At 41.3% G+C, this 64,168-nt stretch overlaps 7 protein-coding genes across 16 annotated transcripts; 3 read left to right on the top strand and 4 right to left on the bottom strand.

Moving 5' to 3' along the window:
• Positions 1 to 3,803: 3,803 nt before the first annotated feature.
• Positions 3,804 to 10,014, top strand: si:ch211-150o23.3 (uncharacterized). 4 transcript variants are annotated; one of them, XM_053425124.1, is made up of 8 exons: positions 3,804 to 4,248; positions 5,149 to 5,187; positions 5,826 to 6,134; positions 6,861 to 7,169; positions 7,686 to 8,000; positions 8,188 to 8,337; positions 8,437 to 8,484; positions 9,149 to 10,014. In XM_053425124.1, the coding sequence occupies exons 1-7, from the start codon at positions 4,215 to 4,217 to the stop codon at positions 8,478 to 8,480; spliced, it is 1,200 nt and encodes a 399-aa protein (XP_053281099.1). In that variant the 5' UTR covers positions 3,804 to 4,214; the 3' UTR covers positions 8,481 to 8,484; positions 9,149 to 10,014. The 4 variants fall into 4 exon arrangements, with proteins under 4 accessions (XP_053281099.1, XP_053281100.1, XP_053281097.1 ...); XM_053425125.1 differs by having other exon boundaries at positions 9,146 to 10,014; XM_053425122.1 differs by having other exon boundaries at positions 3,805 to 4,248; positions 8,437 to 8,513.
• A 5,062-nt stretch (positions 10,015 to 15,076) lies between these two features.
• Positions 15,077 to 18,626, bottom strand: si:dkey-183p4.10 (uncharacterized). 3 transcript variants are annotated; one of them, XM_053425112.1, is made up of 7 exons: positions 18,488 to 18,626; positions 18,104 to 18,241; positions 16,338 to 18,014; positions 16,190 to 16,256; positions 16,026 to 16,095; positions 15,812 to 15,937; positions 15,077 to 15,733 (listed from the first exon to the last, which is right to left on the bottom strand). In XM_053425112.1, exons 2-7 carry the CDS (start codon positions 18,144 to 18,146, stop codon positions 15,623 to 15,625), a joined length of 2,094 nt encoding a protein of 697 aa, XP_053281087.1. In that variant the 5' UTR covers positions 18,147 to 18,241; positions 18,488 to 18,626; the 3' UTR covers positions 15,077 to 15,622. The 3 variants fall into 3 exon arrangements, with proteins under 3 accessions (XP_053281087.1, XP_053281089.1, XP_053281088.1); XM_053425114.1 differs by having other exon boundaries at positions 16,026 to 16,092; XM_053425113.1 differs by having other exon boundaries at positions 18,104 to 18,146; positions 18,488 to 18,579.
• On the bottom strand, positions 18,585 to 20,993 carry dnase1l1l (deoxyribonuclease I-like 1-like). The gene is made up of 9 exons (XM_053425127.1): positions 20,822 to 20,993; positions 20,580 to 20,739; positions 20,405 to 20,493; positions 20,247 to 20,333; positions 20,030 to 20,148; positions 19,365 to 19,477; positions 19,098 to 19,255; positions 18,907 to 19,003; positions 18,585 to 18,817 (listed from the first exon to the last, which is right to left on the bottom strand). The coding sequence occupies exons 2-9, from the start codon at positions 20,718 to 20,720 to the stop codon at positions 18,737 to 18,739; spliced, it is 885 nt and encodes a 294-aa protein (XP_053281102.1). The 5' UTR covers positions 20,721 to 20,739; positions 20,822 to 20,993; the 3' UTR covers positions 18,585 to 18,736.
• A 1,036-nt stretch (positions 20,994 to 22,029) lies between these two features.
• Positions 22,030 to 27,981, bottom strand: LOC128442588 (TRAF3-interacting JNK-activating modulator). Of its 2 annotated transcripts, none has more exons than XM_053425121.1 (14): positions 27,781 to 27,981; positions 26,686 to 27,099; positions 26,444 to 26,576; positions 26,241 to 26,361; positions 26,109 to 26,136; positions 25,973 to 26,002; positions 25,070 to 25,165; positions 24,355 to 24,426; positions 24,060 to 24,200; positions 23,782 to 23,919; positions 23,557 to 23,692; positions 23,265 to 23,410; positions 22,687 to 22,803; positions 22,030 to 22,456 (listed from the first exon to the last, which is right to left on the bottom strand). In XM_053425121.1, exons 2-14 carry the CDS (start codon positions 27,076 to 27,078, stop codon positions 22,256 to 22,258), a joined length of 1,752 nt encoding a protein of 583 aa, XP_053281096.1. In that variant the 5' UTR covers positions 27,079 to 27,099; positions 27,781 to 27,981; the 3' UTR covers positions 22,030 to 22,255. The 2 variants fall into 2 exon arrangements, with proteins under 2 accessions (XP_053281096.1, XP_053281095.1); XM_053425120.1 differs by having other exon boundaries at positions 27,777 to 27,979.
• eps8l3b (EPS8-like 3b) lies at positions 25,788 to 42,612 on the top strand. Of its 4 annotated transcripts, none has more exons than XM_053425116.1 (20): positions 25,788 to 27,139; positions 34,449 to 34,584; positions 35,483 to 35,601; positions 35,724 to 35,788; positions 35,877 to 36,035; positions 36,698 to 36,847; positions 37,031 to 37,116; positions 37,215 to 37,327; positions 38,084 to 38,202; positions 38,377 to 38,476; positions 38,598 to 38,674; positions 38,789 to 38,863; positions 38,962 to 39,107; positions 40,243 to 40,305; positions 40,452 to 40,508; positions 40,599 to 40,692; positions 41,403 to 41,513; positions 41,733 to 41,821; positions 41,933 to 42,065; positions 42,148 to 42,612. In XM_053425116.1, exons 2-20 carry the CDS (start codon positions 34,547 to 34,549, stop codon positions 42,187 to 42,189), a joined length of 1,836 nt encoding a protein of 611 aa, XP_053281091.1. In that variant the 5' UTR covers positions 25,788 to 27,139; positions 34,449 to 34,546; the 3' UTR covers positions 42,190 to 42,612. The 4 variants fall into 4 exon arrangements, with proteins under 4 accessions (XP_053281091.1, XP_053281094.1, XP_053281090.1 ...); XM_053425119.1 differs by lacking the exon at positions 25,788 to 27,139 and adding an exon at positions 33,357 to 33,673 and having other exon boundaries at positions 41,736 to 41,821; XM_053425115.1 differs by lacking the exon at positions 25,788 to 27,139 and adding an exon at positions 33,357 to 33,673.
• atp5pb (ATP synthase peripheral stalk-membrane subunit b) lies at positions 28,794 to 33,216 on the top strand. The gene is made up of 7 exons (XM_053425128.1): positions 28,794 to 28,945; positions 29,867 to 29,903; positions 30,007 to 30,152; positions 31,163 to 31,326; positions 31,561 to 31,686; positions 32,091 to 32,270; positions 32,963 to 33,216. Exons 1-7 carry the CDS (start codon positions 28,918 to 28,920, stop codon positions 33,038 to 33,040), a joined length of 759 nt encoding a protein of 252 aa, XP_053281103.1. The 5' UTR covers positions 28,794 to 28,917; the 3' UTR covers positions 33,041 to 33,216.
• Positions 42,613 to 42,827: 215 nt separating the features above from the next.
• On the bottom strand, positions 42,828 to 55,369 carry ampd2b (adenosine monophosphate deaminase 2b). The gene is made up of 19 exons (XM_053425036.1): positions 55,272 to 55,369; positions 54,949 to 55,064; positions 50,395 to 50,519; positions 50,178 to 50,308; positions 50,007 to 50,075; positions 49,786 to 49,888; positions 49,423 to 49,603; positions 48,309 to 48,450; positions 48,119 to 48,208; positions 47,891 to 48,020; positions 47,595 to 47,789; positions 47,337 to 47,468; positions 47,059 to 47,222; positions 46,414 to 46,540; positions 46,158 to 46,321; positions 45,466 to 45,586; positions 45,055 to 45,228; positions 44,173 to 44,283; positions 42,828 to 44,077 (listed from the first exon to the last, which is right to left on the bottom strand). The coding sequence occupies exons 3-19, from the start codon at positions 50,422 to 50,424 to the stop codon at positions 43,868 to 43,870; spliced, it is 2,274 nt and encodes a 757-aa protein (XP_053281011.1). The 5' UTR covers positions 50,425 to 50,519; positions 54,949 to 55,064; positions 55,272 to 55,369; the 3' UTR covers positions 42,828 to 43,867.
• Positions 55,370 to 64,168: the final 8,799 nt, after the last annotated feature.

Below are 64,168 nucleotides of genomic sequence, written 5' to 3'. Positions count from 1 at the left end.
TTTAATGTTTTGCAACATTTTATGCCCCAGATCAGCATGAAAGATTAATGCCAGCGTGACTTTACCCAAATCCATATAGTGCAAATATAAAGTGCATATCCCATCTTTAAAAGCCATGTTTTTATTAATAATATAGCATATAAGATTGGAATGGTTCGATTTATATTTGAAAGAGTCTTCAGGGAACATGGATGGACAAGTTTCAAGTGGTTACAACTCCGGGATTAAATTGAGGTCTAGGCCTATTTTCAGTAAAGTGACCGTGTTGTTCTTGGAGCCCTCCCTGTAGCTTTGGCTTTATATTCTATACGTCCCACATGGAAAATAAATCTTCCCAAGTTACAGCTCTTTTTCAGACAAAAGCAGGTTTTCAGGAATTCCTCTGTATTTTACCCACAGCCTTTACAAGACTTCCAGGAAATGAACACGACTGAGGTAATGAGTATTTTTACCTCATGACATATTTGGTCATAAAGGAAATGAAAGAAAATCCACCCTGGGCCAGAGAAGAGCCAAGTCATCTTATACCGGAAAACAATAGGAAAAAAACAACATGCCTCGAGACAGTAAGAACAAGTCTCTTCATGTGCCAAACCACTAGACCAGTCATACATTCATCAGCAAAAACCACTTCCTCCTCTTGTGGTTTCTGTTGATTCATCCACATTTTTGCACATCGCCAGGAAGAGCAAGCTCGTGACTGAATAGCTGTGAGAAGACTGCAGCAGGAGTTTTCCCAAGTGAAATTGAGACATACTTGCTGTTAGTGTTATATCTCTGAAAGGTCACATCTACAATCAATGGTTACCTGTTTGTCGTTCTTTCTGTGACCTGTATATACAGCGTATCACTTTCTTACACCTGCAGTGGCTGTAATCAGCCATTAATGACCATGATTCCAAGATGTTTAATGTCTTATCAGTTATACAAGTAGCATTGTTCGGAAAAAATATGAAATTGCAAACACAAACACAAACAAGATGGAGCAGAGGAAATGGGACCATGTAAATTGCGCCGCCTTTTAGAAACTTAACTGACAATATTTATCAAAGCTTCGAGAACCTTTTTTAAAAACACGCTGAGATTATCAGCCCTCTCATTAGGTGAGTAACAGGTCACTTAACGCAATAGACAAATCAGAGATGAAAACATAACCTTCTTAGCAGAGGTAATAAAACCTCCACCCATTTATCAAGGAAATGTCACCAACATTAATAATTATTAGAAACACAACAGGAAATTAAAAGTAGAATGAAATGTTTCGAGAATATCTAAATAGTTGACGGGTAATTTTCTGTTGGTCGACTTATCAATTCATTTATTAAAAGCTAATTTCCCCCTGCTACTTAGTCTATAGGGTTTTTATATTGTGTTTTATTTACATAGGATATATTGGTTTATTTTTGCCGTGCACTGATTGCTAGTTGTACATCAAATTGCCCTTGAAGGATGTTAAAGATTTTCTTTTATGGACAACTTTAGTTAATCACAAGCTGCACAAACCAAGCAGGAGCAGCAGAGGAACCCAGCAACCAGCCGGGGGCAGCCTCAGGACATCACAGCAGACTGATTCTTGTAGGTCGTCCGAAGACAAGGTTGTAAAGTACTGGGTTATTCTCTAACACAGTGGTTCTCAACCTTTTTCCTGTGATGTACCCCCTTTGGAAAAAAAAAATTCCCAGGTGAGGGTGCTCCTGCTTCACACACACCCAAAACTGTGTGAGTGTGGATGTGGTAAACTTCATCTGGAGGCCGCGGTCAGATGACACTTCCAGGAGTTCTTCCTGATAAGTGACTGGTAGCTTGTTTCCGTTTGCTTCGGGGAGGCTTTCCGCATCGTGTCTTGAGATGACCTGAATTCAGAAAGTTTCCTCTTCAAAAAACTCAGGTGGCTTACCAACATGACTGTCATGTTTTGTCTGGAGATACCGCTGAAGATGTGCTGGCTTCATGTCACTGTTGGCTTATCTCTCCCCACAGAAAAAACACAAAGAGTAAATAACCCAAACTATGTTATTGTTAATATTGTTGAAGTGTCTTACTGTTATTTTATTGTGAAATATTTGCTCGCTTTAAGGTCAGACAATTTCATTCTCGATTTTGTATTACATGCTTTTATTTTGAAAGTTTTCCGGTAGATAGGCGGACTTCCTGTTATGAATCTGTAACTTCACAACGGAACAGTTTGATGTTTTAGCGACCCGGCAAAAGTTCTCACGGTGTTGTTTAGGGAAGTTTCAAATAAACCTGAAAACATCAGTTAAAGTCTCGACCTTCTTGTGAATACTGACGGAATTTTGCCGGCTCTGGTTTCGCCTTCTTTGGCATTTGTCCCTCCGTGATGACAGGTTGGGTCAAACCATCGGTATGAGGGAGACTCTGGGTTTGTAGGATAATGCAATTGAATAGTCTACTGATTATGAATGTATATGAATGTTTATTAAATCACAATTTTTAAAGGATTTTTGAATGGAATTTTAAATATATTAAAAAAAAATCTCACGTACCTCCTGGAGTATCTTCAAGTACCCCCAGGGGTACGCGTACCCCCATTTGAGAACCACTGCTCTAACAATAGGTTTTTTAAGTATGTTAAATCATCCGGTATCTAAAAGCCAAAAATATAAAAGTAACTTTTAAGTAAGGCTGTCATATATATGTAGTAGAGTAGAAAATATTTTCTCTGAACCAGCATAAAATGATACGGACACACACGATAATTTGTACATCTTCTTAATGTGCTTAGTTCCACATTGCGATCATCAGGAGGTGTGGCCTAGGCGATAGAGCGGCCGTTCTTCAACAAGAGGGACCTGGGTTCGGATTCCAATCATTAAGTTGGCAATACACTAAACTCTTAAGATTGGCAGGATTTATCCTATTAATTGCTAAATATCTTACACTATGTTAATTTAAATTTATTAAATATAAAAAAAGGAAAATATTAAATTAAATTAAAGAAAAAAATAATTTGCGCAGGATGTGCGCGCGCAGTTTTTTTTTGTTTTTTCTTAACTTAATTTAATTTAATTTAATTTTATCTTGGCTCGCTGTCTGGCCGGTAACCAGCCGTCCGGACCGCTCCGTGAAGAAGGAGGAGGAGATGTCTCTTTACTTGGAATGCGGCCACTTTATTTCTCGGATATACAGCAGGAGCTACACTCCCATCAACTCCAGGTGGTCCGTCACTTCTCGTTATACACACACTTTCAGCTTATTTTCCCACAATACCCAGGTGCATTACGTCACACACTACAAACTTTCCTTAAAGGGGCAGGCCATACCTGCAACACAACAGCTCTCGGTCTCATATATAGATGCAAGAGAAAGCAGAGGGATTTTTACACACTGTCTGATAAAGAGGGGGTAGCGATGGATAAGGTTTTCTTTAACAAGTTAAGTCTTTCATTCTCACTTTCCACCTAAAAAACTATGAAATGAACTGAACTATGAACTAGTTCAGAATTTAAATGGTGAACTATGAACGTGAACTATTCATATTTACTTGTATGAACTGAACTTAGAACTAGTTCATGAGGTGTGAACTTGCACAACACTGCCTGTCCTATTTTCTAAAATGTCTGATTTCTGGCTGACAATTTGCTATAATCGATATCTGATAAACCTCCTCCACCCTTGTATAAATTGAAGGCAAAAGTGACTCTCTGGGGGGACAGCTGAGTGATCAGGCCCCGGAGCCCCGGATCTCCTCAGCAGAGTCGTGACCCCCGGAGGAGATTACCGGCGTCAGAGCTGCTCTGCGGCGGAGCAGTGACCTCTGTCTGCCGCAGGGAGAAGAGCTCAGCGGCGGCGTTGACTCCCGGACTGTTGACGTGATTGCGGGGACCTGACGGCAAGGTAGCTCACCCTGCGTCACCCCGTCACGCAGCCTCCCTCCCCGGACATGTCTCTGCTGCGAGAGCCGCCAACAGCCTCTCTCCATTCCCGGATCCATTGATATCATCCATGTCATCTCCTCCGCGCTGCTCTTTTGACAACGGTGTCTTCAACCAACTTCCGCTGCTGTTGGTGCTAGTTGGTCCAAACTTTAGCCGCTCGCTAGCTCGTAGTACAGTTAACCAATCCGAGTCTCTCCAGCACACCAGCTAGCTAATGTCTTGTGCGGTCCTTGTGTTTGAACGGCAGCCAGCACCATTGCCGGGACACCGGGCATTCTCCCCCCCCGGGCGGCTGATGCGAGGGTGAGGGGAACGATGCTGAGATTCCTTCACATCCTCCTCCTAGCAGGTGAGCTAAGCTAGCCAAAGGCGGTTAGCCTGCTAGCTAGGTCTGAGGCAGCAGCACCTCGGTAGCTTATGGGATTACGCAATAGGATAAAGTGTACCCGTTACTCTATTAACCTTAGAGACTTACAGTGGTTTCTCTTATTTGTGGCTTAAGACACATTATCTTCTAATTGTGAAGTTAATTCACACTTAGCTTCTCTTTAGCTTAATCTCGGGACCTGTTGGTTCCAAGTAGTAGCTAGCACTGAAGAAGAACTTGGTTTCTAGGGAAATAAGTTTAATTAAAGAAAGTATAGTATATGGATATATATCATCATCATTTGTAGGCTGTAGTATGTTAAACAGTTTCAACCTCACTGTGGCTAAATAACGGTCTGTCCACCTTTACCTGTTTTATCAATGGGTTTAAACTATTTTCTCTATAAAATAACAAGACCAATTGTGATGATATTTCCACTTTCCTATTGGTTTTTCTGTGCCACTTCTGTCCTTGCTCCTATTTTAAATCTATTTGTCTAAACCATGACAAATGTTGTACCTTGACTGTCAGTACACATGTAGATATTTCCATAATATCCCCTTTTGTATTTAAACATATATATATATATATATACTTTACTTGCACAGTGGATTAATGTTTGTTCTTAGCTATTTCTTGTATACATATATGTTTCAATAGAAAACAGATAGAATAACGGTATATCTAAATCAGGTTTAACCAAATCTGAACACTGAGATTGGGTACGTTCATTGCAGGACTTTTAATTTGATGAATTGTATTAACTAGGTTATAGTTAGGAGTAGTTAATAGACTGCTAGCCAAAGAAGCTTTTATTGTTTGCATATGATTGGAATTGAAACGTCAGATAATAATAACATGGCTGTAATGTCCTCCTCACAGGCCTCTTAGGTGTTCTATGGGATAAAGTCGATGCTTTTGGTAAGTGTGGGATCTCTCTGCCTCATCCTCACACTCTCCCCACACTGGCTGTCTCTAAGGCTGCTTTCAGACATGCACTGAACTCCAAACGTTCTCCTGAGATTATCTTGAGGGCCTGTATGTGGCGACGCGAATGTCAGAGTCCATTGCTACATACATGTCGGGCAGAGCTCACGTGAGAACACAGCAGGAAAATGTCCGGGAAACTCAGAAAAAGCAAGTGGGCATGTGGATGATGGTTCTAACATGCGCTGGACACAAAACAGAAAAAGAAAACCTCCGAAATATCCAAATCAGGATGAAAAAGAGGAGCTTTCCACGTAATGTATGCGGACAGAGATGTCAACTGGAAAAGACAACTAGATACGAGAGTCCTAGGTGATAACCGGTGATGCCGGTTTATTGTGCTATAAACAAAATAATTTGATCTCCTCCCCGGAATGTATACTTCAAGTCCGGCATCCTGCATGCTCTACGCAGACGCCCCCCTTTCATGCTCCAGAGATTTTCCTGTTGTTGTGTACACGTCTAACTCCCACAATCCCTTGCTGCATTGAGAATATTCAGTTCTAATTGTCACACATTCTGCTGGAGTTCATCTGGGAAAATGACTTAACTAACTTTTCTCTGATCCACAGGTGGGGTCAGACTAGTGGATGGGGATGACGAGTGTTCTGGGAGGGTGGAGGTCCTCCGCCATGACCGGTGGGGGACAGTTTGCGACCACGGCTGGGACCATCGAGAGGCGAACGTCGTGTGCTTGGAGCTGGGCTGTGGTTTAGCTGAATTGGCACTTCATAATGCAAAATATGGTGAAGGTAGAGGAGCCATCTGGCTGCGCCACGTCCAGTGCACTGGACACGAGTCTAGTTTGACCCGCTGTGCTGTCGTCCTCCATAGTAACTCCTACTGCACCCATGAGAATGATGCGGGGGTGAAATGCTCAGGTGAGAATCTGATAAGGAATTTTATATACCAAGGAGTACTGCCAGATGGTTGACTGATTTCTGCCTATAGATTCATAGAGGATATACAAAGCTCACAGTATTAAAGTCATGACCGGTTTCTCCATTGAACCTAACTTAACATAATAATGCAGGCATACCTAGAAAACACAGAATTTGTCAGGGACACTAAAGCATGTAAATTTGTTACCCAGCAAGAGTATATTAGGGTTATGGATCTGATTTGACCAGCATCTATTTTCCACCAGTCCATTAAATTGTGCAATTATCCCAAATTTTCAGCATTAGCAGAAAACCAATGTCTGTTTGACAGCAAAAGTCTGGACACATGAGGTACTTTATTAGAGTCAGTCAGCAGAATCCCTTTCTGTCTGCAAAAATCACTTTTAGCCCCACCTCTTTGAAACCATGCGTACCTTCTCTCTGTTTGTACCTAACTTATGCATCACTTTCAACCGAAGTTTATGAATATATGTACACAGTGTTTAGTTTGATAAGAAATGTGCTTGGCAAAGAAACATTTATTTTATTGAGGGAACAAGGAAGGAATCGAACGTAAAAGTAGGATTGTACAATGAGATGTGTTGGGAAACTGAAACACTAGGATATTATTTGAAATAGTCTGTGGGCCAGCGGGGTCTTTGATAAGCTGGGTACAGTCCATTGGATCATCCTCACATTCTGAGGTTAACCTGTCTTTACTCACAGGTACCCTTTTAACGCCCACCCTCATCCTGCTGTCACCTCACACTGTGTTCTCACCCGGAGAGGCCGTTCGCTTTGGCTGCAGTGCGCTGCTGGCTGACCACCTCAGTGACCTCCACCTGTACAAGCAGGGAGTGTCCACGCCGCTGGTGACACAGAGGGCGGACCATGCCCAGGCCGATGTGGAGCTCACACTGTCCGACATAGAGACTTTCCACCAGGGCAGCTACAATTGTCGTTACAGGATAAGGGGGGGCTTCCCCTCTCAGCTGCTCAGCTCTCCACCCAGCAACTCCATCAACATCACCGTTGGTGAGTCATAACTGCATTGGCTAATCTTCATTCACTCTATTGCACAACCTTCCAGTCTCATAACTCATTGTTTTATTGCACAATCTTATAAGATATTTGATTTCCTGTCTGACTCAACCTAAAGGATTTGGAGAAATTCAGATTTTTATTTCCCTTAAATAACAAAACCGTTTTGTTTAAATGCTATTAGATGTGTTTATCCCCTAATACACCAACATTTTGGATTTGGAAAGGGAAGTTTCTGGATGATCCTCAGGAATAGTAAATGTAACCAAATTATCTGGACTAAAGCTGGTTAACTGAAACTTTTGAGTTTAGTTTATTTTGTGCCAGTGCATACAATTGCTAAAATGTGGTTTTTAATACCATATTTGTTACCAAATTTATTTAAAAAAAGCTTCAACCGTCTTAGGGCATTTCTCTAGTCATGGGTAGTTATATCGGAATCCATGCATTTTCAAGAGAGTCTCAGATGATGTCCTCTAATAGCCTGTTTATTTTTCATCTGATCCACAGTGGACCTCTTGACTCCCCAACACTGGTACAACACGTCCTCTGATGCCCCGGCTGGTTCCGTCATTAAAGGCCAAAATTTTAACATCACCTGCTCCACCATGCAGCAGTACCCAGGAGGTTCCTTCCAGCTGCGTCTGATCCGGTCTAATGGCACCGTGCGCCAGTCATTACCTGCCCTCACCCCGTCCGTCACTTTCACTTTTTCCAACGCCCAGAGCGCCAACGAGGGCTACTACTACTGCCTGTATCGGGTCCAGCTGGGTGGACGCACCTTTGTTTCCAGAGAAAGCCAGCCCCTGCCTATAGCCATAAGAGGTGAAATATGGTGTTACAGACTATAAAGATATGCTAAGATTAAGAAAGGTATTGTGTAATTGTTTTTGATTTTCCTGACAGTTTTTTATTGTATAGATTTGATGTTTCCCTCTAGTTTACAAGTGTAATTCTCAATATGAAGCTATGAAAACATACCCTGAATATAACTCACTTTTCTGACCCCCAGACCCAGATCCACTATTGAGTCCAATGGTGATCAGCTGGCTTGTCTCTGGCCTGACATTTGTGGTAGCTGTCATTGTTATAATTATTGTGGCCAAGGTACTATGTAACAAGGAGAAGAAACCCTCTGAACTAGAACGAGAGACCAGAACCTGTAAGTTCCTCCTTCTGAGTTCTTGATACTTCAGACAGTGACTTTTAGAAGCCGTCCTTGTATGTGTATTAATAGTAACAGATGTGCTTCTCTTTCCAGGTGTGGACAACACTTATGTTGCCTTATCAATTAACAAGCTATAATGAGGTACGCAAGCAACAGAACAACAACTAAAGGTATTTTACTGTACTTATAAAGTGTTAAGTATTTACCACCCTTTCTTATAAGGGTTTACAAAAATAGATCAAAGGGTGATTATTATGTTCTTTTATCCAATTCGGGACTGATCATCAATTATATTTTGTGAGTTGTTGGACCTTCTAGTTCCAGGGGTGTTGAAAGGTCCGGTATGAAGGATTTAACGGCATCTAGTGGTAAAGTTGCCTATTGCAGCCAATTTAATATCCTTAGCCTTACCTGCCCTTTCCAAGCATGGTGGCCTTCAGGGCGGTACTATTAAAAGTGCAAGGTTACAAAAACACAATTATTTGTTTCAGGTGATTCAAAACGGTATCTCTATTTTCTAATTCTGAAACCAGTTTGGATACACCAGTTATGATTTAGCCATTTCCTATAGAAAAGAAGAGGAAAACTCATGCAAAGATGTATTTAAATAGTTTTTACCACCAGCTGTCAATAAGCCACATTAAATCTTCTTAGATGTACTGTCACAAAAGAATAAAACAAAACCACTGAGTATGGGTGGATACTATTTATAGTTACTATTTTACTCTGATTGTATCGATATTCTTAACTGTTCGAGGTTAGTGAATTAATTTGGTGCGTTTTGTGTTTGTCCTTTTTGAAGCAGAATCACTAGTGAGTGAAGCGTCGGAAGGATCCCACTGTCCTACCTAGATTCAGACGGCACGTAACAAGAGAACCAAAAGGCTCGGCTGGTCGTCGCACACCTTTTGACTAAAGGCACCAGATGGACCCAGTTCAGAACAGTCTGGATGAGGTAGTTTCCACTGGACACTAACATAGACCCAAGACTGTACTAGTTTTCTAGCATACCAAACTTTAGACTAGTGTCACTGCAGGGAAACAATGGATGTAACTGGCTATTACAGATTGTATTAGAGTGAGATGCAAGCTAATGGCCACAGGAGAAAGTACTTCCAAGTCCAAGTTATGGTTCAGGTTGGTCTTCAGATTCACTCACTTGGTTACTGCCATGACCTCAGATGTATGGAGTGGGCCAATTACAACTAAATACTAAACTGGGGAAACTGTGACATGGGTTCTTCAGGTCTCTGTGTATATGCAGCTCAAAAACATTTTGTATTTATTACCAGGTAACACTAATGACAGGCTCAACTAGCTTTCTATGTATTTGCTTCAACAGATCAATGATCCTTAAAGGATAGAAAAATGTTTTTTGTATTTTAAGACTAACCCTACTCTATATGTCTTTAACATGTACATAACTGCACTTAGAAGTGTCCAAGTAGAAACTGAACTGATAAAAATGTTGCTGTTTTAGGAGCTTGTTTTCTATTAGTTTTTTTTATGGTATTACTGCATGTATTATGTAGTTTATAGCATCAGATCAAACTACATAAAAGGAGAAAGCTATTGTCATGAAATGCACAGTATAGTTTCTTTATTTTTATACCCTCCGTTATTTAAACATTAAAATATTGCTTTTCCCCTGAATAAAAGCCTTTAAACATGTTGACGTACACAAGCTCTTTTATATTTTGAAACTGAAGTACAAAACAATCCACATCAAACTGTATGCATTTATTTGGTACAAAAGTGCAATATCTCAGAATTAGTTTGTATCTAAACACTTCAGATACAACTTTTACCCGACTAATTTAACACTGAAAACACATCAACAATTATAACCCAATTATAACTGACCTGCTGAGGCACTTGAATTACAGCTGAAAAGTGTCCAAACTGTATTTTAATGTAATTATTTATTGAATCAAACGACGCTGCTTTGAGTATTTAACTACCAGGGTCTGATTAGTTTTTTTTAACAACAATGTACTGGCAGACACTCGCAATACCATCAATATAAATATTTAAAACCTTTTGGGATTCTAAAAAGATCGTACCTTTTACACGTTGTGACATCACTTTTTAAGATATTGAACATTGTAAAAGAAATATTTAAAATTTTGATGAAATTACAATTTCTTGATGGCATCTGATGGTCCCTTTAAAATAAATGTGTGTGTGTGGTTAAATAACTGGATATTAATCTTTTAATTACTTGAATTGCTGAGGCAAACCGGTATAATTTGCTGAAGATCAACACAATTCAATAGAGTGGTCGGGCAATTTTCTGCAGTTTGTGATGCTCAATGTGCCAAATATTCCCCATTAGTGTGACATCTTATTTGGAAAATCCACTTGCTCGCATCAAGATCAGTGGATAGTAGTAGAGTTTAAAATGTTGTTTCTTGGCACATTTTGCACCGAGTATCACTGAGTACATTGTGCTTCATCAGATGATACTGCAGCTACCTGGGAATCCTCATCTGTTTTTGTAGAGCTGCGATACTGACGCCTGGTGACAATAATTTATTTTACCTTATAAACAGAAGCGGGCTAATAAACTGCAATTATAACACACACAAATATTGCATAAACACCAATTTTAGCAATGTCTCAAATAAAAGCATTAACCAAAATACATTCCTTGAATTGAAACACACAAAGTGTAACAGCCCAATAAATGGAGCGAGAATAAAAACTATCATTCTAACCCTTTGAGGGATTCATTTGTCTCCATGCTGGAGAAAACCAAGTAGAGGAAAACTGCCACGGCCAAGAAGAACAGGAGCTGAAACCACAATGGGATGAGGCGGGACGACTTTGGGGGCTTCGGAGCATCTTGATCAGGTTTCATGGGCGGGGATTTCAAGGAGGAGCCTCTGTAAGTGGACGGCGTGTCATGCATGTAGTGCCTGTACAGGAGATCGGAAGAGTTATGCTACATCATATTATTAACATCTCGCTAATGAACTAGCCGCAACCCAATGCCAACCTGTCACCATCTTTGTATTAATTCACTTACTCATCAACAAAATTAATTCCTCTGGATTCAGGCCTTGCCCTCTGGTACGTTGAGTAAGACGTCCTGTAGAAAGCAACATAAAGTGTAACCGTTAAGGTTTTGTTCAACCATCGTCAACTAGAACAAAAAACAAAACAATTATTAGAACTGTGACTTACTCATGTTGAAGTTCCCTCTCAGCCCAATTCGGTCTGGAGCTCAGGTAAGACCCTCTGGACAGATGGAAAAGAAGTAAATCATCATTCTGACTATTAATAGCTTTTTGATTACATGAAATAGAAGTATTGATAAAAAAAAGACAAGAGTTTAAACCTAGGAGAGCACCATTAAAAACCAACCTGTCAGCATAGTCTCCACTTTCATTCTTAACCTGCAAATCCAGAATCAGAGAAAAAAATAAGTCTGCTTTCTACAACAAGTTGATATAAACAATGCATCTGTTTAACTACTGCTGCAATTAATTTGAACGTATTGTGCTGTCTGCATCTATGGCTCTTACATGGGATGCTCCACTCAATCCGATTTTTAAGGAAGAGTATAAAGTTCCATTTCATTTGGGACAAATATGTGGTTTGGGCCTATTTAAAAAAGATTGTATCCTTCTGGTGACAAAATATCAGAAACTGGTCACAAAAACTCCAAGGTGAAGTGCCTGGAGCACATTTTTACAAAAAAGGGTTAATGGAGAAGTCATTGAACAATTGACAGAATGAAGATGAATTCTAGTGATGATCACATGGTCGATACTTCTGTAAACTAATTGTAGCTGTAAACACAAAAAAAGGCCATTTTACTGATATTCATCATACAATAATTATTTTTATTTCCCAAGTGCCTTGATGAAAAAAAATTAATCAATATAAATGTAAGTGTCCTCATTGCATGATACAAGCTTTGCATACTGACATGCACAGATGCATCTATCCTCCTGTCTGCTTGTGTTCATCCACAGGTTCAGGTGCAGTTATCGTATTGTATTAAACTAAACTCACATTCAGATTCAGGAGGCAAGTAATGAAAAACAATAAAGCACCCGGAGGCAGATGGGACAGAGATACTTACTGGTGTCCTGTAAACGTAGGTGACTTCATCCTCTGTAACAAAAACAAGTATCACACTAAATGTCAGGAGAAGACTTCCCATTATTAATATCAGTGGTCTTCAACACTGGGGGGTCCGTGGGGGTACTGCAGGGGGGTCGCGAAATTTCTGGTTGATAAGACAATTTTTTTTTTTTTTTCCCCCAAAAAAGATGTTTCCACAAAATTCACCTCTTCAGAACCAGAATTGTATATATTGTCTTTAGATACACATTGACATGAATTCAACATATTGTAGCGAACGTATAAATTGAGGCAGAAGACGTTAACCTTCAGTTAGCAATGCACACATTCAGCTACACACAGTAGCTCTCTCAAGCTGGGCACCGGTTCACAGCCCCTTTAATGCAAATACGACAGCACAGGCACTAGCCAATCAGATCGCGTTTATGCTCACGTCTAAAGAATGCGAAGCTCAAAAATAAAAGATGGCGGACCAAACTCTGTAGATGGTCGTATTTGTAACTAAAAGTTGTTTGTTTGACTTTTTTTTGCTTAGATTTTTAACAGGTTGGAACCTGTATGGCCAGAGTAAGATTACCAGCTTTTAAAGAAGATACTTAGCTCCTAGACAAACAAGATGTAACAGAGAGCTGTATATACACTCACTGAGCACTTTATCAGGAACACCATGCAAATGCAGGGTATGGTCTGATTTCTTCATGGCATGGATAACTTAAAAGAATCTGTTTGAAATTCTGGTTCATGTTACGGGACCGCTTCATATTATTTCTGCAGACTTGTCAGATGCCCATTCATGCTGCTAATCTCCAGTTCGACCACACCCAAAAGGCGTCAACTGGAACTGAATTTCTGCTTTGTGACGTGAAGCATTATCGTGTTGGATGAAGCCACACGAACATTGTAACAGCAGCGATAACTAGGCGGAGGCAGACAAGACTGTTTGTATTAAAAGGAAAAATTCACTCATTATCTTCACACCACTATGCTGACGGAGAGGTGGGTGAAGTGTTTGAGTCCACAAAATACTTTTGGAGTTTCACAGGTAAAAAGTGTTAAAGCCAAATCCAATACAAATGAAGTAAATTGTCATCCATCAGTCCGTAAGCCCCGGCATTCAAATGTGACTCGAAACAAGGTCACTTACACCATGTTTTTATCCTCCTTCGGACATTTAGGGTAAAAACATGGTGTAAAAGACCTAGTTTCGTGGCTCATTCAAATGTCGGAGCTAACGTACACTTGGATGACACCACAGGAGCAGTATGGAGGCATTTTAGCTTGCTGATTACTTCAATTGTATTGGATTTGGCTGCTACGCTGTTTACCCCTGAAAAGTGTTATGTGGACTCAAACCGTTCAGCCACCTCTCCATCTGCATAGTGGTGAGTAGAAAATGAGGGTGAACTATCCCATTAACTGAAGCTCCTGACCTAAATCTGCATAACTGGAATCACTATGATGCTGCCAGACCAATTGGAACCTGCATGAATAAACAGCTGTACAGATGTTTCTTATAAAGTGCTCGAATATGATTGCTTTATATGCACAATTACAACACAAATCCTTCCTGTACACATGCAGCCTTTTCCTCAGAATGGGAGTATACATGTATGTGAATGGTGTATCAGGAGAACATGAAGTACAGATACCCTCTTCTCTGTAGTAGGTCTTGTCAGGTGAGGGTTTGCTGTACTTGGCTCCTTTCCCTTTGGCCATGGCCTCTCTCAGCTTCTTCTCATACAGACTTCTGGTGGAGTCTGAGAACAAAAAGCAGGATTTAAGGAACAGGACCGAGTGGACAGTCAGTAGCGGCAGGACTAGCAGGAGGCCTGTGAACGTAACAGGCATTAACGTGGATTCGAACTCGGAAACATAGTAAACAAAGTGAGCCTCTCACCGACCACAGGTCCGTGTCTGATCCCGAACTCATCGAGCAGCTCGCCGATCTCTTGCGCACTTTTACCGCTGAGAGAAGACATTTTCTTTTTCACGCGCTTTATTCGCTCGAACCGCGAAGTTGTGATTCAGTTTTAGTGTCGTTTCTGTTGAGCTGTACTTTCACTCTCTTAGTAAATACTGTGAACTCCGCCCGCCCAGAAAAGACCGCGAGTTCGTTTTGAACTCGCGCGCAGCACGTACAGGTCCACTGGTAGTTTGGGGGAACAAACAGAGGCTTAACCCCGCCCTTGTTTATTGAGTCAGGTGTAGAAAAACATTCGCACCTTCAGACTAACTCTACGTCATTTCTGGTTTGCAAATTCTTCTTTTATGGTTTCTATTTTTATTCTGGCAGCTTTTAAAAAACGAAGCAGCGCCACCAGCTGGCTGATAATAATGGTTACTAAAGCTAACATCAACATCAGAAGTAAACGTTCTCTCATCACTAATGTCTCAAACTTGGAGTTTATGTGACACAAAAAGCCTCCTTCCACATTAAATTTCTATTTTTTATTGTGATTATTATTATCTTTACATTTAATTCATATTAATTAAATCAAAATTTACCATTTTAACAACTTGAAGCGGTGTGTTGCTATTGTACCTTGTTAATAATGAGCCTCATTTCAAGCAATTTGCATAATGTTGATGTTAAGTTTGTTGGCTAATTCAAACTGTAAAATAAATAAATACAATCAAACGATTAAAGCAGTTTGAGTAAATCAAAAGTTTTGTATGTAAAAACTTTATTCGTATCAGTACTTGCAGTATAGAGTAAAAAGCAACCAATTTTTTTTAAGTGTTTAAAGTACATAGATATTCTTTGTTACTTTCTACCACAAATAATATTGAATTTCAATAATTGTCAAAACATACAAAAGAAGTAGAGGCCTTAGCTATAGGCCCATTTAGCCCTGATTAAAGGGAACATGTCCTATCTATGGTTTATGTTACAAATACAATGCATATTAAAGATAAGGGTTTCCAGTGATCAGTAATTAGCATTTTACACTGCATTTTTAGCATAAAATAGCACAGCATAACATAGCATAGCATAATGTAGCATAGAATGGCAATTGAGCATGTAATAACAATTTAGTTTAGCAAAACAAAGAATAGCACGACATAACATAAGATAAAACATCATAACACATCACATCCCAACTTAACACAACATAACATAACACAACATAACACAACATAACATAACGTAACGTAACGTAACATAACATAACACAACATAACATAACTAGCCCCAGAGGAAAAACAAGTCTGGTAGGTCTATGGCCAACCAGAACATCAGCAGCCCCATCACTATCACCAGACCCATCTTCAGTATCGACTTCAGAATGCGCAGACACTGCAGAAAAAACCCACAGAATCAATTCAGGCACAGACACACAAAGTAACTGTTCATTGATAACCAGTGAGTACGGACCTTGTGTCTCCTGCTACAGATTTGTGTCTGACTGACATCCTTCTCTGGCTCTCTCTCTGGCAGCTCAGTGTCTGGGGGATCACAGGCCGGTATCGTCCGCAGGATGTCGTCTGGCTCTTTCAGTTCCTGGTCACAGACAACGCAGTAAAACAGTGTGTATGTGGTTCTGTGTGTTCTCACTTGTGACCAAATGCAAATGATTGTTGGCTCTCACTTCAGATGTTTCTGCAGAGCTTGGGTCGTCCTCTCTGTCTGTGGAGCTGCTGAGTGAATCTCTGTCACTGCTTAGAAAAGAGGAGAGAGACACAGTTTTGGTTGCGTCCATCACACATCAGGTTGTGCTAACAATGTTTGATGCAGAAAAGAAACTCCGCTTACCTGTCAGTTTCATAGTGAATGACTTGGGACAGTGGATCCGCACAAAAATGAACTTTTGTCTGCCTCTCTAGAAATATGCACACATGTAAAATGGATAAATTGGGGATTACATGTGAGTATTAAAAGCTGTAAACTCATCTCCACTCACCTTCTCTTTCATCCTCCCCTTCACTGTCATTGTAAAACCTGAAGAAAGCCTTAATTCTCTCCTCCTCCCAGCTCTTATCCTCTTCATCTTCATCATCTCCCAGCTGCCCCAGCTCATTGATCCCCGAGGCCTGGTCCTCAGTGTTGAAGAAGAAGCTGTCATCCAGGGATCCCTGGTAAGATGGACTTGTGGATTTGCTCTCCTCTCTCTGTTCGACTGAGGAGGTGTTGATGTCTTCTGCAGGACGCTGACTCACATGAGAAAGAGCTGTTTCCGTTTCATCTGTGTCCTCTGCGGTTGACAGGTCCTCAGACAGGATGGAAGCAGTTTTTGACACGTCGAAATCCCAGCCCATGCTGAAATCTGCTGGTTCCGCTCTGTTGTTTGTGATGTGATGGTCATCAGAGGTGCTCCACCTGGAAAAGGCAGTACTGCTGGCTCTGTAAAGCGGAGTGTCCTCCAGTTTCTTGTCATTTTGAAGATCTCGCAGACACCTAATATCTAAGAGTTCCTCGTCTCTACTGTTCACCTGGACCTCCTCATCATCACTGGAACTGTAGGACTCACTCTCATCTGTCTCATCCGACACATTCCCAGCAGTCTCTGTTTCTCCTCTGTCTGCCACATCGTGACTCCCGAACACATCAGCATCCATCTCCAAATCTCTGCGGCACAGATACCTGGCGCCCTGCTCATCAGTGTCCTCCTCTGTTCCCATCCATGTTATATCCACCACAGCTCCTTCCACACAGACCTCCCGATTTGCGTTTGAACCTCTGTCGGATGTATGAGGCGAGGCGCTCTCCTGGGAATTACTTTCCACTTGTTTGACTGCATCTTCTACATATTCACATGAAGAAAAGTCTGAGGGATAATCTGCAAAGCCCTCACCGGCCTCTTCGTGCTCCTCCCCTGAGAAATCTTCCATTTTCTCCACATTTCCCCCCCCATCAACTTCAGCAATGAGATCCTGCAGATTTTGCCCTGATATATCTGGAAATTCCACAGCTGCGGTCGCAAGCTCGCCTCTGTAAGGACTTTCAACATTTTCTTCTTGTTTCACTCTCATGCTCCCACTCTCACAATCAGACCCTTGCTTGGCTCCTTCACTTTCTCGCTCATCGTGTTTGATCTCATCACCTTTTGTCATCATCTCATTGCCACGTTCAGGGACTCGCTCGAAATAGGACACCTCCTCATCGCTCTCGTTGTCACCTTGTTCCACTTTTCTAACTTGAGGGTTTTCAGCACCCAGCGGGGCCAGAGGGAGTCCCTCAGCAAAGATCCTGTCCTCTTCATGACCAAACTCCTCGCTGCAGCAAACTGACATCAATGAGTCTCCTGGGTTGTCTCCTGTACCCTCGTCCTCTTCCTCATCCTCTCCCGACACAGAGCCTTCAGGTTCACAGTCTCCATCCGAGCTTGTGTAATCTTCCTCTGGTGGACACCTGACACCCTGAAAATCCTCCTTATCTTCAAGTTGAACTTCATCAACACTTTGACTCGCATACATATCTTCCGGATCAGTGCTAAACAAAACTGCAGGTTCACCAGTTCCTTCCTGGTGCAGAGCTCTGTTTTCATCAGCGTCGCCTGTCTCGTCTTCCTCAAAGTTTCCGTTGAAGTTAAAACTCTCAAAGTCTAAATCTCCATCAGGGAACAATGGAACAGACGAATCTGCAACAACACCATCATTTGATCATTACTCATTTGTAAATAGGTAACATAAATAAAAACAAAACGACAAAACTAAAAGGTTTTCTTACCTGAGAATGCATCACTTAGTAGATTGGAAAGATCTTGCTCCATCTTCGCAAATAAACAAATAAGCACATTTGTTCATTAAAACCAGGAGTTATAACAACACAACTGTTAATGCACTGCCTCAGATCAGTCTCCTTTCTCTGAAAGGAAGAGAGCACCAAGTTACTTTCCTTTGTTGTTGCTGAAAGTGGCTTCCTGTCAGACAGACGCTGCATTGATAGATTACACATTCAAACTCCAATCTTTGTTTAAATATATGATGTCGAATGTCAACATTATTTGAGCCAGCCATTAAATATGTAGATATAAAAGTATGTTGCAAAAAAGTTTCTCGCTAAAAAGTGAAGTAACAGAAGCGGTTGGTTTGTGCTGCTGCAGGAACGTACCTTCAGGAGCTCGTGAAATGTCAGCTTTGATGCGGTTTTGGTTTCAGATGCACTATATGAACTCCTGCAGTCACACACAGGCAGTTCCTTCTCGATGAAAACAGCTCATGTTTATTGGTGTTTTTATCAGTCATTATAAAGGAATGGTACAGTAAATGTTCTGGTTGTGACTTCGATTTATTTATTTCCATCAGATAAAACTAGTCATACTGAAGATGTCCTGGTTTGTTAATGGTTGTCCGTACTGGTTTACAGCTCATGGCGAAGGAGGTAGCGGTGGTTGGGCTTCAGGTCAACTTCTACTGGAAAATGATCACTCACCTCAAGAGCCTAAAGCGCCGAGAGAAATCAGGATTGAAGTTTGTGTTAAATATGAAACTGAACTTATAACATACATGTTTACAGGGTCACACGTTTACCTCCTCCTCAGTGAGATGGAAATCCTCTTTAAAGTTGAACGGTTGAGCCGAACCTGGAACTACACTGGAAATAATTTCACGTCCGTGGACAACAATCCTGTTTGGTGAAAAGACGACGTGTAAGATAACATGATTTGTGTCTGCAGAATTTCTTCAAGTGTGTGATTCAGTTGTTTTCAGCAGCCTCTGACCTGTCGTAGGCGCAGTGCGTCTTCTTCCGGACAGTGGTGTCTTGTTCGTCTCCAATCAGCCAGAGGAACCTGGGGTCACTCCTCAAGCGGACGGCTCTCCAGCCCTTGATGGTGACGTAGCTGCAGCCGGCGTTCAGGTCCCCCAGGATCATCACATTCTGGTGTGCATAGGTAAAGCAAGGGTGGAAGTTTCAACACATCAAAACAACTCATACATGTCGAGCTAAGCCGAGGACATGATGATGATAATGATGTGGTTTCACTTACATCAGTCTTCCACTTCTTGTAAATTCCTGTGAAGACTGTGTAGAGTTTATCAATCTCCTTCATGGCAGTTTTTGGACATGTGTGTTGGCCAATCAGGACAAAATCCTTCACCACTGCAACAAAACAAAAACACAATACATTTACTGCTTTTGCAGTCTGGGGCTTATCAGAAAGCCTCTCCTGATTTTAATTCAGTTTTAATTCATATTTCTGTTTTGAAATACTGCTTGGCTTTTATGCATCAATTGTTTTATCTGTTCTATTTTAAAACTGATGTTATTCATATATGTTATTTTTTCGTATTTTGCTGTCATCTCTATATCCCCAAAATCTGTAACTTCTGGATTATTTGAAGATCATAATTCTTTGTCACTTTCTTATCTGGCCATCAGAAGTGAAAGAGAGAGAGGATGACAACTACATTGATGAGATCATTCTGCATTCCTGCAGCCTCTGGAACTGGAACTCTGTAGACTGATTGTGAACTCCTGAACTGACCCCAGAACCTTACAGGTTGAGAGTGATTAGAAACCTGGATAAATCCCTATTATCCCGTCAGCATGTCCAAAAGCAAGAGAAGAATCAACACAGGTTATCTGAAAACAAATGTTTACACATGAAGACTGACACTCCACTGTAATAGTGTGCAATTTCTGGATTCTTACACGTTGTGGGGGAGTGAAAGCGGACGATGAACGGCTCTCTGGAGAAAACATCGGTTTCATTGGTCCCTTCATCCAGTTTAGGATACTGGTAAACCTGTTTGACCGTCAACACATTGCTCCTAAGGGTAAAAATAGAGAAAGAGCAGGAGTGTGATGATGTCATGTTAAACTGAACATTTACAGTATTTTGTCCTGTTGGATAAACAGCCTGAGTTACCTGTAAAGGTAGACATACTGTTCCTTGTAGCTCTTCCTCCCCAGCCTTTCACTTTCCACATAGGAGTATGGGTTGGATTTGTCCAGTCTGCTGACAACAACATGAACCATATGAAGTAGAAGTCGCTGCACCAGGTTATCTAACTTCAACACTTGTACCTGTTAAGATCTTGAACCAAAGTTTGTATCGCTGCTCCTTTAGAGTCTCGGACCTCCTGAATAAGACACAAGTCGCATCGAGAAAGGATCTGAGGAGCAAAGAAAGACAATTAAAAAGAAATGGCAGGGGTTCGGTTTTGTTTGGTTGTAGCTGTAGACAAATACAGCGGAGTACCTTCATTAGAATCCCCATAACCTTCTGGTTGTTGGCCTTTGCTTCGCCATAGCTCTGAATATTAAAAGCGCAGATTTTCAGTGAAGCTGTGACATTCAACAGACACAACCCCGCGGCCAGCAGCGCAACTCCGGTCCTCATCCTGCAGAGGGTTGTCACTCTGTGAGAAGAAAAAAGAAATTAGCAAGAACTTTGTCGCATTACGAAATGTGTTACAGGAACTCTCAGCCACAGCCTCTGACCTTCAGTTTCAGTTTCAGCAGGAGAGTGAACTCAGTCCAGCAAGGATCCATCTCATCAATGAGCATTGTTGTTTTAGGGAACATGCAGGTAAACGTGTGTGAAAAGACGGGAGCTGCCGATCTGTGTGGCGGATTGTGCTGCGTCAGTGCTTGTGGAGAATAGCACTTCATCTGGAACAGTTAAAAACCTCTGAATACAAAGAACAATAGCTCCATCCCACTGAGCTTTGAGTGTGTTTTTGTCTCTGTTTGAGTGTTATCAGACAATAGATGGTGTCGTGTGTCATTTCTGTGGAATCATATCATTCAGTCGGTTTGGCAGAGACCTGAGCAGCTGGTAGTTACCACACAGAACCACCACAGACAGAACAGGTGCAGATTAGCTGATACAGGACAGTTCTCCCTCCCTTCCCCCTGATGTATCTGATATTAACTGTGAAAATCATTTTCATTTAGACCTCAGACTATTATTTGTTAATTTCTACTTCCACTTCAGTACAATTCAGAATAAAATACAATATAAAATTATATAATATTGCATTGAATTGACAACTTAAGTGACTTTATTTTAGCTACAAATGTGTATCTGTGTCTTTAAGTGTTTATGTGTTTTAATCATGGATTATTTGTTTGTTTTTATTGATTGTTGTGTTAATTCTTGTACAGTTACTTCGGATGGTATAATGCACCTGAATAGTCCATAGATATGTGTAATAATTTAGAATCAGTCACTTTATTTTATTACAGGTTGCCTTGTAAAAACTGTCTTTAGGCACAACAAATTAAAATGAGCTTTATGCTAAACTCTGGCTTATTTACAGAATGTTTTCTGTTGATTGAAAATCACTGATTATATCAAATAAATAAATAAACTTTGCAAAACCATATAACATATTCAACTAAATATTTTAGAAAAGGTCTTAAACTATGATGCATTGTTATAAACACCATGCAGCATTATACAACTCATTAGAGCGCTAGGTATACAACCAATAAAAAACAATATAGCTGTATGATATGCAGCATGAATAGCCTAAAGTTACTCTGATAGGGATAATTGTATTCTTTTATTTTTATTCTTTTAAGTATATTTTAGATTTTAAAGGTAGTTTTTACTCTGTGGAGTATTGTTACTTTTACTCACGTTATTGAGCCAAATACGTCTTCCAACACTATATAGGACATTATAATGAAATACAAACACTTGCTTTGTTCACACTTCATGTGTATTTGAATAGTCTGCACACACACACACACACACACACACACACACACACAGTACATCCTCTACATGTCAACAAAACATCATGTATCTTACACTTTAAGATTCAAGTTTAAAATAATATGAAATATATATCACACTACATCCAGTAAAAATCTAGTTCTAATACAACAGCTATAACAAAATAATGATATTCCTGAGCAGTGATGTCATCATATTGGTCTAAAACAGCTTGAATGTTGAGGAGAGGCCATTTCCAGGAGATAGTTCTCGATACGTGTCTCTATGTCTGAATACAGGTCTTCAACTTGCTCCCTGAAAGGAGGATGCCAGAGCCACAACATGGCAACCCCCGCCACAGCGAAGAGGAGGAGGAAGAACACACACACCTTCCACCAGCGGCCACACAGTGTCTGAACAGAGAGGGAGGGAAATATGTTATCATTTAGTTATTATTATGTTATTTTATGTCATCTACTCCAGTGGTAGCAAGGACATTAATATCCCCCTGAATGCAAACACACACACACACACACACACACACACACACACACACACACACACACACACACACACACACACACACACACACACACACACACACACACACACACACACACACACACACACACACACCGCTTACCAGTCTCCTGCGGCGGATTGTGAGTTGCCGGAGTTCTTCCCTGCACTGCGACAGTCGGGCCTGGCTGGACTGACACTCCTGCTCCATAGCCTGCAGCTCTGTCTGCAGCTCCTCACACTGCACACACGCACACACACACACACACACACACACACACACACAGACACACACACACACAAACACACACACACACACACACACACAAACACACACACACAAACACACACACACACACACCATATGGATGGGAGGAATATGTAGATTATATTTGGCTGCAATCCATTTACAAGAAATTCACAATGCAGGGGATATTAGGAAATATATTACATCCTATATGTCTGTAGGATGTGATGCATTTTAAATCGTCTGTTGAGATAATTATTTTATTATTATTTGTTGAAAAAAAATAAGTTAGACTTCCAAAATAAAAAAATGTTTACAAAGAAAACCTTGTTTTGTGTTATTGTTAATGTCGCTACACAACAAATTGTACTGAGGACATTATTCATTTGTTGATGCCTCCGGTACACAGTGTACAGTGATGTCACCAGTATGCACTATCCTGTGATGTCCTTTACCTCTGTCTCCTTGAGCCGAAGATTCTCCTGAGTGTGACGCAGCTGCTCTTCCATGTGAGTGTCTCTCCTCAGCGTCAGTTGTGGCTCTGCTTCCTCTGATGTCAGACAATCTTGCATCACAGGGTCCTGGCTCTCATTGCCACCATCTAGGAAGCAGAAATCAGTTCAAATAAAAAACATTTCCTCTTTGCAGCATTATAAATGCTTTAGTAGTTTGTCGAGAAAGGCTGAGGAGGTTTTTTGCAGATTCAGGACAAACAAACATCGTAGCTCTGAGGCCTGAGTGTCTCACCGCTGAGGTTCTTGATTTCCTCTCTTAAGATATGGTTGTCCTCCTCCAGCAGGCAGATGTTGTACTGAAGGTCCTTGTTCTCTCGTCTTAATGACCCCACCTCCTCCCTCAGTTCGGCCTCCCTGGCCCCGGACAGCTGCACAGGACACACACACACACATTTATATTTTCAACACCACTGACATTGAAAGTTCTTACCATGCACATTACTACAGTGAACAGTACCTCCACTTGGCTGTGTAGCTGCTGCAGCTGTTCATTACTGAGATGCTGGTTCTCCCTGAGTTGACCAGCGCTCAGCCTCAGCTCCTCATACAGGCTCTGACACTTCAGCGCCTCTGCCTTGGCTGTGATAAGTGATTCCTGGGGTGAAACAAAGAATCGTCAGGTTTCAGCTGCAAAACTGAAACTAAAATAAGACAATTGAGTCAGAGACGTTAATGTGAAGTCGTTCTCCTGCGCCAAATAGAGAGAATGTAGTTGTATTGAATAAGAGGTTTGACCTGCAGTGTCTCAGCCTTGGAGAGTGCATCACTTTTCTCCTCTGTGACGTTTTGAAGGGCAACCAAGGCCTTCTCCTCATATATCAGTTTCTGCTTCTCCATCTGCACCACCAGCTTCTTCACTCCATCTTTTGGAAACTTCTATAAAGACAAAACATGACTGAGTAACACTATTCATGACAGGGTGACAGTGTAGAAGACTGGCTGTTTTACAGAGAACAAACAACCCAAATGCTTGATAAAAAAAACACTCCGTGGTTTCTTCTTTGCAGCCGGCTGCTGCTGCTGCTCTTACCTGCAGGCAGACTTGCAGCTGCGCCTCCAGAGACTTGATCTTGTTTCTCAGTAGGTCTTCACTGCAGCGAGCCTGTGTGTGGGTTAGAGAGGAAATGACTGACTGTCACCTGCGGATGGGAAATGAATGGTTCATGTACCAAAAACTGAGATAGCGCGCTCTGTCGTAGTCTGCGCTCATCGGTGCGTAAAGGCAACTTGCGGCATCGGTGAACCTCAGAAAAGATCACAATGTCTGCATGTGCACAGGAGTAGAAAAATAGAATATGCTGCCTTATAAGAATAAACCCGAGTGAGAAACAATTTTACAGATGACAAACTAAATTCACCTCCAGTTCTTCAACAGAAATGGGAACAGTCACAGCCCTCTCTCATTCATTATAGCACCTATAGCAGCGTCTGGTTGTCACACCCTTCCTGTATTAAATTGACAGCTTGCACTACTCCTATGTAGTGAAGACTTGAGCGGAAGCAGGAAGCTTCAAAACCACAAGCTATATAGGGCTTCCTGAGGCAAACACAGGCTGTGTGCACGACTGTGAAAAGGAAATGTTCAGTATAATATCAGGCAGGCAACAAAAGAGAAATAAATAGCAACACTGTGGCCATCTAAAAATTATAATGATGCGTTTGGTATTTGGAAACAATAAATGCGAAACATCGGAGGGGGGGGGGGCCTTTTCAAATAAATGGCCTACATATACAGAGAGTCATACCATCCATATTTTCGTCGAGGAGTTTGTGAGGTTTGACGTGCTCTCCTGGAGCGCTGCCAGCTTCTTCTTCACGGCCTCCTCTCTCCACAGGGCCTCCTGACGGGAAACAGACGGCAGAGGACATCAACAGAGACAAACAAATACAGAGCGTAGCCTCAGGCGGTCGGTACCGTCTGCTCACGTCTAATCCTGGTGCTCAAAATCACATTAATTTAATGATGCTATGAAACAAGGTATCATCTCACATACACAGGGTAAGTAGTCAAGGTGATTACAGAAGCTTTAGGTCATGTGTTTTGCTGATTAGTAGCCACTATAGCAACAAGTGACTGGATAACAGTAAACGGTGAAATGTAGTTTACTTACTTAAATAATGTCAAGTATCTAAATCTACATAGCTGCTAACATCAGTTGACACAAGTCTCACTCAGCTACTGGTCAAACCAAATCAAGTAATACTGTACTGTTTGTACTGTTTGTTTGTTTGTTTGTTTGTTTGTTAGTAAGCAGGACAACACAAAGACTACTCAACCGATTTCCATGAAATGTTTTGAAGGGCTGGGGCATGAGCCATGGAAGAATTCATAAGATAATGGTGTGGATCTTTGTGAGATCGGGCATTTCTTCGATTTTTATTGAACAATTATTGGATCTTAATGGAAATATCAGGCATAATTAGGGGACTGATGTGTGCTTGCAATTGGGTGCAGATCCAAATAAAAATTCTGATCTAGGGAATTTAAATGTGGTTTCATAAAGCTGCTGTTGGGCCATTCTAGTTCCATATGAATTAATTATTTAAATATTGTAAGAGGAGTTTGTCATTTCATATGTCGAGTTACTCAGTCTCACTTTACAACTAAACAAAAGACAATGGACTAGGAAAAGATTTGTTTGGTTTACCTGCAAGTACTCTGCTAACCGCTGAATGTCCTATAATGTGAGAGATGAGAGACAAGAACAGTTACAGGTAATCAACACTGTGTTTTACAGTTTACACAAACACCACCAATGAATAGAGCAACAGTTAGGAACTCACTGATTCCTTGACAGTGACAAAGCCAGACCTGTGCAGGAGAAAGTATCACATTATAGGCGACAAAACACAGATCTCAACCGTTTTTCAGATGAAATGCAAGTTTCAGAGCGATTTCCACTAAGTCACACTCACGCTGTCTGCACACCCGCCTCTCGAAGGGATTTGTTTTGTAGAAGATTTGTGGTCTGATGGGAGAATTTCTGCTGAATGTTTTCTCTTTTGATTACTGTTTCGATGATGCTAGTCTTTTGAGCTGTGACAGAGAAAGAAGAAAAACAGCCTGATTAGTGTGAGAGCCACACAATTATGTGACGTGCAATTGACAAGAATTTCACCTTTTGTGCTGTTCTCTCTTCTCATCCTGTGCTGGTTGGATTCTTTTATCACAGGTGTTGAGGTAGATGCTTGTATCCTTGGATGGCCTTTATCGTGCCTCATCAGTGTTACCTGCTCAGACCATAAGGAGGCCTGAGGGAATGACAGGAGAGGGAAGAAGATGCAGGTGTATATGATCTTTGCAGCAACTTGCCTCTGATGATATAAAACTCCAAATGATGTCAGAGGATCTTATATTTACCCATGTGCTGGTGCTTGGACCATCAGTTAAGCTGCTGTTTGTTTCTAAAATCCCCCTTTGATGTCCGTTTGAAAGAGTTGGGATATTTGTATTCACTTGATATTTGCTGCTCGAGCTGTGAAGTTTCATCAGGAACGTCTTTGGTGAACTTCTCGTCCTCGTAGATTTCGGACCACACAGCTCCGGGCTCACTGATCTCCTCCTTAGAAACTCCAGCTGCCTTTTGTCTTTCAGTTCATTTTTGATCTGTTTTGTGTCCAACTCTCTCGTGGGGCTGCGACACGAAGTCACGTTGTTGCGCCCTCGCAGGTGTTCATGCCTCTGTGCTCTGACCTCCACTATTCGGTCGAAGTCTTTCACTGAGAAGAGCTGTGCAGCAGCCAGGGTGTCCATGGCAGCTCCTCTGCCTTGAGCCTACAATGACAGTATAAGGCAAAAATCATTATGACTAATTGTAAGTATACAGAAGGTTTACTATTTACTGACGTATGTTTATCGTTAAAGGTGTGTGAAAAATAGGATTTTCAAAGTCGAAGTCGCTGTATCTGAAGAAACCATAGAAGAATTGTTAAGAATTAGTTTTATCAGACTTTTAAATTCAAGTTCAAAGAAAACATTTGGTGTTATTTCTCAAACTCAGTCATGTCATTTTAATCTTCAAGACTGCATCAACAAAGGAAAATAAAATGTGTGATCTGCAGGAGCACCGGGTTGTGCTCCAAATTCATGAGGTGTCTGCATCAAATAACGTAAAAGATAAAGTAACTGATGTTTTGTGTAGCTCAGCAATTCTCTGTGACCCATGCTGATCCATGGTAGTTTAAGCAGCTGCAGTAGTAGGTCTAAAAATACTTTTTCCTCCTATTTTTTCGCAATAATAGCAGTAGTTGGATTTAGTGGAACATTTTTGTGTTAGTAGAAAATGCAGTAGTTGCATTGCTGTTTCAGTTTCTTTTAGAATGCTGCAGAATGTGATATCAAAGACAGACGAGGCCCCGGTAACTGCTAACTGAGGCTGTGGAGGGAAAAAATAGACGATAATGCAAAGACAACACGCTACTTAATATTCAGAAAATGAATCAAGAGCTTACCTACTATGCCATCTCAGTCAGTGGCCTTAAACTCTTCATGCGGTGGATGAGAAGTTATCCATTTCCTTAAACCTCTGAGATAGTGTCCGGAGGCTTTGTCTGCGTTTCACATGTAGCTGCTTCAGTTGAGCTTCATTTTACAGGAAGTGAAGAGAACCACAGCGTCATATGTTCCTCTATCTCAGCAGCCACTCGTACCAAACTGATGCCACACACGGGTGGGCCCCAAGATTACACACAGACCCGGTCTTTTCCCCCTCTAGGCAGTCTGGGATGAAACACACCCATTGGGAGATAGAGCTGTGCCGTGTGACTGCAGCATCTTGGATAACTGAATGTTTATTATCATGACAGCACTTCCATCCCTCATTGAAGGGGGTTTATGACTTAGATCTAATGAAGGCATACATGACGACTGTTATGCAAAGGCAGGAGACTGTAGAGAAATAGACAAAATGGGACATTATGACTACAGAAGTAGGTGAACAGAGAAGGGCCTAACGTTTGAAGGCTCTTAGCCAAACTGATGAGAAGACACACAAGCAGTAAAAATGTATTCCCTTGTGTTTACTCAGATTAATAATAACACAGACCAAACAGACAAACATAGTTTTATTTTTGTTTCCCCTTTAGATTTTCAATGCAAATATGCAAATACAGGATTTTATAATAATTCAAACATATTTTATTGTGGGAAATTCTTATCTGAGCCAAAGGCTACGCTGCTAAGCTAGCTTTGAGCAGATTAGCTCAGAACTACCTATCTATCTATTTATCTATCTATCTATCTATCTATCTATCCATCTATCTATCTATCTATCTATCTATCTATCTATCTATCTATCTATCTATCTATCTATCTATCTATCAATTAATCAATCAATCTATCTATCTATCTATCAATCTATCTTGATTACTCACGCCTTCATGACCATAGATCCAAACTCAGCTGTGCGAGCAGCGCCCCCTCCTGGTCGCGTTCCTTCACAGCTGTTACACAGGAAGCTCACCTCTACTCTCGCGACATTTCACGGGGACTTGTCTTGCTCCGCCATCACTGTGGCTCTTTGCAGAAGGGCACTGAGAGGCTGAAACGTCGCTGGTCGGTGGAGGAACAACTCTGCACTTTCGTCCTTCAATCATGCTGTCCCGACTCGTTCTCGTTTCAGGTACGTACTCATCGAACCTCTGCGATAAGAAGAGAAATAATTAATTGTTGCTGTCACCAAACAGTCGAGCAGGAGAAGTGAAGGTTTGAAGTGGACGTGAAGGGTAAAGTGAAGGCCGCACGTTGAATGAGAGACATGCTAATGCTAGCTGTAGGTAACAATTCAAACTGTAGCTGTTATTTTTTAACCCAAAACAACACTTGACACCTTATCTGTCTCTCCAGCACACAGCACGAGAGCTCAGGCAGAGTTAAATACGCTCACAGTGAATCAGACAGTAAGAAGAAGCTAAGTGAGCTAACGTTAGCTCTTCAAATGTCACCTCATTGACAGCCGGGGCTGCTCCTCGGGTCATCTGCACTTTATTCCTGTAATGACAGTAATCCACAATGGCTTCACAATGCAACTTCAACGTGTGTTTCTATTTCAGATGTATTAATTGTATTGCAATGGCCTCATCATTTAACTATTTCCAGCAGTAATATTGATCTACTCCCAGTTTGTTGGGTACACGTTTAAACGTATGCGATCTACCACATGGGTCCTTATAAGTATCCTGATGTTCAGCTTTGGTTGAAGCTGTTTTGAGGACACGTCGATTAATCGTGAAAATCTACGTGTTAATTTTCTGTTGACAATCAAGGGATTCACATAAAACAGTAAAAACATTACGACAAAGTTTTGAAATATGGTTTCAATAGAAGGAGAGATATTAAGATCTAAAAGCAGAGTAAACGTAATGTCCAGTGCAATATATGAATCTGACCTTGATTGTAGGTAGGAGTTTCTTACAGACATATTTAATAATGTGATTTCTGTTTGTCAATCATGAAAAGATTCTCAGCAGATTTAGTTTAAATGAAAACTGTTGTTGTCACAATATATATAATTTATTCTATTTTGTCATTCTGTTGTTTGCAGCCGGTTCCTTGAAGAGCAGTGGACCCCTTGGAGCTGGGTATGACTTGGTCATGATGATGCATTTGATCAGTAATGTGTATAATGTGTGCAAATGCAGTGAGGCGTGTTTGTGTGAAAGCTAACACTGTTGTCCACCACAGCCTGATCCAAGCGTCTCGCTCCTTGCACACATCGTCCCAGAGTCTGGCTCCACTGCCCCCTCTGCCAGAGAAGGGAGGCAAGGTCCGCCATGGCATCATCCCAGAGGAGCTCTTCCAGCTCCTGTACCCCAAAACTGGAGTCACAGGTTTGTAACTCATCATGCTACAGCATTAGGTTTACATAGCTGACTTTTAGGTCCAAAACAAAGGAAGAAGCAGTCGTATTGTTGGAAATGTAAATATATTTGCTGCTGAGAGAAAACAGACATCTTCTATAAGAAGAACGAAAAAAAGTCTGGTTCCACTTGGAACAGTGGATATATAAGTTGAGAATTATTCTTTAATATGTTGAATAATTATAAAAACGTGATCCAGGATCAGCACTGACGAACATTAAAGGTCCGGTCGTCCTGTATCAGAGTCTCTGTCGGAGTCTGCTTCCTCCATGCTCACACTTTAACAATAAATACCATCACTGATCACAAGTTAAGACACATGCAGGACTGACGTATACTTTGTGTTTGTTTGATCGGCTCAAGAGTTTGAGACACGTGTTTAAACCTGACATGAGACGTAACGTGAGGTGCACAGTCAGGACATCAGGGTTAAAGTGACTGGAACGATCCGGAGTCATGAGCTGACATCCTCGATAAATAACTAAATACATGTGATTAATAGTTCGTGTTTGAAGAGCTACAGAGACGAGCAGACACACACACACACACACACACACACACACACACACACACACACACACACACACACACTCCTGCAGACAGAAGTTCTTCCTGCAGTTTATGAGACTCAGTGTTTTAACTTCATTGTTGCAGAAGAAGCGACGCACATAACAGGTTTTGTTGAGTGCAATGCGTATGACACTACATCATGTACACAGTGTATATGCACTTGTCCTCTGTATAATTTAATGTTGAAGTTTAACATTTGACATAAATGTGATATCTCTCGTATAGCATGGCCATGTACTACATGTGGTTCACACTGTGTCTCTTCTTTTAACATTAGCAGACAGAGCTGTGTGTGTTTTCATACTGTTTATCTCTTGATGTGTTTAAATTAACATCAAAAAGAAGCTGAAGCAGTAACATCATCTCAGTGACCTTGGAAAGAAAATCTAAATTTGTACCTCTGCCACCAGGACCCTACATGCTGGGCACTGGCCTCCTCTTCTACATTCTTTCCAAGGAAATCTACGTCATCAACCATGAGACCTTCGCTGGCGCCTCCATAGGTGCTGTGATCATCTACGCTGTCAAGAAATTTGGGCCAAGTGTTGCAGCTTTTGCTGACAAACTTAATGAGGTAGGCCGGCAGCCATTTGTGGTTTTAGCTTTTTAATTTATTTATAGGATACCAGAACACAATATTTCACAAAGTGTGTGGATTCTTAGCCCTATTGCCTTTAAATTGTGAGATTATTGTTTCACAAATGTAGCTTTAATCAAGATACAGTTTTCCCAAAATCATCGATCCACTCTTTAATGCACAATCTTTGTGAGCACAACTGTAATCCTCATTGTTTTTTGTTTTTTTTAGGACAAAGTTGCGAAGGCTCAGGAGGTGAAGACTCTCGCTATGGCCAGCCTGACTCAGGCCATCGAGGATGAGAATAAGGAACAGTGGAGAGCAGAGGGAAGATCAATGCTCTTTGATGCTAAGAGGGTGAGCGGCAATGACGATTGCATTTTCAATTTCCAATTTTATCTGAACCATTCATTATACACTGTATTTACATGAGACATATCAACACCAGGTACTTGCCCTAAAACCGTCTACTCGTTGGATGGAGTTGTATGTGTTGAAGGGGCAACATTAGGTAATCTTTGATTTAGACCTCTGTCAGCAAGTAGAAGCTACAACACTGCCACCAAGTGGCCAAAGAAACATGTTAAAGGGATAGGTCACCCGAAAATGAATGACAGATTCGACAATAGATTTGGATCTGCATTTTATTTCACTTACATTACAACAAAATATTAACAGCATGAAAAGAGGGCATTGTAGCAACCTATGTTAGACTCTGGATATTTCTGCAAAGACTCAATCGACTCCTCTTTTCCATCTAGAACAACGTGGCCATGCTTCTAGAGACCAACTACAGAGAGAGGGTACACATGGTGACCCATGAGGTGAAGAGGCGGTTGGACTACCAGATCGCCCTGCAGGGCCTCCACCGCCGTATGGAGCAGGAACACTTGGTCAACTGGGTGGAGAAGAGCGTCATCGGCAGCATCACTCCCCAGCAGGTCAGTCTAGTAGGAAGCGATCATCTCAAAAACATGTTCTTTTTAATAATCACAGTTCCCTTTTTTTGAAAAGTTACGTCAAGCATTGAGAAACTCAAACCATTGATCTACTTATTTGCACCATTTAAAACGCAGTATTACTAAAGACACTGGCAGATCATACTGTTATAATCTAAATTGTACATCAGTGTCTCAAATCCCACATTGTGCCCAGCTTGGAGTGGCACCAGGTCCTTAGCCTGTGGTCAATAATACCAGATAATATCGCAGGACCTTGTGAGATACAGATGAGTGGTGCTGTACCAATGAGATTAAAACACTCTTGGAATAGTCGTTTCAATATTATATATTGAAGTGTTTGTAAGTGATTCTTGTAAGTGAAAACATAGAATATTAATTGATTGCTTTATGACATAGTTTCTTGTTTTTCTCACTAAATGGTTAGATTCACATACAAATTTGAAATGTCTCTGATGTTGCCAATAATTTTTTGGAATCAGAGAATACCTCAATCTATGTAATGATTTGAAACCATGTCTTTGAAGTATACACGTTTCACCCAGTTAGACAAACACATTTTTTTTCTCTTTAAATCAATTCAGATTTTAAACCCCTGTTATTCTTACTGTCTTGCACATATCTTTCCAGGTGACGATGCAGTGCCTCACTTCTGTGTTTTTGTTGTTTTTCAGGAGAAAGCGAGCATCGCTAAATGCATCACAGACCTGAATGCTCTGGCCAAGACCGTTCAGGCCAAAGCTACAGTCTAAACTATCCAGTCTTCAGAGAAGGCTTCTCGAATCCCCAACTCCTTGTCCCAAGACGAGACGTTCACTTTTCTTTACGGAATAAACTTATTTCTCATAAGATTGTCTCTGTCAATAGTGTGGGTGTGTACAGTATTTACACGTCGGCTGATGGTAAAATAAATGGTTCTCTTATTCAACTTCAACGGGTCAGTTTGTATTTTTCCACTTCAGTTTATATTAGATTATCTTTGAACAATTTGCTAAACTTAGCTTAAGTAATTTCCCAGTGACGTAAGGTGAGTTGAATAGGTAGCTTTAACACCCATGGTAGATTACACTCGAGGAAGGGTTCTGGACCTTTGATCACTGAAGAAGACATTATGAAGCTTTTCTAAACCTTTGGACTCATAATGAGTCACAGATCTGCTGCCTCCCTCCAATACCTCAACTACTTGCCCTCGAATGACAAATCAGACCAGCCCTCTGGATCCGTCACTCCTCAATGATTGTTGCACTTTGAACCTTGTGCCTTTAAGCAGGAAGTCGATGTTTTCTCAGTTAGATGTTTGAGGAATATCTGCTACGAAGCGTGTCGTCTAAAATCAGTTTGAAAAGTACGGAACAATGACAGTGGAGCAGAGCTGACACGGACAGGTAATTACTGGAGCATGAAATCATAGAAATACTAGAGGTAATAATTTAAAAGGTTATATTAATTGCAATGAGTGATGGATTCTATCTGTTGTTTAGAAGGGTGTTTTCCATCATGTGAAGTGAGTGAAATCTTTTTAATATTGAAGGTGTGGGGCAATTTTAAGCTACACCACTGAAGTAAAGTCAACACCAGGGTGTGGACTTTTCGTTGAATTGTTTCCTAACCTCATGAAGGATCACGTAATAACTAAACACTGTTTATGTGGATCTGATTCCAGCCAGGAGGAAAAGTTGAAACCTTGTATGCAGTTGTATGAAATTCACTGACATTTCACCTGTTGTGCTTTATTGTTGCTTATGTTTACAATAAATTGAGTTTGAAAGCAAACTTTACTTTAATGAACAACAGCCAGTGTTTTCACATGTAACACTCATAAGATAAGAAACATTAAACTGTAGAGTGACAGTTATACGAAAGAAAAAAACTTAACTGTCAGTCAGTTTAATATCATCTTGCTGAAGTTAGAACATTAGTCACCTTAAATACAGGCTATGCCAGACCGAGTAAGACTGTAGCAGTAAAATCCCAGTGTTAAAAAAAATAATACATTTTATTGCTTAAAATGTTTAAGTTTTAACTTGTAAAAAGAAAAATGTGTTTCATCTTTAATTCCTTTAATTGAGCTGTCAGAGTCTGAACTTCTAAACATGAACTGAGTGAATTTACCAACCATATGTTCTGGTTTAATATGAAACAGTTTTTCCACTTTATCAGGTTGAGAAACGCTCTGTGCAGATTGGTGTGGCTTCCACGAGATTCTGAGCAATCTGAAGATTAAAGTCCTCTCTAAAAGAGACAGAAGCTGCTTGAAAATGTATGGAAACAACGCCCCCTTCTCCTACTCCCCGAGGTCAGTACGACTTAATATAAACTCTCAATGTCACTGGTGTAATTAATCCTCCATGAACACAACGCTTAGATCTTTTCTTGTTACACCCTGTGGAGAGAAACACACCTGCTGTAGTAACTTTGCAGCTCATTTGAGACTGTGGATGATTGATTTCTTCAGATGGCTGATTGTTTCATTGATATGTAAGGTGAACATGCTGCTCTTTCTCTCTCTCTCTCTCTCTCTCTCTCTCTCTCTCTCTCGATAGATAGATTAAAAAGCCTCTTTTGCTTTCAAACAGACTGTTTACCTGCTCAAACAGAATTGGAAACGGATCTCAGAAGGGATCTACAGCATACTCTGTCAAGGCATAATCTGTGTGCAGATATTACCTGAACCGTCACAACTCAACTTCAGCCATTATGTTAAACCGAATTCGAGTACTGATCCTAAAACCAAATCTTAACCCCCAAAAAGTTCTGTGAAAAATGTGCTCAATAAGGTCTGATAGTGTCAGTGATCATCACTAGGATAGATGTACACACACACACACACATACACACACACACACACACACACACACACACACACACACACACACACCGTCAGACAATAACAGACTAACAACATACCTGTGCTTATATGTAGTATATCTCCAAGATGACTTGAAATGTCAATGTCAGATATAGATAAAACAAATTACCAGTTTTTTCCTACCATAACATTTTATCTACTCGATGATGCCATTTGAAATTAAGGACTGTTAAGTCTGTTATGAACCCGCTCATAAATACCAAAGTAAGGTTCAGTTGAACTAGATAACAAGAAGATATACTGCGTATGCTGAACTTGCTTCCTTGTACAAGATCCATCTGCCCCTTCTCTGAAGTTTGATAAGTTTCCTGTTATTGTTCTTCAGGGCAGTTTTACAGGAGGACCCCCCCCTACAGAGGAGTTTTTTCCAGCAAGACGACGACCTGAGGGGTTCTCCACTGCAGGGCAACAGCCTGACTAGACCCAGTGGGAAATCCATATATAGTATGTACAGACGAAAAATAAAACACCACACATCCATGTGTCGTTTGTTATTATAACCGATCTGATAACTGAATGAGGAAAAATGGCTATATTTTTTAACTTGAACCCGTTCTTTATACCAGTGCAGAGAAAAGAGTACTCTGAGACGCTGACCAAGCAAAGGGACAACTTTCATGTCAGAGTGGAGGTAAACGAGGAATCAACATGGTGACACACAAGTGACAACACAACCTGTAGCTCTCCCACATTCATGACCCTGAACCCTGACTCCACAGCATCTGTTGACCTGTGAGCTGGACGGCAAGGAGGTCAATAAAGTGGACGACTGTTTGGCCAAGCTGAAGTGGCTGGACACCAAAGGTCGTCTGTGGGGACAGGAGATGATCATGGACGTTCATGGAAGACATCTGACGCTCAGCGACATCGAGACCAAGGTTGGTGGTGGGGATTCTTAGACGTCTTTCAAGACTCGATCTCAAACGCCACCTTCTCAGAGGGAGAAGAGTCTTAACGGGTACCCTACGTGGCCAAAAGTATATGGACACAATATTTCTCTGTGAACATAAGTATGCTGCTATAAGGACCTCCTCTCTTCTGTGGAGCCGCACTTTGTTCCCTTCCAATTATGAAAGCATTTGTGAAGTTACACTCTTGTTGGGCTTCCTAGTTAATGCATCGTCTGTCGCCACATTTAAAAAGCTGCTCAAAACTTCGCTTGTCTTTCTGTAAATCAATTCAGCCACATCTTTTTTCTTATCATTAATCTTAACATTGCTGTTATCCCCTTTCTAAGATGAATGTGTTTAGATTTTGTTATTATTTAGATTTAACTATTTCCTGTTGTTATAACATCCTTTCTTGTTAAATTTTAACTATAGTTTTTGACCACCTTATACCTTCTACCTTTTGCATTTCAAGTGAATTGAGCATTTAATAGTGTGAAAAGTGCACATAAATAAAACTGACAAATCTTTTTTGATAATGTAACAAGTAGAAAGTACAGATATGTGTTAAAGTGTAGGGAGTAACAATTTCTTATATTCCATTCTGTTCAACATTTGGTGTCAATCTTCATATAATCAATCTGATTTTACAGACAGAGCTAGAGGTGCTGCCTCTGAGAAGCATCACACAAACCAGGGCTATACTGGACAGCTGTGCCTACAGCTCTCTGCTGACGATTACCGTGCAGGACCACAGCAAACGCATCCTGCAGGTCTTCATGTTCCAGTGTGACGAGATCACGGTGAGTCGACTATGGCCTCCTGACCCTCAAGAAAAGGGCGGGGGTGTTAATCCTGTTGCACAATCTCTAAAACCATAAACAGTCAGTCCATGGAACCATAATCAGTATTTCACTACGTGGATGCAGTTGTTTTTATGTTGACGTCATGTAGGTGGATGATCTAAATCAGGTCTGTTTGACTAGGCGGATCTACTCAAGGCAGATCTGGATAAAGCCCTTCAGAAGAGAGGCGATGACGTGGAACCACGCAGGGACCAATCAGACATCAGGTACCATGGTACACGTCACATGGATAAAGTCGAAACACAGACTACAAATGTAGAAATGAAAACAACTGCTTCATTCAATTTGCTGTCGATGTTTTCAGAAATAATCTCGAAAATATCATAAGGCAACAAAGTTTTCAGCAGCGACGAAGCCCAGACATGAACCTGCCACCTCCGGAACAACCGCTGACCCGGTGGCGCAACAGAGAACCAGGTACATGGTAGAAAATCACTGAAGAGAAACTACATCCTCCCATAATCTGCTCATCTTCAGTTTTGAGATAAGAGCTCCGAGGCTCTGGAACAGGAAATACAACAGGCTGTGTCAGTAGTTTCCCTTAAATGAAAACTTAATATCTACTTTCATCATGTTGGTTCATCCCCAGATTTGACCTAATTCTCGTTTTTATTATTGTGATTCGTGGTTTTGTTGTTAATTTTTTTTATTTGCTTGATTCTTTTATGACAGTGTTTTTATTTGTTCTAGTGTCATGTTTTTAATGTATTTTTTACTTGTGTGTGTGTGTCTTATATTTATGAAGCACTTTGAAACCTTGTATTAGGTTGTTATTGTTATAGTGTAAGGGGAGGTAGGGAGAGAAACAGATAACAGATCCTCGGCACAGCACACAGCAGCTTCAGTGACAGCACATGACACTGGTTTGGTCAGATTCAGGTTGAAAAGGAGGTGCTGGTGTGGAGGTGAGCTTTTGCCGATTCACTGCATGGAAGTGGATCAACCGAGGGATCAGCGGATGTTGGCTGGTATAGATATCTGCTGCTGTCAGCGGATGACCTGAATGAACTGACCATGTGCTCAATTCAATTCTAAAATTTGTGATTTCTTAATTTAAATTTCGATATCGATGGATGTTTTCTGTACATGATCGCATCAGTGAACAGCTAACACTGTCTCTCCTTAGGTGCGGCCATATCAATATTTACTCTTTTTTTCTTTATTTCCACTTAGAGAGTACGCCTCCCTCGTGGGACTACACTCAAGAAGAAATGCTGCCTCATCCTGATCTTTATGACTTACAGAGTAGCCCAGAGCTTCAATCTGAGCAAAGAGAAGCAGAGTGGAACACGGTCAGTGCTGCGAATAACTGCTCTTTAGGAAGTGGATTTAATCTGGAACAAAGTCATTTAATCTGACTGTTATTAAATAGTCATCTGAAGGAAAACATGCTCATATGTGGTTGTGTTTAAAAATCCTAAGTCTGCTGAACATGATATATTTATTGCATTCATTCCTTTCGACAGGAGATTTTTAACCATGTTCTTGATGATTTGGAGATTTTCATGGACAAACTGTCTGATGCACCAAATTCAATGCGAAAGGACAGAAAATCTAAGAGGGCTGGTAATATTCTTTTACAATCTCCCAGGAAGTCATTAGTGGAGAGAAACCTCCCACACAAACAACATACTGAATGTAAATACAGGGTTGTTTTATTTATCATGAATGTGTATATCTCCTGCAGAATCAGCTGTCAGTCTGCCGCCCAGGGAGGAGTATATCTCCTGTCTCCAGAAAATCAGATATGGATTCAATCTGCTGGTAAACTCTTCCTCAGATCTTCACGTCTCCACAGATAACACATTTCCCATAGTGCTTTGCCCTGCATCCATTCCCTGACGTGTTAAGTGAAACACTCTCTCTCTTATATGACAGGGTCAGCTGGATGGGGCACTGACCAACCCCAACGCTGCTGACTATGTCCACATCCTCTTCAACAGTTTGAGCATGGTGAGCTCTCTCATCCTGAAGTGTGTTGATACTTTTCTTCACCACAACAGGTCAACCTGTCAGTTGTGACAGTAAACACCTGCTCGGTCCCTCCACAGATCATTCCTCGGTACCCAGCAGACCTGGTGCCCGCTGTGGTCTGGCCCCAGTTGACGGAGGCGGCCCTGCAGCTGATGGGGGAAGAAGTCAACCCGAAGGAGGGACGCCTTTGGAATTCTCTGGGAGATTCCTGGAATGTCTCCAGGTAGGACGGCCTTCGCACTTGCATGAGTCTATAAATCATACACCTTGTTACTTTCCCATACACTGCCCTCAGGTGAAAGTACACATCAACCTGACCTGGCACGCCCTGACTCTGAGCTGTGTGTTTGCTGATATGTAAATGTGGGTCAGAGTTAATGCTGCATCCACGGCCTCAAAGTCGAGCGATTGGCAAAAATAAGACGATGAATATGTCAATTAAATTGTTCAATAATTATTCTGTAATACTTTGTCAATTAGTTATTAGCCATTCAAAACATCTGGCAGCTGTTAATGCTCCTGCAGCAGGACACATGCTTTATCTTTTAATATCTATGGGCTTTACCCGGGGACTGTTTTACCATAACTGGTGGAGACGAGCTGCTGATAATCTGTTAACATTTCTTACTGCAAACTTCATGACTTCATTATTTTATTGAGTAACCAAGTTACAACATTTAAAGCTTCACTATAGAAAGGAAAAATAACAACCGAAGGAATTTTTCACAACCTGACCACCCAAGAGTTATGTATAAATCATTAACTTAATATTGACTGAAAGTTAGACTGATACTTCTCTAATTTCACTCTGTCAAATAGGAAACCACTAGACCTGCCTGTGGTCATCAGACTTAACGATTCCTCCCTCCATGTGTCAGAAACTCTGAGTCAATAAACTGGTGACTTATTTCAGCATGTCAGCAAATTACACCTTCATTTATAGTAGAGACCGCCCTCAATGCAATGCTGATTGTGACTGAAATGTTTTTCTGCAGTTGTGGTGAACGTTTCCATGGTAGCAGAGAGCTCCACCAATCAAAAACATGTCTATCGCACCTGAGGATTGGAGGAAATAATCTGGCTATTAACTGACCTGTAAAACAGCAAAATTGTCACTTTCACTTTTTTGCGCACAATTAGGATAGAAACACTAGACCCAGAGTTTTACCCCAAATGTCTAACTACTCTTTTAATATTAGATTCTACGTTAGAAAGACTGACGTCCCACTCCTGAAACCCTAGTGTCAACACACAAATACAGCATGAAGTAATTTTGATTGTTGTATTAAATAAGATCATCTTATCATTGTCACTTTTGAATTTCGCTGAGAGTTTCCTGACCTCCTCTCTCCTCGCAGGTCCAGAGGGGTTCATGATAATACTCCACCTTACATCCCAGAGTTCTACGATGGCTGGCGACCGTATGGTTTCTATTCAAATTTCACCAATCTGTTATTTTATAAATCACTGTCACAATCATAGCCGCTGTCACGGTTGATGTTATTGTTCTTGTACCTCAAGTTTTTGTTTTTGTTTTTTTTGACCCCCCGTCCCATTACCGTGACAGTCAAGTGAGCAGGAGCAGCAGCCAGCGTATCCCGCCTGTCCGACCAATTTCTTCAAAGTAAATATGGCTGTATGATTGTTTGCGGACATATCTTCAATCTGTACTCAGTGAGGTTAATTGTGGTCGTCTGCCTCGCTGCTGTTTCAGCTTCAGCGAGTCTCCTCTGACCATGCAGGCCATTAACAACTTCACGGCCAGAAACAACCGAGAGCTGAGTATCATGAAGGGTGACATGGTTCAGGTGAGATGAAAATAATGGTAACGGTAACTATCTTTTATCATCGCGATCATTGGGAATAGAAACCAGTTTCATCAGGAAAATATAATCCAATTGTCCTGAATTCGATTTAGCATTACAATGGTTCAAACATGTTCAGTGTCAATAAATCCCAAAGTCAGCAGCACTGGAGCTGGATTTTGATATTCCCCTAACAAAGTCTGTCATAGGATGGTTCAAAACAAAGTACCGTAACTTGAATGACTGAAATGTCACGCACCTCTTCATTGGAATACAACAATAGAGACGGGAGAGGTGAAGCGGGCGACACACCCTTATAAGGAGGGGTCCCCCCTGAAGTGGATGTAGGGATACAGGACCTCACAGGACTGACATTCCACATTAACACTGAATGTCTAAAAGTAGGGGCGTGATAACAAAGAATTTGTTAAATTATAACAGTGAAATTAAATCCATTAAAAATGCACATTTCTGTGATACAATACTGCTTCATAATTGGCATTGTTACACGCATCAAGTCTTGATAGTATCGTAACATGTGCAAATCTTTGCACACTGTACTAATAATGTACACTATTCTAAATAGAGACTGGTTTCTATTCAAATTTCACCAATTTGTTATTTTATAAATCACTGTCACAATCATAGCCGCTGTCACGGTTGATGTTATTGTTCTTGTACCTCAAGTTTTTGTTTTTGTTTTTTTTAAACAGGTGATTCAGAAATCCAAGCAATGGTGGCTTGTTTGTAACGCCCGTAATGAGCAGGGAAACGTTCCTATGAATGTTTTGGAGCCAATAGGGGGCGCCAGGGAAGATGTTCTGGTGAGATAAGTTACAAGTGAAACTGTTTAGAAACCTACGAAACATATTTGAGAAATAAAATGTTTGTTACTTCTCCCACACTTACACACACACACTCACACACTCACACACACACACACACACACACACACACACACACACACACACACACACACACACACACACACACACACACACACACACACACACACACACACAAACACACACACACACACACAGCAGGAGACTCGTGGCCCAGTGATTATGGACATGAACTCGTCGCCTGCAGAGGTGAGAGCCTGGCTTCAATCCAGAGGCTTCTCCAAGATGTGAGTGACCTGATCTGATGTCAGTTTAAAGATGTCTGAACTGTAAATAAGGCTTATTGTATGGGATGATAATGAGAAATACTATGTGTTTTATCACCTTGACATGAACAGCACTGTGACCAGCCTCGGGGTGCTCACCGGTAGTCTGCTGCTGGGGATGACCAAGGACGACATAAGGACTGTTTGTCCAGAGGAGGGAGCCAGGGTCTTCTTCCAGCTTCAGGCCATTAAGTCGGCCATAGCGGTAGGTACTGGGTCATATGAGACGACCACTAGCACACGTCCGACCACGGCACATCAGTCATGTTCCTCTCTGTTCCCGACAGCTCGCCAGTGAACCGTCTGGACCATACAACGGCCGCTACTAACGTCACACCACACGGCTCCTTCATTATGTTTTTTCCAGATAAACGTCTGAAATCATCAACATTTGTAATTTGATGTAATAAATTATGTCTGGATGGCTATTTTCATTATGAATGACACCGCATCAAATCCTGATTTCTGTCATTCAAACAAAATAACTTTTAGTGAATTCAATTTTCATGTATGTGTTGTAACATGTATGACACGCTACAATTATTCGTTAATTATTTAGTTATTTCTTTTGCTCACTATGTACTTTTACTCATCGACAATTTTCCAGAGGATGAAATATACTGTAAATTCACATTATAGTTCCATCAAACACGATTCTTCTCTTCAGAAGCAAATGTTTTTAAGTTGCTGTTTCTTAAGCTGTAATTTATTTTTGACAGATCATGATGGATATTAAAAATCATGTGATTTAAGCCTAATTAAATTTTTCTCCTTACTTTCATTTTGGTACGAAATATATATTGTTTTTACAAAAAAATTATTTTCAAATTATCAACAAAACAGTCTTTCTAATTACGATCTCTCACTCATTCACAAACAGAAGGGAGGCCAACATTTCAGTGAGAACAACATTTATTCTTCAAGGACACATATGTTGACAAAAGATATTTCACAAAAAACACATATATAATTCTCTGGTGGGGACAACATGTAGTTTTCATGCAGGAATGTTGCACAAGCATAAAGGACAAGTATTCATAAGTGCATGAGGCTCAAGATGAAACCTTAAAGATGATAGCGATAGATGACAGATAAGTCTAGAATAGTTGACGGTATCTTTGCAGTATGGAAGCAAAAACATATCAACAACTGATGCTTCCCAGGCTGCATTTTCTCTGTAATGGTGACACAAAGAGAACTAATGAAGAACCTAAAAGAAATATGGCTCTGCTCTCCCACTCTATTTAAGGACGCTCCATCCTATTGCCATTTGTTATTCTCTGCTAAGGATTCTGTCTCTTCTGTTGATGAACTGAGCTCCTCATAAAACCTCTGTGGAGATTGTTTGTCTGCGTATCCACGTACCCTACACTGCTGGGCACAATGCACCCTACATGCACCTCTCTAGAAATGTAACATGTTGCAGGGATGCCGAACACAACAACTGATTGGAATGGTCCACTTGTTTTGTCCACATCTCTCAGTTTTTTATTTTAAATGTGTCAGGCACTAGTATGTAGATATAAGTGTCACTGTTTTATATCTCAAAACGGATTATTTTTAGTAAGCCACAGCCCTTTGCACAGGCTTTTACTTTGAAAAGATTTTCCCCGTCTAATTTTTCTGTCAGTGTTAAATCCAGTGTACGAATTGTTTTGATGGGCTGAATGATGTGAGGGCTTACTAATGGAAATGCAGCCTTTGTCCACAAACTCTGACGAATTGTGATCGTAAACCATGAAAATGGAATAATCTCAAAATGAACACTCCATGAGACATTGTAAACTAACCACAACAAATAAACAAAAGAGTGACCAAAGGAAGTGGACACCTTGGGAGCACAGATTGTAGGTCCTCTCTCTTATTGCTATGGTAGCAACTCTCACAGTCTTATTAGAAATCTTGTCACAGGTGTGATATGTTTTTTATGGAAATCTGTGCAAAGTCCCGATGTGGAAACAGGGAATGTAGCGAGAGATGTGTTTGTGTTGTGCCGCACGTTTGTTTCTATGCCTGCATGGCGCCCATGCACAGGCTGCCCTCCTCCTCGATGGTCTCCAGCTCGTCTGTGCGGATGGCCTGTGTGATTAAATTCAACTCCTCGCACATGGTCTCGTACCGGTACTGCACGCGGATGTCGGGGACGTTGGTGCGTCTGATGTCGTTACTCTCCTGTCCCTCCATGATGTAGTGGGGTCCAAGCCAGTAGCTTTTCACCTGATTCAGAGGAAGAGTCAGAGTTACATTAGACTTTCTGAGAAGGGGGGGGTGCATAGCTGTAGACAACGATGAGCTACCAGGACAGTTGATACCTTATGAGAGAATCCGCTCATCAGAACGCTGTTTCTGGCCAGTTCACACATGTCACAGGAGCTCAGCTTCCACACCTGAGTAGCAATACTGTACTCCTCCATCAAGGGCTCCTACACAGACACACACAAATCATAAATACCACTATCAGACTGGGTAGTAATATACCACTAATTTGCTGTTTTTAATACAACAATTTTAGTTTTACCTCAGGCAATGAGTTTTTTATATTATTGCAAAAAACCTGGAACAATTTAAAATATAGTAAGGAAAGGTGGAGGTTTAAAGATAATTGTATCTGTTGACATTTTCTCCTGTAAATTACTTAACTGAAGTAATAGGCAATGTTTTTATGAAAAAGATGTTATGAGGCATTTATGAGAAGAAAAAAAAACAGCTTCGAAGGTGAACCCTCATTCAGAAGGGACATTTTTAAAAGGAGCCTTGTTGCCACTGTTTATCAAGGAGATCTGTGCTGTGATGAAACAGCAGGTTTGGTAAATACAGCCAATCTTAACATATTGGAACTCTGCTTTGAATTTCACAATCAAGAAATCAAAAAAACTCAGAGAGATACTGAATTAAAGTCACAGGCATTATCATGATAGGTACGAATTTAGTTTTTTTGGACTTGCCTTTGTTTGTTTACTGACAGAAAGAGGAAACATAAGGGTGCTATGCCTTACATAAGGTAAGCCTTATGTAAGCAGCTTTTGTGTGGAAAAGATCTGTGTCAACAGCTATTACAGTGATATGCTGAACTGACAGGCTCAGCACAGAAAGAATCAGGAGACTTAACGCTTTGAAACTACTTATTTTCACATTTGAAAGGATTAACACATTAACATTTAAGAATCCAAGTCTGACTGGCTGCATACTCTGACCTTGGTGAAGTGAAACTGCAGAGGGTCGTCTGTGGACAGGGAGACCATGAGGCCTCTGGACAGGTACTCGGGCAGAGGGTTGCGATGGTAGCTGAGGAACAGGCTGTTATTGCTGAGAGGGGACATGGCGATGCCTATCTGAGCCAAGTAGTACAAGTACTGCAGCACAGGAGCCTGGAGGAGGTACACAGGGCATAATGTTGTATTCGTCGTGTGTGTAAACATATAATACACCACAAGGACATGATAGCATTTACAGAAGCATCATTATGATGGACATGTAGCTCAGTTAAACAAACAGAAACCACGTGATCAAGATGACTCTTTCACTTTTCATCCTTTGTTCACAAACTGTTGGAGAAATGAACTCTTCTGTGAGAGTGTGAGATGAAGCAGATGCTGTGGTCCCACCTTCCTGAGCAGCAGCCCGTGGGAGATGTTCTCTGACAGCATGAACCCAGACACCAGGTGATGGACGGGCCCAGCCTCGCCACAGTGAGGACGTAGGACAAATGTGTTGAACCCCCGCTTCCTGGAAAGAAGAGACACACAGTTACCAGGAGGCTGGCTTTTGTGGGGTGTCACTTAAACAAGCAGGCAGTGTATAGTCTGCGTAAATTAATATCCACCGCTGTTCCTTTATAGTTACATCTGGAGCAGGTCCTCTCTACGGAGGCTGCCATGTTTTTTTTTACAGTAGCCCAGACTGGACAAAAGAAACACCTCATGAGTTTTTTTTCCAACTGAAGGCTGCCACAGGTTCTCTATCATGTTTGGGGGTATTCAGATGCAATGGTAAACTTCACCAATAGATGTCCCTAGATTCTACATAGCTACTTAACCTTAAACGTATTCTTAGTATTAGAAATATGAAAAATCTTGACCAAAATTCTTCAATTATGGCAGAAAACACTGCAGGTTTTGATTTTTTTAATAGCGTTTTTGAAAACATAAAAAGTTTTACCCATCCTACTAATGACACACCTTTCTGAGAAAAGAGCTAAAAGGTATCCATATATATCCGATTCACTGTTTGACTGTATTTCCAGTATTTGGTACAAAATATACAATTAACAAATTGTAAAAAGCAGATTATGACAAACCTGCGCAGGTGGTTCAGAACAGTCATGTTTGTATACATATAGTAGAGGTAGTAGGAATAGGGCGGGTTGTCCTCATCTGTCCAGTTGACTGGCAGCGGACTGTCCAGGTTGAAGATATGTTGCTCTGGTTTGGACTCATCGTCCACGCTGTCGAAACCCACCACCTGTGTGACGGACCATGAACACATCCATGAAACTTTCTGAAGATTGACAAGTATAAATCTGAAAGGTTGAATATACAGGAAAGACTTTGTACATGTTGAAGGAAGAGGTGCAGCTCTGGGTGGCTGCCAGGGTCGACTGTGACCTCGAACAGAGGCATGAAGATGTTCTCCAGCATCTCTTGGAAGTTACACAGTTGTCCCTTTGAGTGGTAGACGTCACTTCAAAGACAGAACATATCAAGATATCAGTTGTGGAACCATTTTTGGAGATTGTGCCACAGATCTTCACATTATGGTTGGTGATTGATGTTGACTGTAAAACTCAACAAGGGTAACTCAGAGATGAAAGAAGTAATCAGATCTTTTAATTAAAGGTCCAGTGTGTAAGATTTAGGTGAAAGGGACCTATTAGCAATAATTGAATATAAAATAATCCTTGTGATGTTTTCACTTGTGTGTTTCACCTAAATTGTACGAATTGTTGTTTTCTTTACCCCAAAATGGACCCTTTAAATTAAAATACCATAACTGGACAAACTAAACACCTTTTGAATTTTAATGACGACTTAAGGTGACCACAGATTCACTGTTAGAGGCATTAGCCAATTTGACCTTCTTCATATTCTACTGTACAGTTAAATATATTGCATTATATGCTTATACCTTCTTTTTTAGTGCAGTGCAGTGTTTAATTATGGGTGTTTAGTTAATTTTTTGTTATTATTGGTTTTACTCACAAGAGTCGTGGCACCTGTACAAGCCAGCGCACATTGGTGGAGTAGACCTCATGCTTGACGGACCACTTGGCCAGTTTGTCCCACTCATCTCTGCAGCGGCCGTAGATCGACAGCCTGAGCTCCACGTTCTGGTACTTGCTCTCCTCCAGGTCAGCCATCACCTCCTGGGAAGCAGTGACACAGACGGTCAACAGAGGGCGTCAGTGGCCCTTACAGTCGTTCTGCAAGCATCAGGAGCATTGTGTGTAATTGTGATTGTTCATGTGTTCACTAAGCACCTTAATCATGTGACCAAAGTATTTCCCCTCGATGTAGTTGTCTGTTTTGATGAAGATCTCCCTCAGGATGGACTCGCCGATGGGATTGTATTTGGCATTGAACTTGTCAAATCGATGGAAGGTGTTACGGTCCTGCAAAAAATTGTTGACACATGACATGAAAGTTGAAACATCTCTCATTTAAACATGCCGGAGCATTTTTTCAGACCAAGCGCTGCTTCTGAAAGGATTAGCGCTTGATACATGAGCATCTCTTACTGCGTGCATGTCCAGGGTATCCACACTCAGGTCAAACGCCGTCAGGTTCATGTTCTCAAACACCTCCATGAGTGTCTGACCCTTCCCTCTTTCCACGTGAACAATATCCTTTGGATACTTCTTCATGGCCCTCTTGATAAAGCGAAGAAGGTGCTTCTGGTTCATGCAGGACGAGGCGTGTATATGTGTGTCAACCTGTGCAGACAAACCGTTATATGAGGAAACATATACAGTCTGAACCTGGATTATTGAAAATAGTTCTGAATGGGTAAAGTAGCAAGAGCTCTCAAGTTCACCTTACGGATATTGTAAAAGTCTCGATGTGGAACTTTCTTCTGCTCGGCAAGCTCTTTCATCTCGTTCAGCAGGATGTGCATCTGGAACTTGGAGCTGAGATACTGCAGGCGTCGGTAGCAGAAGGATTTTCTGTGGTGACGGGAAACAAAAAGTAGTTTGTGTTTGTGGACTGAAGGGTAAAGTCATTTAAAGTTAGTTTTATATGTTATTCTCTGATATAAACTCACACTGGGCCGTTGATGATGAGGGCCATCATCACGTTCATATCAGCGATGTACTCCTGCAGGTCTGGATATGGCAGGTCCATCTCCGTGCTCCTGTTCAAAAACACAATGTGTGACCTGGTTCTCAAAACACACAAACATCCTACCAAGATACAGCATGCATGCGCCAAGTGATTCATCGTGAACATCTCACTTTTCCATAATGCTCCTTGTTGTGTACACATGCATGACACCGTCCACCATCTTGCAGCCGTATCCCATGTCCGGGGGCATGCTGGAAGGGTCCTGGTTCTCATACGGGTGGTTTTCAGACACAGGTGGGTCTACTGTGGCTTCTGTGAGGGGACAGAATGTCGCACTGTGTCACGGCGTTGAACAAGGTGGTAACACACATGCAAACAAAGGTCTGATTGAATCAGCCTGCACGTTGGGACAGTCTGTTCCAGGGTGTGACAGATGGATTGTGGAGTCCGTGGGCGTGTCCGGTTATGTCTTAATGTGACAGTAATGTACATGACACTGGACATGATATATAAAAACTATATTAACTGTTGTTTTTGTGTAACCAGGGCTATAATAGTATATTTTTTATTATAAGTTCATTTGCTGAGAATTATTTGGACCAATCTTTTTTTATTGGCTCTTTGTACTCACACCCAAACTATTCATACATCTATAGCTTGTCTGTCTCCCTAGAAACCAGAGTCTTTGGATAGAGGAGGTCATATACTTCATAGAATCAAAGCTTTTTTGAAAATCACAAGCAAATTGGCAAATTAATTTCTATGGCTCTACAATTTAAAAAAAATTGTCTACCAAAAGGTTCCGGAGCAGCAAGGCAATGTCCTTGAATAACTTTTACACAACAAATATCCCTTAAACTAAAAGACTATAAATATGGAAGATGTGTCTCCACCTCTTCCCATTGCACAGTAACAATCAGGGGATGGAGTGACCCTCTTGTCTATGAGTTTTTTATCCCTGTCCCTTCTGCTAACATGGAAGAGGCCGAATTTATGATATATACTGCAGCCAGCCACCAGGTGGTGATCAAGATGCTTTGGCTTCTCTTTTGGGGATCATGTCATCTTTATACAGAGTCTATGGCCCAAAACCTACAGATACTCAATGTCCGATATAGAAAACAAAAAAAAGCAGCAAATCTGGAAATGTATTATTAATTGTATCATAGTTGAGGTAATATTTCAGGACAAATTACGAGCCTCTTTTTTGTTGGTTCCACATGCACAGGACACTACAGATATATAGTGTGAAAACAGTGCAGACATTGGTCAGTGTGAATGTACCTGGTGTGAATGTGAGCTCCTCCTCGTAAATGTTCAGGTCCAGAGATCTCTCACTGAGCTCCTGCAGGCAACGAGACGTGGTCCTGCAGAAGCTCTGCAGGGACAGACCCATGTACTTCTGTCGGATGAACAGAGCCTTCACCACACATTTGGCAGCGTCCAACAGATCTGTGAAGGGAACCTTGACAGAAAAACAACGGAGTGAAAAAGGATGAAGATAGAGGCAGAGAAGAAAACAATAGAAGGCGTCTATTTTTAGAGATGTTGAGGAGGTGTTGAGAAAGAAACACCACAAAAAAAGTTCTGTGTAAATACTGTAGCTCCTCTTGCTTTTTCCTGTGTTGCTGCACTGACTGGACTTACCCCACATTTCTCCTCCCCAGAGATCGAGACTCTCTGGTACTCCTTCTCTGGGACCAGCTCTCGCTCATGCAGCTCATGCACTTGGCTCTGCTCCTTCATATATCTAACGAAAGATCATAAAAAAAATTACAAACTTTTTTACAGGCTTTTCTTGCAAGATAAAATATACATTGAATGGATGAAGAGATGAGTGTTGACTGTAGCCAAAGAGATGAACTCACTCGAGATCAGAGGCACTGTCAGTCTTCATGAACTCCTGCTTGGCCCTCAGGAGGATGTCAGGCTCAAACCTGAGGACAGAGCTCATTTTAAGATCATCACAGTGTCTGACTGCATCCACAGCCACGTGTTTTTATATTACACCACCTGCCTCCCGCTGTTCTCCAACTTACTTTACATCCTGGCTGATCTGACGCTCAAGACGATGACGTCTCTCCTCCAGCTGCTCGATGGGGCTATCCTCTGGAAATTCATAGGGGGCGCTGCGCATCTCACTCTCTGCCAGGCTGCGGGAGAAGAGCTCCTTCACACGGATACACATTAAACAACATTAGGGAAAGCTTCACATACATTTTAAGTAAATGTGAATTTAAAAGGTTGATAACTGACTTCGGCAATCTCCTTGTACTTCCCGTCCATGGATGTACGCAGGTCAATGGACTGTTTCAAGGCTACGGGGATCCCAGGCAAGGAATGCTGGGAAGTGAGGTGGTGGCGCGGACCACGGAGATCAACTTGAGGTAAAGAGAGGGAGAAAGAGGAAAAGAATCATCGAATGAGAGAAATTATGCATCCTGATGAGTGATGTTAAATTGAATATCTTCTGATTATAAAGACAGATGACACAACTACTCCCCAAAAGTGAAGCCAAATTATTTCCCCAGACTGACTGCAGTATAGGTCTCAAATCCCACTCCTTCATGTTAGTGGATGGGACATGGGCCAAAATTCAAACCATAAATCAAATTTTTTGTCAAAGATAGTTTCGGACATTTAAGTTAGTTCTTGTCACACCTATACATGCCCACATGCTAATTTTTCCTGGAATTTTTCTTTTAATTGATGATTTTATAAGCAGTTCCCAGTGAACAGTCTGTTTGTTGCTATGTCAGTCGGCCCGCACACAACAGTGGAGGTCAGCAGCTGCACAATGGACCATTCAGGTGGAGAGCCCATGAGCACATACAACAGCAAATGCCCTCCATTGTTGGGGGACTCAAGTTTTCTACAAACTTATCACAGAAAGACGACGATGAGGGAAAACCGAATGGGGGAAGGTCCTTACAAAATACGGCTTGGGACAGATAGAACACAGCTGTGAGTGGATAATGGGACACAGGGTTGTAAACAATAGCGGAGGGGGAAAACAGAAAAGTCATGGATTTGTCAGTGAGGAGAGAACGTGCTGTCACTGCAATGATATTCATCTTTCACTTCGAAACTATGCACCTGTCCTGAAATATTCATGATCCCACTGAATATTTCATCCTGTGTGTGCTAGAGTGTCAGTGGGTCTGTTGTCTGTCTGTATTAATATGAACACACACAAGGTCAAAGAGGGTGCACTGTGTGATACCTGCAGTCTGAAAATGAAACTGTTACTTCTTTGTATTACAAGTCGGATTTATTTGACACAGCATCTCAGAGCCTGTCTGCTCTATGGCGGCTGGAGAGGTGAAATAACTGGGCCAATCAGGAGTCGACGTAAAGCTTCATTAAAAGGTATAACAACACAGGGTGGTGGCTATAAACAGAAAGGAGGAGATGGTGTAATTAATTGCACGGCCACAACTCACCCTTGTTTATCACCTTCTGCTCAACACTCACCAATCAACACATCCCACTCCGCACACAGTACAAGTGTGCGAGTGCACCACAAGGCAGCGGCATCAAAACATACACAAGAACCTAAGACTAAAATCATTTAGTGAAAACTGTGGGAGACAAACTTCTTCTGTGAACTGCATTAATCTATAAGTTTAAATCAACTATATAAGATACGAGATGTAACATCTGGAAACTCTTCTGTAACTTCGTGATGGACAATCATTTTCAAGTATATGGTTGGAATGATGAGCTGAAATAATGACTACTCAGAGCTGTGGTTGTTTTTAGTGTGATGATGATGGTTGTCCTATAATGATTAATACAATATTATCAATACAGTTGTATCTTTATATGTAAATATGTATCTATTATTACATGTGTATATGGTATATGTTTGATAGAATAGTTGCTACGTGATGGTCTTTTAATGATTTGTGGTTTAACTACTATTATCACAACTATTGTAAATACTGGTATCCCTTATTGTTCCCTTATGTTATCTAGTTCTTTAGTCCAACACCCCGCCTGAAGAACTGAAAGATCGGGAGAGGATGTGGAGATGGCATCTGAGGCAGAGGAATTACGCTTGAAAGCAATAGTCTGCCCAGTGGATTGGCTGCAGGGGTTTTATTGCAACATCCACCATCAGGTTGCTTAAAGAGCTGGGAATCCCTGGACAAGTCCTGCACCAGACAATACAATAAACATCAGGGTCTGCAGAAGGCTGCAGCCAATAGCTCTGATCAGGGGAAAGACCCTAACTGGGCCCTAAGATGTCAAGGATACAAACCCAGGTCTGATCAGGCCTGTGGTGGGTCTGTCGTAGAAGGGGGTGTATTGTGAATAAAAAGCTGAAACACCCGATGACACTAAGGGGCACAACTGATATTATGCCCCCAAAGTACGCTAGTGTTTGTCAACTTATCATCATTGAACTAATGCATACAACCTTCAATCGTAAGAGATATACACCATCTTGTCCTATGTCCAAAAATGAGTATCCTATGTTAACCTATGCAGTTTTGAGTTCTGTGATCATCTTTGTTTAAAAATATAAGAAATTGTTTAAAAATATAAACATAAAAAAAAGCTTTCAGAGATATACCGATCAGCCAAAACGTGGTAACTGATTTTACAGTTGCAAATAGAATATTGCATTTTAAGATAAACCAGATTAACCAGGTTTACAGCCTCTTCAAATAATTAGTAGAAAAGGGTAAATTGTTTGACTAACTGAAAATGCATCTGCAGCTATTCAATTTTTGTAGTCGTTTTTCAGCACACGCTGTGATGCTAAACTCTCCTTCACCTAATCACTCCCCTGGTTATCGGGGGAGGGATTGTCTGTGTAGTGGCTGGCCATGATGTTTTCCCTGCTGTCGGGTAGAGGCAAATCAAGTGGTCATGATAACAGTGGACATGGAGGGCAAGAGCAGCACCCAGCAGCAAAGACATCCTGCATGGGCCACAGTAAACCAGCCCACCGGACCTGGAGCTAATCCCCTAATGGCTGCTATATTTGGATCGGTAGCATCTATGCTTATGTAACAACTCATCCTGCTGCATTTGCACAACAAACCACTCAGAAACCAAAGTCGGCCATGTTTTTCTTGAATATGCTACATAATCCAGTGGCCTAAAGCTTTTATTGACCTGACATGAGCAGAAGGACAGCAACATGAGTCTCAAAACCAGGTCAAAAAGTATCAGCTTACCAGGGGACGTCCACTGCATGCATATTTCATCAGGAGTACAGAGTATGGAGTGTCCTAACTGTATTTGACCTCGAATCATATAGTCAAGTTTAAAAGGTCCTCTGGGATGAAATGAGAAGTGGAAAGTAATCTGAAGCTCAAGGGCAAGAGGGGAGAGAGAGAGCCCAGGGGTCAGGACACATCCTGTGGAACTTCATCTTTATGGCTGTTTGTTATTAAAGGAAACTTGTTCTCAGTGACATCCAACTTCCCGCCTGCACAAAATACAATTTCACAATATAGAAAAATGATCAAATATCCAAAGATTTCCTTTCTTTCCTTTCTCTGTTTCTACCACCACACAGGACATGCATCATCAACCACTGTCCACCTGCCGCCACTGACAATGCAGATTTGTTACTCAGCCCACAGTAAAGTGCACTGACTCACATCTTCAGTGGCAAAAAGCAAATGTACACGGAGCTGACCCGCATCAGTGCTGCTCAGAAGCAAGATTACAGGAAAACACACTTATAAACAAAGCAGCTAAGGTTTTGCTCTCTTCCAATTTCAGTGCTGATACCAAAGTGGTTGTTGTTTTGAGACCTTACTTTGCAAAACCCTTAAATTAAGGGAAAGAAGCCTCGGATGTTAAAGCACAATCAGCCATACTAACAATTGGATAAATTTGGCCATTTATTGGATCTTATTTGTGAAGCATCTCAGCAAAGAACACAATCACAGCATCATTAATCCACTCAGGAAGTACCTGCAATACTCTGTGCTCTACAATTCGGTCGTTTGAAAATAAGCTTTCAGGGCTGAATACGCAGCCTGATATTTTTTTTAGTGCCAGGGTAGGTCGATTGAAGAAGTTTGGCCTCCACTGATCTACAAAATCATAATCATAAATTCCCCAAACATCCTGACTCGATGTAAAGTGTCAGTATTCTGCAGGCGTATCATTTTGTAAAACTAAAAATGAACCATGGCTGCTCCCGATCATACACAGAGTCCCTTGGCCAGAAGAGGAACACACAGACAAACGGTAGCTTCAAGGATTCAGTCGGATCTAACTCTGGATTCATTCTGCTTCTCTGAAGGATGCTTCACTCCTCCAGCATCTCTGGCTGTGCTCCAAACAGCTGATGCCTCTCCACATATGAAATACAAGTCTTTGCGTTGGTCTCCGCAGCTGCGAGAACTGTACATCCTCAGAACAGTGTTGGTCCTCTACAGGAACTGCTGCCAGCCTTGTCACTTAAATCTATTTGAGTACTTAAATACTGAAATAAAGAATTGAAAACAATCAGATCCTCACAGTTGCAGGTGAAGTCAGCAGGTTTCTGTTTATCGACCCGCTCTGCCTCTTTTGTGCAGAGTTGAAACCTTTGCACAATCCTCAAAACACACGAGAGAGCTGCTTTTGTGGGACAATCAATCCACACACATCCTCCTCGGCGCAGTGAAAAGACAGCACTGCTCGGAGCTGTTCCACAAAGCCGTCAAGGGACAGGCAGAGGAGAGTGGCAGTGCATGTGAAAGGATATAGGAAAAAGGAAAGCAGAGGGGGGAGGGTCAAGGATTGTTGGGGGTGAGGATTGTTTGTGCTTCTTGACGGGATGAGGGTAGTGGAGCGTACCTGTCTCAGAGTTTACCAGCGGCTAGCAGGGCTGAGAGAGGGAGAGAGAGAGAGAGAGAGGCTGTCCTGGTGGGGGAGATGGAGCATGCCAAACAGCAAATGGCCCAGGATGACGTCTGCTGACCCGTCAAGATGGGTTAAACACGATGGGAGGGATGGATGGGGAGACACAAGAGAGAAACACTTCAAACATCCAGTCAGAGGACAATGCTGACAAATGTAAACACAAACACACAAACACACACAGTCATCAGCAGCTCCACACTCACAGACTCAAACAGTCACTGCCTATATTCTGCTCAGTCTGACCCTGTAATACATACAAAGAGCTGGTCCTGCAGATCCATGAACTCCCCCTCACTTCCCAGAGTGTGACCCCCCCCTCTGTGTCTGTCTGCCTCCTGGTTCAGGCCAGCTGTCGCTGCACTACAGCTGCCTCTGGAGCTGATCCTCCTCATTTAAATGCCTCTGACATCTATCTGGAATGTACCACAGGAGGGAGAGGAGGCAGGGGGGACATGGGTGTGCATGCATATCCTCCTGCTGAGAGTTGCTCCAGCATCACCCCTCTCTTCACCAAATCATCATCAGCGCTGTGTTTTGCTGAGGGGACCATGTGTTCAGGATGTTTGTGTCGTGTTTGTGTTGTGTCGTGTGTGTGTGTGTGTTTGTGTGTGTGTGTGTGTGAATAGGATGGTGCTGTCTCAGCTGTAACCCTGGAGATGTCATGGTCCTTTCCCCACCAGCTGAATAGTTGCAGTCTGAGGGAGATGACCGTCTAATAAATGAGAGCCTGCCTCCATCTCCTCTCACATGAGTGAAATTAAAGGGGCAGCACAGTGTCCCCATTATGAAATGCAGCATGCAATTTCTGCAACATGCTTTTCCCATGCCACAAACACAGAGGTGTGTGTACTCTCGATGAAGCAACACATAAATAACTCCGGGAACTGCTGCAATTTCATGACAGAATCACAATCCCTGGCTTGATCCACAGTGTGTGAGTTTCTCTGCAGTCATATCTCTCTTTTTATTATCTCTTCTGCAGTGAATGTAAATTAGCTCTGGGTTGCACACACTGACTGTAAAAGAACAGGAAAAAGGTGAATGTATCAGAGATTTGTGTCAGAATACTTGGAGAATTAGTCACATCAGAGCAAGAAAAGAAGACAACAATCCGACTTGTACCGAACAAGGCTCCTGACATTTATATCAGTCAACAAGTATTTTAAAAACAGAGTGTTTAAATCAGATTTTCAGAGAGTGAAAACCTAAAACAGTGCTGATTGAAACTGTTGTTTGCTAAAGCTTATTTCTTATCATTTACAACAGAGAGTAAAATCTGTTTTTAAAGTTCAACCAATGAGCTTGTATGAACAGTGGGAGTCTTATCTGCTCTTGCTCAATACCAACGTTCAACTCCAGTTAACATGGAACTCAAAGCTGAATAAGAAATATTTACCTTCTCTTCCTGACACTGAATCGTTTGTGCTTTGCATTGTTTTCTTACACTTTTCATATTTGGCTGAAAATATTCTTCCCTTCATTGTGGACACCCAAAACCCTATCCCGAACCATGATCAACTCGTGCCAAAACCTTAACCTAACCGTACAGCCTTTACCATAATCCTAACCCTTATCCTATCTTTACCTTAAAACTCACCTAAAATCATATCTTTACTTTAAAATGGGTTGATTTACATCATGGGATTTGCTTTTTGTCTCCATTAGACCCCATGTGACCATGTAAACAGATTTCGGTCCCCACAACAAGAGTAAGACCTGGACCCCCCCCCCCCCCCCCCCCCCCCCACACACACACACACACAATTTACAACTAAATGCCATTCAATGAGCCTTCCCAAACAACTATGTGCACAAAACCTTATATCTTAACAGTTTCTATATGTACATCTGGACCGTAACAGCATCCTGTAGATGAGAGGTATTTTCCATCACACTCACAGAAAGAGGAGTTGTTTATTTCTCTCCAGTTTTGAGAAGCACGGCTGACAAACTGGACAAACACAACAAGGAGTCACATGTGATTCAGCCACAAGGAAATTACAAGTCTGCCTCTCAAGGTTAAATTGTTCTGTGATTGTCGAGGCACTTAAGCGAAAATTGCTTTCGAGAGGAGTAATCAAGTTGTTCGGGCCTCAAGAGGAAACCAACAAACAACACCGAGGCTCATTGATTCATCAGTGTGGCTGCATTTATTGAGACCAGGCTCCCTCTGCTGGTCAAAAGCTGCATCACACACTGACACATAGTTGAAAGCATATACAACTCAGTATAAATCTTTTTGAAAACAAGTAGAACTCCTCCCATGAGCACTCATGGAGGCTGATTAAAAATGTTCATAAAGGGAAATGTAATGGTTGATTAACACTATAAATTCATAATTCTACTAGGATAACTCTATAACTATATATGTAGCTGTATTAAGTAGGAAAACTGATTTCAAGCAGCACACACTGTACCTTTCAAACAAGACTCTGTATCTTCACGGGACGTTGCAGACAACTGCTGGCTTCAGACTTGTCTTCAGTAGATCTACTGCATCACCACAGCATGAAGTATGAGCCCTGACACAACTAAGAGCTGATCCACCCAGGATTAAAGTCCATGAGACCACTGACAAGCTAGATGTTTATGTGAGTCACAGAGACAGACTGTCGACTGCAGGGTTATCACATGAAGGTGTGTTGGGGTCGGAGTCAATCGCTAATCACCAATTCTGGCTTTTCCTTGCATTGATTTCATCACAGTAGGGGAGTGACGGGGCTTAACGTTTAACCTTCAAGGTTCCTCTCCTGTGATAACTGTATTTAGTCACGGGGAAAAGGCCCTGACACTGTGTCACTGTGTGGGCATGGAACGATGACAGGATGTGACACAGCCGCAGGAGGCGTGAGGAAGTTGAAGTGGGTGAGGTACAGTGTGTTCAAAGCTCCATCATCAAGTAACTGGACTGAATGGATGAACAGTTTGAATCAGAAAATCATCTGATCACAACAAATCATTGTGTTTTTAGTGTTTTATGTTGTTGAGCTTTGCTTTTCCTGCAGAAGTGGAAACTAAACTTCTTCTACTTCTTCTCCTGCTCTCTACAACACTATAGAGGGAGATTAGTTAGGTTTTCTTTCCCTCATTTTCTTGCAGACTTTATATTAAAAACATTTGATCAAATAAGAAAATTCAGCATTGCAAATTCGGTTACGCTAAAGCATAAATAAACAATATAAGTATCTATACCTCAATTAAAATACCACTTATGCATGAAAATATCAGTGTAATCATACAACCATTTGCCATTCTTATCAACCACTCAGAGCACTTAACACTACACCCCACATTTACTCATTCACACACACATTCATACGTGCAATTTGGGGAAAGCGGATGACCCACTCTAACCCCCTGAGCCACTTAAACCAAGATGTGAGCGATACAATTGTGTTAGAGGGCAAGAAAGGCCTTTGAAAGTGTGCGTTTCTATACTTGTGTGTTGTTTTTTGAGGGTCAGCCCAGATTTCCAATCCTCTGACTGTTGTAAAGAGCAGGCTTGTAACTCTGTGTGCTTCCCTCTGTCTTTGTCGTGGACGCCTCACATCATCACCCGCTTGCCTTCACTCGTGAGTTCTCTGTGTTTTCTATGCTTTTTCAGTTAAGCCTTTTTTTGAGTCCTTTTCTACTTTTCCAGTGCTTTTCCTGTTTGTGCCAGTGCTTTTTGTCATGCAATAGGTTAGCATGGACATCATGTGACTGAAATCACATGACTACATGGGGCTAATGCCACAGAAAGGGGCGGGGCTAATGTCAATCAGAAGCTCCCCTTGGAACTGCAGGACTAGGTCGATGACATAAGATTCTGAGAATGTTAATGTTAAGGGTATAAATCTGCCATAAATAAGATAATTTTGCTAATTGTTATTAAATCTTGCTTGTGATGTATTCAAGCAACAAAATATGCATTGAGTTTTTATTTCAAACATTTTCTATTTGTCCCACTTTATCAAACATCATTGATTTCTAGTACTGACCTTTTTAAGTTCTCTAAATGGAGGAAATATACATTTAGGGACTTCCTAAACTAAAGAGATTTCTCTTGTGATCTGCAGTTGTCAGACAGGAGTTAATTGTAAATACAGTTCGTCCCTGTCTGTTTAAAATGATTGTATGGTTACTTAACTAGCTCATAATAAATAAGCTCTCTAGGACTGAGATGATCCAAAAAGCACAGAAGGGTCTGTCCTGTGGTCCGCAGCCGTTGGTTTCACCAGACGTGAGAACTGTTTGTTCCCTGTTCCTGTTATTTTTGCTGTTGATTGAATTTTAAGAGATTAAAAAAATGCGACACACTTTTTAATAGAATATTTTAAATACATCTTAGAGATTCTTTATTTAAGCTAGTGTTCTTTACACGGAAAATATGATTTGTATTTGACAGCGTGAATTAATGACATTTCTATGAATAATAGAGATTTTGCTTTACTTGCTGGACTTTTTTCAAGATGCTTAAAAAAAAGGTAATATTGAGCTTGGAATGCATAAATAATTGTATATACAATACTTTTTTTCTTGTAACCTGTATTTTTATGTGCTGTGTGAGAGTATTTATAATCTCAAGTTTTTAATCTGTTAGATTTCTGCACATCCATTTGCAAATCAGTTTAAAACCTGCTCTCGTAATGTTCCCCAGGAGAGAGTGTGTTTGTGCAGTCACTCAATATAATGATGCCTGTTCATGACTCTTTAATCAGTAAATAATCAGCTCCTGCAACATGAAGTTCTTCTCATTTGACTTTATTTAAGTGATTCCACGAGAGCAACGCAGCACAAAGCGCAGAATAGGCTAACTGCTGAGTGGGTGGTGCTCTAATCTCAGAACTATCTTTTTCACAGGCGCAGCAGTGATTCACCCACGGACGTCCTCCGCCGAGTTCCCTCCACACTCCCTGCAACAACGTGCTAAATATGGACAACGCCATGATGCCTCAGCTCCTCACACAGTAAGAGAGCAGGAGGCCGTCTGATAGATGAGGAGCAGTATGTCATGTGGAAGTGGGGTCTGTAAGCTTTGAGGAAAGCCAAGCTGTCAGTGACCGAAACTCATTTAGTGTTGATTAGACAGTGCTGCTGCCCGTCACCTCTATTCTTCTCTGCTGTGCTGATTGATTGATCGACAGAGAGCTCATCAGATTAGAAAGTTCAGGATTCTTATCAAAACAATCCAGGGAACCGAAGCACCGTCAGTTCAGACAATCATTAAGCAGACGAGTGACATGAGAGTGTGCATAATTTATGATCCTGTTAAGAGTGGCAACCGCAGAGACAGGAAAAGCAACCACTTCAATAAAGATGCATCAAGCATTTAAAGACAAACAGCTCATCATTCAATCAACTCAATAGTTAAAATGATCACGTATCTGCAGCCTTTTTTCACTGCATGTAATACTATTCACACACATTAACATAGTGTACTGTACAATCTGCCCCAAGCTAGAGTGGCCTTTAAAAAAAGAAAAAGATGATGTGTCACATAAATGTCCTCTTTGCTTACTCGGATGTTTCCCTGGACGCTTTAACAGCATAAAATCTGAATTTTGTTTTGATAAGAAGATAAGAAGTCTTCTTTTAGTCCAATACTGGAGGCACCAGAGGATAATCTGTGTAAAGCAGCATGTATTTCTTTTCTAACCTAAAGAATATAAATATAAAAGCAGGAACCAATTATTATTAATTCCAGTGCAATTTGGGTAACGGCCACTGTCAGCTCTGAGCTGCAAATGAGGGTAATTACAGAGTGAGCGGGTTGGAGAATCACTCAGACCTCCAGCTGCTATGGCTGGTGTTGGGATTGAAAAATCAATCTGTGACTGTATCTTTGCAATTACCATATGTCACTGATGTGTCCCTGGTGGTAACATGACCTGGCAGCAGCAGAGCTTTTAAAGATGCAGTGTATTCTGCGTGGATCATTTTCTGCATGCATTATGTAAATCTAATATTCTAAAAATCTATAAATGAGGAGATGAGAGAAACAATTTAAAAATCGTGGAAGAAATATGGGACAGTTTTAAATTTCTCATCGTGAATGATACGACTAAATATGACATAAATGAGAGAGTACATTTTAACCAATAACATGACGGGAAGATTGTACTGCAGCATAAACATATCACTATATCTTTGATATTAACATAAACTAAATGAGCCTTTCCACGTTTCAGGGTAAATGCGAGATGACAGGGAACAAACAGAGTGAAGTGTATTTCGATGGCTTGTGTTTTGTACCATGTTCTGTCTACATTCATTGTAGCCTTGATGAAAGGCTGATCAGTGTTAGCATACATCAGAGTGGAGGCTAATCCTTTCATTCTTCGGGGGATCAAGTCCTGAGGTACCAACCTACATATTCTGCCCAGGCCACATATACTGTGGCCGGATGAACAACACAATAATAACATTAACTGACTAACTCATGGAAGAGCTGTAATCCTCCACTTAAAAATATGGAAACTGTAAAAAATATGAGTTTTGAAACATTTCAGCAGCCTGAAAACATATAGAATCTGGCTAATGATAGACAATGTGTGTATTTTCAAATACAAAAGTGTGAAAATAGAGGAGGAAATGAAAAGCCAGAAGCCGGCGCATCGACATGAACCTGCAGGATCACAAAGCAGCACAGAGCATCCTCTGCTTCCCGAGCAACAGGTCTGCATTTCCCCAAACTCCTCGCAGACAAAATGTGATGCCCCTTGTGGCTTCACTCCTCATGACTACTCAAGATATGAGAGGTTCGATAAGTCACATTTCTTTCAAAGATGCACAATCCAGAGATTTACAGGCAGAGCTCCCAATCCAGCCATCCTCGCTGTGCAGCCCCAGACTCGCTCGACTAACCTGTGCCGGCTGTGTACTGCAGGCTGCCTCGCTTCCTGAAGGGGGAGAGGGGCTTGCTCTTGGCCCCGGTGGCCCCGGCTGGCGTCCCAGAGGGCAGGTTGGAGGACATGTTCCCAGGCTGTGTGGCTCAGCGTGGCTCGGATGGGAAAAGGAGAGCGGAGTGAGTCAGAGCTGCAGAGTACTGAGCTTCTGAGGGGAGGAGAAAAAGAAGATAGACGACAGAAATGAGAGGAGGGATGCAACACAGATGCTTGGAGCTTGAGGGGGTTAGATTGCAGTCAGCGTAAATGCAGTAGTTATGTGTGTGTGTGTGTGTGTGTGTGTGTGTGTGTGTGTGTGTGTGTGTGTGCTACGTGCCTCTGAGCAGGGATTTCCAGACTGGTTGGTCCAGCGTGGTGCTGTGGAGCATCCCTCTGCAGAGAAACAAGCCCCGCCCCTTCCCAAAGACTTCAGAGCCTGAGCTGTATCAGTGATGGAGGCTGAGGGAGAGGGGTGGGGGGGCGGGCGTGATGTTGGAGAGGCTCGGCTTCCCCCCTGCAGCGCACACACACACATGCGAAAACACACACAGGGTAGAAAACACACAACGGGAGGAAGAGAAGGACACACAGCAGCAGCAGCAGAGCAGTTCTGCTGTTGCCATGACAACCATAAATCTGTAGGAAATAAAAGAGGAGAAAAGTTGCAGCAGTAGTGAAAATTAAAAATGAAACAATAATTATAAAATCTATTTATTAGGTATTTTACAATCGTAAGTGGTCCATAACACACTTTAATGTAGTTTTGAGGAAATGATATCTTAATTTTGTATTAATTCAATATCCTCCTATAAAGACTGTTTCTTATTTTAGTTTATCTTTAGTTGGCCTTCAACTTTTTTTATCTAACGTGTCTTCACTTCGTGTGAATTTTATCATATGAATGCTGTTTAGGCCTTAAACATATGTCGTTAAGTCAAGTAAATCTAGAGTTCAAGTAAATCTTTCAACCTAATTTAAAGAAATCCCTACGACTCTCACCAGCTCAGAGATGTAAAAAATGTGCTCAATCATTTCCACCTTGATCCAATGGTGTAGTCACAACATGTGGGTACAGTGCGTGTGAAAAGGCTTGACCCTCCTCTCTCTTCCTCTGCTTCACCTTCTGATTTTCCTTTTTATTCCTCCTTTTCCATACCTCTCTACTTTTCCTCCTCTCTGATTTCCCGCTCCCTACTATCCTCCCTCCTTCCTCCTATATCTCACTCCTCTCACGTTGATGTGCCACCTCAGGTCTATATTTGCTGCCTGACTGAACAAATATACCAACACATCTTCTCGTTTATTCTGTTGCCAGACAGCTTTAATAACCGATGCAATAAATAGACGGATGCAACAGTGAAGCTTTGCAAACATGCATGAAATGAGACAACACTTCAAAGCTGAGTACAATGTATTCATCAACAGAGATATAATTTTAGGACATGTTGTTCAAAGAAAAAAAATCCCCAAACATGAATACATCATTTTGATTTTAGTCATCTGAGGAGCTGATGTAATGCATCATAGTGGAACACAGCTCACTACATTAAACAGTCTTTATTTCATATTCATCATTTAAAAAATATTTAGAGTAAATCCATCTGGATGGTTGTACAGCTTGTTACAGATGTAAACAGATGTTTACTGAGAAAAGTGCTGAGTTGAATTCACATAGTAGCCAGCGCCCTCTTGTGGTATTCATGGGGAAGTAGGTAAACTGACTGCAGGACAACTCCATTTACTGCAGTATGTAAATCAGACAGCATGACAGCACTATTGTGACTATGAAATGTTGTTAATATTTTCAGGGCAGATATAGTTTATATTATTATATTATAATTTATACAATTTATAAATAAAACATTTTCTTATGATTAGCATGATTAGATTATATTTAATTTAATCCAACAGGAAATGGACTTTCCTGGAATAATTTCAAAAGAATATTGTTCCTCTCAGCCTTGATAATGTGTTTGAAACATTAAACACTCACATACACATCTATAATAATAATGAGGCACTGTGACCCACAAGATATATTTTAAGGCATCTCAACCATTTTACTAGTAAAATCACTGGGCCTAGTTGACCTTTCCCAGTATTTCACCTGGGGCTGAAGCACTTTTTTTTTTTTTCTTCTGCTGCACATTAGGATGTTCTTTAACATAATAATGTTTAAGGAGGCTTGAGTCCTGCTGCAGTGGGGGAAGGTTCGATTACGACCCAGCCCTCAAGAGCCATGGTATTTTGTCTGAGAAATCAAAGAGAGTGTTGAAAAACACTCAAAT

This window comes from Pleuronectes platessa, chromosome 6 (genome assembly GCF_947347685.1).
Source record: "Pleuronectes platessa chromosome 6, fPlePla1.1, whole genome shotgun sequence".
NCBI lineage: Eukaryota > Metazoa > Chordata > Actinopteri > Pleuronectiformes > Pleuronectidae > Pleuronectes > Pleuronectes platessa.
This window is presented reverse-complemented; position numbering and strand designations above follow the sequence as displayed.

Excerpts from the sequence above, each read along its gene's own strand:
- si:ch211-150o23.3 (XM_053425124.1), top strand. The coding sequence starts at position 4,215 with ATGCTGAGATTCCTTCACATCCTCCTCCTAGCAG. Across the intron at positions 4,249-5,148 it reads TCACATCCTCCTCCTAGCAG|GCCTCTTAGGTGTTCTATGG; the intron begins GTGAGCTAAGCT and ends TCCTCCTCACAG. Across the intron at positions 6,135-6,860 it reads TGCGGGGGTGAAATGCTCAG|GTACCCTTTTAACGCCCACC; the intron begins GTGAGAATCTGA and ends CTTTACTCACAG.
- si:dkey-183p4.10 (XM_053425112.1), bottom strand. The coding sequence starts at position 18,146 with ATGGAGCAAGATCTTTCCAATCTACTAAGTGATGCATTCTCAG. Across the intron at positions 15,938-16,025 it reads GCTCTGCAGAAACATCTGAA|GAACTGAAAGAGCCAGACGA; the intron begins GTGAGAGCCAAC and ends GTCTGTGACCAG. Across the intron at positions 15,734-15,811 it reads TCTGTAGCAGGAGACACAAG|TGTCTGCGCATTCTGAAGTC; the intron begins GTCCGTACTCAC and ends TTTTTTCTGCAG.
- dnase1l1l (XM_053425127.1), bottom strand. The coding sequence starts at position 20,720 with ATGAGGACCGGAGTTGCGCTGCTGGCCGCGGGGTTGTGTCTGTTGAAT. Across the intron at positions 19,004-19,097 it reads ACGCACTGCGCCTACGACAG|GATTGTTGTCCACGGACGTG; the intron begins GTCAGAGGCTGC and ends TTCACCAAACAG. Across the intron at positions 18,818-18,906 it reads TCCATCTCACTGAGGAGGAG|GCTCTTGAGGTGAGTGATCA; the intron begins GTAAACGTGTGA and ends TCGGCGCTTTAG.
- LOC128442588 (XM_053425121.1), bottom strand. The coding sequence starts at position 27,078 with ATGGACACCCTGGCTGCTGCACAGCTCTTCTCAGTGAAAGACTTCGAC. Across the intron at positions 26,003-26,108 it reads TTGTCACTGTCAAGGAATCA|GACATTCAGCGGTTAGCAGA; the intron begins GTGAGTTCCTAA and ends CTCACATTATAG. Across the intron at positions 23,693-23,781 it reads AGCTACACAGCCAAGTGGAG|CTGTCCGGGGCCAGGGAGGC; the intron begins GTACTGTTCACT and ends TGTCCTGTGCAG.
- atp5pb (XM_053425128.1), top strand. The coding sequence starts at position 28,918 with ATGCTGTCCCGACTCGTTCTCGTTTCAG. Across the intron at positions 28,946-29,866 it reads CCGACTCGTTCTCGTTTCAG|CCGGTTCCTTGAAGAGCAGT; the intron begins GTACGTACTCAT and ends TGTTGTTTGCAG. Across the intron at positions 32,271-32,962 it reads GCAGCATCACTCCCCAGCAG|GAGAAAGCGAGCATCGCTAA; the intron begins GTCAGTCTAGTA and ends GTTGTTTTTCAG.
- eps8l3b (XM_053425116.1), top strand. The coding sequence starts at position 34,547 with ATGTATGGAAACAACGCCCCCTTCTCCTACTCCCCGAG. Across the intron at positions 36,036-36,697 it reads TCAGCGACATCGAGACCAAG|ACAGAGCTAGAGGTGCTGCC; the intron begins GTTGGTGGTGGG and ends CTGATTTTACAG. Across the intron at positions 37,328-38,083 it reads GTGGCGCAACAGAGAACCAG|AGAGTACGCCTCCCTCGTGG; the intron begins GTACATGGTAGA and ends ATTTCCACTTAG.
- ampd2b (XM_053425036.1), bottom strand. The coding sequence starts at position 50,424 with ATGGACGGGAAGTACAAGGAGATTGCCGAA. Across the intron at positions 48,021-48,118 it reads CTCATCATCAACGGCCCAGT|AAAATCCTTCTGCTACCGAC; the intron begins GTGAGTTTATAT and ends CCGTCACCACAG. Across the intron at positions 47,469-47,594 it reads ATACCCTGGACATGCACGCA|GACCGTAACACCTTCCATCG; the intron begins GTAAGAGATGCT and ends AATTTTTTGCAG.